The 51266-nt window shown below is 42.1% G+C and overlaps 1 protein-coding gene and 2 long non-coding RNA genes across 5 annotated transcripts; 2 read left to right on the top strand and 1 right to left on the bottom strand.

The window, feature by feature from the left end:
- The first annotated feature begins 432 nt into the window (after positions 1 to 432).
- HSPH1 (heat shock protein family H (Hsp110) member 1) lies at positions 433 to 23869 on the top strand. Of its 2 annotated transcripts, XM_064409086.1 has the most exons (18): positions 433 to 683; positions 1615 to 1672; positions 7393 to 7533; positions 9258 to 9380; positions 10615 to 10714; positions 11462 to 11595; positions 12073 to 12317; positions 13191 to 13419; positions 14315 to 14421; positions 15657 to 15790; positions 17805 to 18010; positions 18806 to 18937; positions 19694 to 19831; positions 20250 to 20375; positions 20871 to 20978; positions 21086 to 21205; positions 22350 to 22511; positions 23003 to 23869. In XM_064409086.1, the coding sequence occupies exons 1-18, from the start codon at positions 577 to 579 to the stop codon at positions 23201 to 23203; spliced, it is 2571 nt and encodes an 856-aa protein (XP_064265156.1). In that variant the 5' UTR covers positions 433 to 576; the 3' UTR covers positions 23204 to 23869. The 2 variants fall into 2 exon arrangements, with proteins under 2 accessions (XP_064265156.1, XP_064265155.1); XM_064409085.1 differs by lacking the exon at positions 18806 to 18937 and having other exon boundaries at positions 441 to 683.
- A 6806-nt stretch (positions 23870 to 30675) lies between these two features.
- Positions 30676 to 48223, bottom strand: LOC135295499 (uncharacterized). 2 transcript variants are annotated; one of them, XR_010357622.1, is made up of 4 exons: positions 48093 to 48223; positions 33644 to 33684; positions 31522 to 32315; positions 30676 to 31122 (listed from the first exon to the last, which is right to left on the bottom strand). It is a non-coding gene; the product is annotated as an uncharacterized LOC135295499 (long non-coding RNA). The 2 variants fall into 2 exon arrangements; XR_010357621.1 differs by lacking the exon at positions 48093 to 48223 and having other exon boundaries at positions 33644 to 33959.
- Positions 35241 to 38285, top strand: LOC135295498 (uncharacterized). The gene is made up of 3 exons (XR_010357620.1): positions 35241 to 35725; positions 35887 to 36001; positions 37289 to 38285. It is a non-coding gene; the product is annotated as an uncharacterized LOC135295498 (long non-coding RNA).
- Positions 48224 to 51266: the final 3043 nt, after the last annotated feature.

Here is a 51266-nt window from a genome sequence, read left to right on the forward strand (position 1 = left end):
AAAGCTAGAGTTACACTGCTAGGAAGCAATAGGACATTTATGTTAGAGCGGATTGTGGCACACCGAGACAAAAGCCCTCAGCACAGAGCCAGCGACGCGTACAATTAGCACATTTCGCCGGCCAGCGCAGGAGGGAGACACCTACAACCAAGAGCTCTTGAGAGGCTCCCAGTGCATTAAGTGGGGGCACAGACACGGGAAGGGGCTCCTCTCCCCCATCCCGCACATTCCGGGCGGATCCCCGCCTTTCCCGGCCCCCGCCCCGCCCCGCCCCGCGCGGGGCCGGCGGCGTCCGCGGTCGCCATGGCAGCGGCGCGCGTCACCGCGGCCGGCGCCGCCGATTGGCGGGAATTGTTCGAGAAGGCGGCGGAGGGCGGAAGCGGAAGCCGCACGTGGAGCCGGTGAGTGGCTGCCGCAGTTTCTGGAAACTTCGCCTCATTGTCATATTTAAAGCGGCGGCGGCGCCGCTGCGTCCCCTCCCCGTCCGCCCGCCCGCGCACGCCACGGGGACCGGCGGCCGCAGCAGCAGCGGGAGCGAGCCGGGCAGAGCGGGGGCCTCCCTCTGGCGCCGGGGCCATGGCCGTGGTGGGCTTTGATTTGGGCTTCCAGAGCTGCTACATCGCCGTGGCGCGGGCCGGCGGCATCGAGACCGTCGCCAACGAGTTCAGCGACCGGTGCACGCCGTGAGTGGTGGCGGGGGGGCGGGCGGGGGCCGGTCCGTGCCCGGCGGAGCGCCCGGCGCGGAGAAGGTGCTGGAAGTTTCGCGGTGGGGCGCGGGGGGCTCCCGCTGTGCGGGGCCGGCGCCTTCCCCGGCACTCGCCGCCTCCGGGGGCTGCCGGGGTAGGTACGGGGTGTGGGGCCGGGCGGCAGCCCGCTGTGTGCCCCCCGTGCTCCCCTTGCCGCCCCAGCCCGCGCTGTGCCCCGATCCCCGCAGCCGCTGTGTCCCGCTGTGCCCCAGACCCTGACCCGCGCTGTGCCCCCGCTTTGTTCCCCTGTGTCCCCCCGCCTGCTCCCCGCTCCCGACCCCCTCTGTTCCCCGTGTCCCGGTCCCGACCCCCTCTGTTCCCCGTGTCCCGGTCCCGACTCTCTCTGTTCCCCCGTGTCCCCGGAGCAGCCCGGGATGCGGCGGGGCTGTGCGGAGCCGCCCGGGTGCGGTGCGGCGGGCCGGGAGAATGCCCGTGCGGGCAGCCCGGGTTAAGGGGACGCGGGAGAACGCGCTCCCACTCGGGCTGCGTAGGATGGGCTCTGCCAGCTGCTCCCGGGCAGCTCTCCTTTAGTCAGAGGTTAGATATAGAAAGCGTCTGGCTGAAAGCAGGAGTTAGTTGACAAGTTGGAAGCGGCCATGCACAGCCGGGCAGGGTGTAGTCCGGCTGTGAGCTCTGAATTGCCATCATCCTGTTGTACCGTTTGGATAAGCCATTGTGAAAAGTCCTGGATTCGGGCCAAAGCTTTAAGACGGATAAAAGTCTTCTTGTAGCTTTTTAATGCAAACTCAAACCCTTTGACGGAAAGACTTAAGTGTTTTATATCTGCAGTAGTAGAAAATGAATCCGTGACAGTTCTTGGTGGTGTTTGTAGTCAGGACTGAGTTAATTAGCCTGTTGTTCTTTCCAGGTCGGTGGTTTCGTTTGGATCCAAAAACAGAGCTATTGGTGTTGCGGCTAAAAACCAGGTAGGTCATTTCCTGCTGCAAACTGTTGAAGTACCAGCGGGTGTAAAGAGAGTTGGCTGTGTGTGTTTGAAGCCAAACAGCCTCGTTTCTTGTTGAGCCTTTTATTTTAGAAATGCTGCACTATGCTGCCATGCTTTCTTTGGGGAAATGTAGGATGTTTTTGCTGGAATGCTTCTGCTCTCTCTTTCATTAGTGTAATACTTTCCAGTTGAATATGTTTATCTTCTGACAATTTAAGGTCACTGGGTTTCTTTTTCTAATGATTGTATACAGGATTTTCCTTGTACTTGAAGGAAAACATTTTAAATGCTGTATATAGTTTCTTAAAATCAGATGTAAGGGGAGAAGTTTGGCTCAGATTCTTAAAGCTATTTAGGGTACCTTGCTACCTTTGGATTTGCTGTAAATTAAATGCCTCTGGTTTTGAAGATGCAAGTCCTTATTTTGGGTTGTTTTTTTTTTTTTTTAATTGAAGTGCTCTGAAAGATTGAATGTTTTCTTTGTTAAAGTACTATTTTCAGTTTAGAAAGAGAACTTGATTCCAGCAAGTCTCAGAATAACAAACTGTAATGATTAAATAAATCCTTAGGTATTGTATGTTGTTACATAACTGCTGCTGGGAGATCAAGCATGCAGCCTCCGCTGGCCTGTGCATCTCTCTCATGTAGCAAAAGGACTGCAGTGGGTTTCCATGGAGAGAGCACTAAAGGAGACTTTATTCCACTGTAATAGCACTCCTCTTAATTTTGAATAGCCGAGGCAATACAAATACTTTGCATGTTAACAAGCACACTCACATTCAGTTACAGGTTAGCATTTGGAGTAATGAAGTAAATACATGTGTTTGTGGTTTTTTTCTTAAATTTCATTTCAGCATTGCTGAGTTGACTGCTGACATTGTTGCAAGTCAGAAAGTAGAATGATTCATTAGTGTGCAAAAATGAATTGTTACTCAAAATGGGAAATGATCTGAACCCGATGTACTCTCAAGCATGTTTCAATATTAGATTGTTCCAGTAGGTGCTGTGGAAAACTTGGAGTAAGCTGCAAGTGAGGCTGATTCTCTCTTAGATTGCATTTACAAGTGTTTGTTTGTAGTGATGAGCACCTGTGGCTTTAGTTACCTTCAGACTAACCTGTATGATGTTACTGATTGACTGTTTCATGCTTGGCTCTCTGAGAAGTTGAAGCTAAATATTTTTGCCAGGAAATAAGAATGTGATACTTTAAATGATAAAAGATGACAGATCATTTATTTCTGTAGTTGTAAGTGGCCCAGTTTGGCTGATGACCTGAGATGTGAATTGTGTTTCTTTTGTAAATGTGCAAGTTTCCTGACATGGACTACTGAGAGTTACATTTTTTGTGTCTTAGGGTCTAGTAGCTACTTAAATCAAGGAGTACAATAATTCTTTTCATTTGGGGAAAAAAAAGGCAAAGAAACAAAAAAATCCCACAAAATAAAAAAAAAGAGGTTTTGATTGGTGACTCCTACAGTGTGATTTTGTGAGAGAGCTCAAAATACTCAAAGATGCTCTCTTTAATAGTTGAGAAATTGCTGCTGGAGCAAATTTTCAGAGAATTTCTGTAACCTTTAGGTAAGTGTGATAGCACTGGAGATGAGAACAGTACTTTAGTTAGCAGACCATAATTCTCAGCTTTCTTAATTGTGACTAAGCAGGAAGATATTAAAACATGCTACAGACCTAATGGCATACAATTACTCTAAAAATATCTTAAGATTGTTCTCTTAGAAAAGGCTTTGAGGTTAATTCTAAATTAGGCTATAAAAGCTGCCAGAGTGTTTGCACTTCTCTACCCACTACATGGTAATAATTCCTGCTGCTACGTTCTTCAGTCATACAGCTGTGAAATATGTAGCATTCAAGCACTCTGAAGTTGTGGCTATACAAATAAATAAAACCATGCTGGGCAACAATCTTCAACACAGGAACCTAACTACTCGATCACATTGAAGTACTGGAATAGTTCCTGGCATGATTTTTGGCCTGTGTTAACTTGGGCTTGTACTATTAATTGCTGAGCACTGTTTGGTGATTAGAATAAACCAAGGATGATTCTCAGCAGGCAGTCCAAGTGTGACATCTTTCCACAGGCACAGCTGTCTGAAAGTTACTGTTTGTTAGTGGGAGTATGGCCTCCTTTTTTTGTCAGGGAGCTTTTATGTAGGAGAAGTGTCCTAGTTGGGTGGTTTTCTAATACAAGATGTAGCTCAAATGCTTCTGTTTTGTGGTGGAAAAATTTTTATGCAACCAGGAATCGATGCTTTTCTTTGAGGGTAGTGAATGCTAGGAATATTCCTTGTATGCTCAGCATTTGAGTTGCTATCATGCAGTCTGTTGGTGCCTGCCTAAGTCTATCCTGTAGATAATAACACATTTCTATAATTTCTCTCTGATAAAATAGAATTAAGTCTACTCTGAGATACTTGCATTATCCCTTAGGCTGCTCTAGTTGTCTGGTTTCTGTTGTAGTTTGCATTTCTGATAACGAATGCTTCTTCATGCCACTTGCTCTGAGGAGCTTGCATTGTAGTTTAGCAGATAGTTCAGGCTGATGTTAGCAAAAAAAGTTCCAAGTTGTCTATGCACTGTATTCTTCTTTGGTCTAGTGCAGGAGTTGCTGCTAGGTGAGTGTGAACAAGGAAATGATGTGATTTCAAAGTAGCTCAGAGAGGAAAAAGTAAGTGTTGAAGTGTATGGGGACGCTTAAGCTTGACACTTAGTAACTAGGAAAGCCCTTGCTTGTGCTTAATGTAATAATGTTTAAAGTGGAGGTGGTGTGGCTTGGGCTGGAGGGCCAGTTTACAGACAGAGAAACCAGCTTCGCATGTAGTTGCAATCTTTAAACATTTGAATTTGGTCTGAGTTCTGTCACCCAAGGTGACAGAAGTGAGGTTCAAGGTGAGTGGCTCTGGTTGCCAGCACAGTGAGCAGCAGTGCTCCAGTGCAGTGCACAGGGGGGTTTCCTGAGCTGGGGAAATGTCACAGGGAGACAGGAGCTGCCAGAAGCCTACAGCTTAGGTGGCAGTGGCTGATGGGACCTAGGTGGGGCCAGGAGCAGCAACAGCAGTTTCCCCCAAATGTAAAATGAGCCCTTGGGGAGCACTGGTAGCAGGGTGTGGCACAGCAGTGTGCAGGAAGGCTGCTGGGGCAGTGCCAGCCCAGCCAGGGAGCAGTGCCATCCACCTGGCAGAAAGCCACAGCCTCATCAGCTCCACAGCTGGCACAGCTGCCCAGATAGGAACATGCAGCTCTGGCAGGAACATGCTGCCAGTACTGGGTGGCACCTGTGAGCACAGCTCTGGGAGGGTGCCCAGGTACTCTTCCACTTAGTGACAGAACTCTGGCGGGAGGTGAGTAGGTTGAGGACTATCAGGGAGTGTGTGAGAGAGAGATTGTATAGTGGAATTGCACCCTGCATTCCCTGGAGCAGGCCTGGGAGGCAGACAGGACACTCAGAGGATTCCTTTCTCTCTCCCCCACCTGCTGGAAAACAATTACTTGAAGGGATAGGGAGCAATCTGTCACCAAGGTTATGCTGGCCTGTGTCAAAATTGCTTCCCTGAAGAAAAAGAGACAGGACATTGCCATAGGAGACTCCCTTTAGAAGGGAGCAGAAGGCCCAATATGCTGGCAGGAATCACTTCTTGGGAAAGTCTGCTGCCTCTCTGGGGTCCAAGTTCCTACCTGGGTATGGCTGTCAGATAATTATCCATTATTGGTTTCTCATGTTGACAGTGATGAGACAGCACTAGGAAGTCCAAGGGCAATCAGGAGAGATTTCAGGGCCTTGGAATGACTGCTTAAGGGATCAGGAGCACAAATAGTGCTATCATGTGTTCTTTATCCTTCCAGTTGCAGGAAATGACGGAGGAAACAGGAAGAGCCAGCAGACCAATATATGAGCCTAGTGCCACTGGCAGAATTTGGGGGTTTTGATCATGGGTCAGTTAACATAACAGCAGGACTGCTAGCAATGGGCAGGGTACACCTGTGGCAGAGGGGGAAAAGGATCTTTGCACAGGAGCTAGCAGGGATCACTGAGAGCTTTAAACCAGATTTGGAGTGGGGAAACTCATGCAGTCAAGTTTGCAAGAGATAAGCCTGGGGAGTTCCACAGCAGTGTTTGAGATAGAGTGCTCTGGTGAGGTCCTTCCCTCTGCTGCCTTGGTGGAGATGGGATGGAGATCCATGCAGCAACAGTGACACAAGGGTTATTATTGATATGTTTTAAAACTGTGGAAGCTCCTGAGAATGGTCACATAGGAGCTGGGGCTTGTCCTCTGCAAAAAAGTGGCAGGATCAATAGCCCAGCTGAAGTGCATGCAAGCAGGCATCAATGCCTGCAACAGAGGCAGTAAAGAGGAGGAGCTGGACACCACTGTGCAACAGTAAAACTGACACAGTTGCCTTTATAGCAACATGAGGGTATGACTGGCATGACTGGGGTGTTGCTCCTAACTGGTTAAAAACTGGCTGGATAGCCAGGCCCAGAGTGTTACGGTGAATGGAGTTAAATCTAGCTGGCAGCATATCACCCATGGTGTTCCCCAAGGCTCAGTGCTGGGGGCCAGCTCTGTCTGATATTGTAATCCGTGATCCGGAAAAGGGGTTTGAGTGCACCTTCAGTCAGTTTGGAGATGAGGCTGAATTGGACTGGAGTGTTGATCTGCTGGAGGGCAGGATGGCTTTACAAAAGGACAGGCTGGACTGAAGGGTTGAGGGCCACTGTATGAAGTTCAACAAGTGCAGTGTCTTGCACTTGAGTCACAACAACCTCAGGTAACACTACAGGGTGGGCGCAGAGTGGCTGGGAAGCTGCCTGGTAGAAAAAGACCTGGGAGTGCTGTTTGACAGCTGAACATGAGCCAGTGTGTGTGCCCAGGTGACCAAGAAGGCCAATGGTGTCTTTGCCTGTATCAGCAGTAGTGTGGCCAGCAGGAGCAGGGCAGTGACTGTCTGCCTGTACTTGGCACTGGTGAGGCCACACCTCAGATCCTGTGTTCAGTTCTGAGCCCCTCACTGCAAGAAGGATGCTGAGGTGCTGGAGTGAATCCAGAAAAGGACAGTGGAGCTGGGGAAGGGTCTGGAGTGCAAGTCTGATGAGGGAGCTGGAGGTGTTTAGCCTGGAGAAGAGGAAGCTCAGGTATGCCCTTATCACTATCTAGAATAACCTAAAAGGAGCACAAAGTCACACCAGGGGAAGTTTAGATTGGCTGTTAGGAAAAGATGGTTTGAAAACATTTGAACAGGCTACCCAGGGAAGCGGTGGAGTCACTGTCCTGGGAGGTATCTAAGAGGTGTGTGGATGTGGCTTTTGGGGACATTGGTGGACTTGGCTGGGTTAGGTAAATAGCTGGACTTGATCTGAAAGGCCTTTTCCAACTTAAACAGTTCTATGATTCTAAATTAGTTGACTAAAGTAGTAGGCTCTGTTGATCGTGTCATTGTTGTCTCAAAGCTTCAGACATAGTTTTATAATCCTTAATAAGTAATGGTCTGGAAGTCTGTGTCCAACTTATTAATGAGCTGATAAAAAGTACCAGACAGTAATTACCAATGTTAAATAAAACAGCTGTGACAAGGGAGTGAGCAGTTGTCTGAAAACTTGACCTGTGCTTGGGGTCATACAGAACAGCACTGAACATTGCAGGCTGGTTAAGAGTAGATTTCTAACTATCCTCTATTTCTTTACAGCAAATTACTCATGCCCACAACACTGTATCTAACTTCAAGAGATTCCATGGCCGTGCATTTAATGATCCTTTTGTTCAGAAGGAAAAAGAAAAGTTGAGCTATGACTTGGTTCCTATGAAGAATGGTGGTGTTGGAGTGAAGGTAAATCTGCAGTGTATCTTTCTGGATTGTATAGCTAAATCTGAAATCTTAATTTCAGCACCTAGTCATGAAAATATAGGTTTCTTTTAATTACCTTAAAGGTAGGTTGTTTTAATCTTTCTGTTAAAGAAGAGCTCTTCTACGAATAGACAGCTTTATCTTTAAATAGTGGATGTTAACCTTCAAATTAAGGTTCATTTACAAATAATTGCTGAAATGCAAGTTTCCCTGTTGGCAAATTGCACATTAGCTCAAACACACTGGCAGAAAAACTGCTAAGATAATTACAAGGTCGTATAGTTTTGCTTCAAAGTATGACTTTCTGCCACTTGTGTGAAATGCATTGCAGCAGACTTAGTAGGTGTTGTACAAACACTTTAGAAAACAGTTGGAACTCTTCTTTAGAATGATTGCCATAAATGAGTAGCAAGTGTGCCTTTAGTGGACTACCTGGAGTCAGTTACTTGCAAAAAGGTGTTCAAAACCAGCTGCTACCACATTGCAGGTTTGGCTCTTGCTTACATTTCAAGGACTTCACTGATACAGTGTCAGCTTTTCATAGAATAGGTACTGTTAATAACATTGTGTTCATTTACAGAAATATGTACAATTACTGATAACAAAGCTTTGCTGGCAAAGCAATCAGTGTTGCTTCACTGTTGAAGACTTTAGCTTGAGCTGGTCCCTCATAACTTAAGTATAAATCAGTCCTAAGTAGTGAATAGATCACAGAATTGTATATGTTAGAAAGAAGCCTGACTAGAAAAGTAGCCAAGCTTTTCAAAAGAGAAGGTGCTTTTTCTTTTGGTGTTTGTGATTTATGAGGTTAACAGATAAATTCAGACAGAAATTATTGGTTTCCTTTAATCAGTGTGTAGGAGTTGTGTCCTCCCAACACTAGACTCTCATATAGTACAAGACTACTTGGTATTTTGTCCTTTTTTTCTTAGGCTGCTTGGAGAACAAATTAGTATTTATTTCTATTTAACTGTGGTTAAAAAGTTTTAATAATTGATTCAGTAAAATTCAATAAGACTGGGAGGTTCAGAGAACAATTTTTCTATTAAAACCAAAACGCCTAATTTTTCCCCAAATCATACTGAGTGAATAGAAGTGAAGTGTTACTTTCAAGCATCAGCTGTAATGTGTTACTTCACTTCGTCATTGTCATGCATTCTATTGCATGATAAAAATGGTGCTTCAAGAATGATTTTTGCTAAGAGAGCAATAAATGAACTTTTTGCAAAGCTTTATCTTAAGCTTTTAGTTGTTTCATGTGCATAGGTGAACTGTTGTTGCACAGTTCTTCCTTTCAGAGTCGCCTCACGTATTTGAGCAGAAGGGTAAAAATGCTGGGGAAAAATACACAGCAAGTACTTCTGTACATTTTTTTTGCTTTTGGCATCAGTTTGAAAAATGATGGCTATTTTTACTTAATGATGTGCCACATTTTAAACTTGTGTCGCTTTTGGCCATTTCCTTAATCTATAGAGTTGATACAGTTCTTGATGTCTTAAGACAGAATGGAATTACTGCATCTATAAACACTCAGCTGGGAAATTAAATTGTAAACTGAAGTTCTATAATGAAATAATGAAGCATGTTGTGATTTGTAGGGTACTAGCCAGCAGTGTATCAAAGAACATTAAATATATGTAATTTTCCTTGTTTTGAATGGAACTAATTAGTTGAACTAATGGAATTATTTTACCTATTCTATCCAGGTCATGTACATGGATGAGGAGCACATCTTCAGTGTGGAACAGATTTCAGCTATGCTATTGACTAAATTGAAGGAGACTGCAGAGAGTAACCTGAAAAAGCCAGTAACGGACTGTGTTATTTCTGTAAGTAATTGTAGCACACAGGAACATTGTCTTTTAACTTCAGCTATCGAGGGCATTTTGTTTCTATTCATGCAGAGTAAAAAAGAACTCTGCTAAGCACTTAGAAAGGGATTAATCCTAACCAGATTTAGTGCTTTTGACTTAAAGAAATCCCACGGCTGTTGCCGTATTCCAGACCCTAACTTAATGAACTTGTTCTCTTGGAAATGTCTGGACCTTCGGACCCAAAATGTTTCTGGATCCAGCTATATACCCTTCTGGAACAACTTGTTTTCATGACTGAGCATACTAATTACTCATTAAAGTAAATACGTACATTTGTGTTCTTTCTTGAATTTAAAACAATTTGATAACATCTTTGAGAAATTTCCATTGTTGATGAAGTTTTGCCTTCTGTCAGCTGAAAATTTTAGTTTCTGTCCTGTTTATCTCCATCCTTTCAGCAAATTTAGTTTTGTTTCTTTTTCACTGTTATGACTGCACAGAAAATGACCTCATGTCAAGATCAGTCATTCCATTGCAAAGCCCTGAGTATAAAATAACACCTGCCTCTCTGTTGTCAATGACTCTGAACAAGTCTGTCTCATGTTGCATCTAGGAATATTTAGCTCTGTTATTATTAGAAATGTTTCTCCAGTTGAACCTGGAAAGCTAGTTTTTCATGTCTCCCTGGAGGGGGGTACATCAGAAGGCACTGTCCAATGCCAGTGCTAGAGATCTGTAGAAAGTTTTCAGCAGCATATTCCTTCAGCATTTATTAGCATTTCTTGCCCAAAGAAATTTCTGCCAAAATAGATTCTCTTCATTTGTTATCACTTATTGCTTTGCATCTCTCACATCTGTAGTATTGCTGTATGCTTTTAGTTCCCTCTTTCCTTGTTTGGGCAGGAGTCTATTGCTAGTTCTGATTAAGGTATTCCATGTAACTCTCTTCATAATATCCAGTTTCACATTTTGAGCCAGCACTTAATGTTACTATCATTTGTATGCAAATAACTCATTTGTTTCTTGTTAGTGTGTGCACATGTAAACTAGCTGATGCTGGTTTAATTCCATCTCTGAATATAATGTTTGAAGTGTCAATTCTGTATGGTAGTTGCATTTTGGAGGCTTGAAGTAAGTATCTTCCTCAAAGAGGAGGAATGGATACAATTTTTAAATTAATACTTTCAAATAAGTGGTGTAATGTCTCATTTTCTGGAAATAACTTTGTATTCTCACCTCCTTTCTTCAGGTTCCATCATTTTTCACAGATGCTGAAAGGAGATCTCTTCTGGATGCAGCTCAGATTGTTGGTCTAAATTGTCTTAGATTAATGAATGACATGACAGCAGGTAGGTAGGATAAAATAGCAGTTTCTGCAATTGACAGGTGGGATAGAGGGTGAATTTAATTACTTTAAGAAAAAGGACTGACTTGAAAAGGCAAATATAAGACATAAATATTAGAAAAACTTGCTGGTCTTTTCTTGGTTTAATGTCTTCTGTGTGAAGGGGTAGATGAGATCAAGCTCCATTAATAATTATCTCCCTGAGCACTTATTTAGGAGTCATTACATGTGCCTGGATTACTTGTTCATTTAGTGTGCTGTTGAGATGCACAGTTGTAGGAGTTAGACACTCCTAAAGGAAGTTCCTTGATTAAACATCGACACCTCATAACTTCCAAGGCTTTTTTCAGTATAGTTGGGGTTTTAAACAGACACATGGCTCTGTTGACCATTTATACAACTCTCAGACAAAACTTCCCAGCTTGGAAGATACTCACTGTAAATACAAAACTGGGTTTGGGTTTTGCTTTTAAGATGTTCTATGTTTTTTATTACTTTGCAAGGCAAAAATAAATAAACCCAAACAAATGATTAGGGAGCATATACATGACTAAGGGAGCATGTTCTGCTTTTCAGGTTCTGCTTTAGATGAATGGAACAAAGCTTACATGAAAATAGTATATCTTGCACAGGTGTAGGTCTGGATTTGTCTTCATGCTTTTGATCTTATAGCTTAATGTTCACAGGGATATTGTGATATGCCACTGGAAACTAGAGATTGTGTGGATAATATCTGGCACTTCTTTTGCAGTGGCTCTGAATTATGGAATTTATAAACAAGACCTTCCAGCTCCTGAAGAGAAGCCACGGATAGTTGTATTTGTTGATATGGGACATTCTGCATTTCAAGTATCAGCCTGTGCATTCAACAAGAGTAAACTGAAGGTAGTAAGATTAAATGGAAATAAAAATGTTTACCAGCAGTTAGAATAAAATAGCCAGCCAATCTGCCTTTTTTTTTAAATTCTGAAATAATTTAATTCATGGAAAGTAGCAACGAGTCAAAAGGCAAAGATTTTTACCAGTATCCTTCACTTCATTAGAATTGTTTCAAACAGGCTGTAAATTTCTCGCAATACACAAATGTAAGGTGTATAATACAAGTACTATGATTTATTTTGCTTTATCTAAATGAGTGTGTATGTGGATGAAAATTTTGCATACTTAGGATTGTCACTTAGCTATTTAGTCTTATTTCCTCTGTAAAAGTGAAGATCAATTTTTAGCTGATGTGGTTGTGCATTGGAAGGTAGGCTGATCTGTCTCCAGTATTATTTTGAAGCAAGGACTTGCTGATATTGGAAGACTGCTATTCCCTTTGATTTTATTAATGTTAGACTAAATGGTGTTCTTTCAAACCAGGTACTTGGCACAGCATTTGACCCTTTCCTCGGTGGGAGAAACTTCGATGGAAAGCTGGTAGATTACTTTTGTGCAGAAATAAAATCAAAGTACAAACTAGATCCAAAAACCAAAGTTCGGGCTCTTCTTCGTCTGTATCAGGAATGTGAGAAACTGAAGAAACTAATGAGTTCAAATAGCACAGACATTCCTCTAAATATTGAGTGTTTTATGAATGATACTGATGTGTCTGGAAAAATGAACAGGTGAGTTCTGTACAAGACAGCCATTTGCTTTAGTGACCATTTTTTTAAACAAGTGTTTCTTTCTGTGTTTGGAAGAAACTATGTGCTAAAATTAAGCGTGAGTGCTAAATAGCTGTGGCATTTTGTAATGCTAGAATAGCTAAGGCTGGGAAATGTGATGTTCAGCTACTTGAGTAATGTTTCAGTGCAATAAAGCATGCATAAGTTGTTTAGATTCTTTTTGTAAAATATGTTCTTAAAACTGTGTATTGATGCATGCAGACCTCAGAGGGTTGTATATTTTGACCTTCTGCATATTTTAGGTAACCTAAATTCCATGCTATCTTAAGATAGCAACAATTTAAGCTTTCTTTTTTTCTGTTCTTAGTGTACTAAGATATTGGATACTGGTAGAGAAATGGAGGGCAGAAACAGTGCTTATGGGTGATGACTTGATTATGGTGCAAGTGTAAATGAAGTCTCTCTGTCTCTTGCACATGTTCACAGGCATGGCTTCATTTGTTAGTTCTGTAGCTACTGGTAAGAGTGATGGGTTCTTTTTCTTCCAGTGTTTGGGCAAGTTTTTCATAATAAAGGAAGTGTCAGTGTTTTCGGATTGCTTATCTCTAACCTCTGTTCTGAGGCAAATACATAGCAGCTGCCCAAACAAAACCTATATCTTTAACTGCATTGATAGTGGCTTAGGAAAAATTGAAAGCAGATGCTTGTGTGATACCTTGTCTATGGTTGCCACTTTGGCCTACTCACAGGAGTTTACCTTTAGGTCTCTGCAGTGTAGTTAACCAACCTAGTCAGCATCAGTTTGGAAACAAATACCAGGCAAGCTTCTTGTGGGACAGGCATTCTTTAGTTAATTCCATTCTTTTTTCTTAGGTCACAATTTGAAGAATTGTGTGCTGACCTGCTGCAAAGGATAGAGATGCCTCTGCTTTCATTAATGGAACAAACACAGCTGAAAGTGGAAGATGTAAATGCTGTAGAGATTGTGGGAGGAGCAACCCGTATTCCTGCTGTCAAAGAGAGGATTGCTAAATTCTTTGGCAAGGATGTCAGTACAACACTGAACGCAGATGAAGCCATAGCTAGAGGCTGTGCTCTGCAGGTATAGTACTGGCAGCACTTGATGAAACTAAAAGATGTATTTCTTCCATGCAGAATTAGTCAAGCAGTTATGAAAAATTGTAGAAGTGGTCCATTTTCAAGTACTCAAGGGAACATACATGTTCAGTAGGTCTTTTTATGGGATTATACTGTTTAAAAGCCCAGAGTACTCCTCCCTGGTGCAGTACTCTGTTGCAGTATTTTATTGCAGAGTGTTTTCTGTAAGCAGCCCACTGCTCTTCAGAAGAACACAATCTAGGGATCTTTAATGCCAAAAATTTAAGTTGTTTTCAAGCTGAAAGGTACTTTTACTCAACAAGGTATTAGGAGTATCTGTGGAGAGCCCAAACTAACTACAAGTTTGACTTTCCTGGTATCCAGCTTGCCATCTATGAGAAACAGGTTTTATTCTGTCTCACTCCCATTTTTACTGTTTCCAGCTATATTTTACAAGCAAACCACTCATTCTGTGTTCTTCCTTTTCTCCTTTAACTTCTTGTCTTATTTCACCCTCTTCTCTTTGACTTGTTTCTTTACTCCATCTCACTGACAGCTTCCCATTGCCAGCAATCAGTTGTGTTCAGGGAAAGAAGCAGGACCCTTTAGATGAACACTTTTTAGGACTAAGCACTGCAGCATTGCTCTTTTTTATAGTCCTGCTATTTCCTTAGTGTTGCCTTTACTCACAAGCTGCAGAAGGCCTGCTAACACAGCACATGAACACTTGCATGTGAGATTTGTCTTCTCATACTGCATTAAAATTGAGTATTGAAATAGTTCTGCCTAATAAAATCAATACAGTTCTCACTTGTTTGAAAAGTTTTTGCTGTCTTGGCTGGTGGAGTAGAAGAGTTAACCAGCTTTAATGCAAGCTTTTTTTTTTTTTCTTTTTTCAGTGTGCCATTCTTTCTCCAGCTTTTAAAGTAAGAGAATTTTCTGTGACAGATGCTACACCTTTTCCAATATCTCTGCTGTGGAACACAGAAGCAGAGGACACGGAAGGGTAGGTAGCTCAGACTTCCATTCCATGTAGCTTTTGACCTTCATAATTCAGGAGTCATGTTCTTGCTTGCATTTAAACTAGGATTTTGGCATTCTCGTGTGGAAAACCCGTAGGCCATGTACCAGAGATGGTCGACAGGAAAGACTGTAGAGACATAGGTTGAAATTTGAACTGTAATTCATCATTTTTAAAAATATAAAGATTTTTTTAAAAGTGAGGGGAAGATCTACCAACTAGTATCTTGTCTTGCCTTTATCTAGTTTTCAGGATTAGGAATATAAAATTTGATCAGTGTTTGGGTCCTGATTCCACTTTGCCTTCTGGCTTTTCAGTTTTTACTCAAGGTGTTCTCAACACCTAAGATTCTTGATTTATTAGTAATGTTAGGTACTCTGGAAATTTTGGGAACTTATATGGATGCTATTTATCTGACTGAAGGAGGAACTTAACACCTAGCAAAAATTTAACATTTGTAAGAGTAATTTCTTGCTGCAGTCTCTTACGACTGACATCTGTTACTAATTCTGTGCCATGCCTGTGGGAAATGCTATTGCTTTCTAGGATGTAAAGAGCTCCAAGTTCAACCTGTGGAAGAATCATAGTTCTAGAGGGATCTGTTCATACCTTTTTCATGTTCTTTGTAGTTCAGCCTTTTTTTCTTCCTGTCTGTTTTCTGTGGAGGTGCAGGGCCTAATTGTTCTGTCACTTACGAGAGCAGCCTTGTTGGGCTCATGTTCTAGGTAAACCTCTCATTTTCTCACATCTAGGTTATTAGATGAGATCTTCCACAGTTAGGAGACAAAACTTAGTTGGAAATTAGGATCAGGCTGACATAAAAGCGGACAATGCCGTAGAACATGAAGTAAAGCTGGTTGTTTTTCTGTCATGTTGAGGAATGAATAATAATCTGGTGTCAGGGTTCTCAACTGAGCCATGGAAAGTAAATGAGCAAGGAATTAACAGGGCTATAATTATCCCTTTGAGACTAAGGAAGGGTGCAAATTATGATTCAAACTACACTATTCCAAGCTCAAATAGTGGAATAGGACAAGTTCTCATACAGTAGAGAACAGTAAATCCTTCTCCCTTGCAGTACAGTAGTGAAGTATCTTTATTGGAATTGTTCAAAAGGGTAAATGTTTCAAAACATGATGTTCCTCTAAAGAGTTCTGACCCTATATCAAGACCTTCCAGCTCAAATACTGCTAAAAGTGATACTTTTCCCTTAATTGCAGAGTTCATGAGGTCTTCAGCAGAAATCATGCAGCACCCTTTTCTAAGGTACTTACATTCTATAGGAAAGGTCCATTTGAGCTAGAAGCTTTTTATTCTGATCCTAATGGAGTCCCATATCCTGAGTCAAAAATTGGTAAGTAATTGTCCTGGAAATAGTGTTGTCTCCAATAGAACAATTTGAAATCAAAGAGTAACTGTTGTTGTGCAGTATGGTTATGATGTATGTATTCAGGTTTTTGTCTCTGAAGGACTCAGACTTTTCCCATTCCTGACACAACTGAATTGGTATTTTTTATTTTTCTTGCTTATAATGTTGCTTTGGCTAAAGGAAGAAATGAGGGGAAACAAATCAATGCCTACAATTAAAATGTAGTTATCACTACAAAAGATAGCTTTTTAAAATCTTCTTTTCTGCTTATCACTGAAGCAAGCTAGGAATAATTGAGTAATATCTCCTGTATATAAAAAAAGCATGTCTTGAATAACTAGTTGTTGTTTTTACTATACCTTCTGGAATTGGCATAATGCTGAGTAACTTTTAATCAAAGCAGTCTGAAATAGTGGCTGCTACAAGACTACACTATTGATTTGTCTACGTAACATTTCTAAGCAGTTCTTTCATACTTTTTGACAAATTGCAGTACTTGACAGTGTTGATAATTACAAAGAGCTTACAATATGGTTAGTTAGAAAAAGACTGATGGTAAAGACAGGCAAATTAAATAATTGTTCTTTAGTTCTAAACATTCAATTAAATGTTGTTGTTTGCATGCCATGTATTTTGGAAAACCAGCACAATGAAGAGGGACTAACTACAAGCACAAGTAGTGACAGTACAAGGGGGAATAGCTTTAAAAACTGCAAGGGAGCTGGTTTAGATTAGATATTGGGAGCAAATTCTTTGCTGTGAGCGTGGTGAGGCACTGGAATAGGTTTCCCAGAGAAGTTGTGGATGCCCCATGGATGGGGCATCCTTGGAGATATTCAAGACCAGGTTGGATGAGGTCCTGAGCAACTTGGTCTAATGAAAACGGGGGGTTTGGAATGCAGTCTTTAAGGTTGCTTCCAACTCAGGCCATTCTATGATTCTCTGACTGTATTCTGTAGTTACAGAAACATCAGACTTCCTTTTGTGGTTAACTCTTACCATAAAGACCAATGGTGGGGTTTGTCAGTGTTCAATTTATTTGGCTTTGACAAATGAAAAACTGTTTATCTGCTGTTCTGAAAACTGGTAAGAACAGAACTGAAGATCAGATTTGTTTCAACTCAGTTGCCAGTTAATTCTTTGCTCAGAGCAGAATTATTGGTATGACTAATGGGTGAAGAGTAGTTCTAGTGAGGGTGGCAAAAGAGAGAACAGGTCACACAACTCCAGTATTATTGGATTTACAAGACAGAGGATTACATTCCATAGCCTGTGAGACAGGCAGGAAAAAGCTTGTGCGTTTATGATCTAGATCTGTTGCTGAAGGAATGGTGTGTACAAATGTGTATATTTGGCCTGTGCAACCGTACTTGCAGCTAAGTGGGCATTCTGGTCTCCAGGTCACTCTTTTGGTAATCCATGCATAAGGAAAAATGTCTGCAGTTAATGTCAAGGACATCTGATTCTTCATTTACTGTTGAACTAATTGTCTGTCTATTAGTTTCACAATGCTTGTTTCAAGTATTACAGTACTTACAGAACAATTAGGTTCTTCCCTAGAATAAAAGGTAATGGCAGACTTGCATGGATGTTAGAAGCTGTAACGAAAGCCTCTACAAATACTGTTTCTATGTTGAGCAGTAACTTGTATTAGAAAGGCACCACTTAATATTGGCATTAGACTAAGCCCTTCAGTAGTTTTATTTCAGCCCACTAGTAACACAGAGAGCACCAGTTTTGTATTTATGAGTGGTGTCAGGAGCACCTACTCTTTAATTTATAAGATGAAGTTGGCTGAAAAGCAGTGTACTTGGTTTTATTGTTTTTTTGTTTTTTCTTCTGGTAGTACTGATTTAATTTATGGGACCATGAGATTAGCATGGAGGCTTCATCAAATATTTAGAAAACAGTTTGCCTATGAAAAAGGGAGATGTTTTCCTGGTTCTGTAATATTACCTGCTTCATTCCACTGTGTGAGTTTTGATTCTTTTGGTTTTAGGTAGGTATGTTATCCAGAATGTGGCAGCCCAGAAAGATGGAGAGAAGTCTAAAGTCAAAGTGAAAGTCCGTGTCAATACTCATGGCATTTTCAGTGTGTCCACTGCATCTATGGTAGAACCAGTTAAAAGTGAAGAGTGTGAAGATGTCAGTGTTGAGACTGAAGTGGAAGCTCAGGACCAGAGGCATATTGAAAACTTCAGTGATGTAAGTTGACCTTTCTTGTGTGTGAATGTCCTTACTGATTGATGAAAGTGTGTTTTGCTGTTACATACTCTGGAAGAAAAATACCTTCCTCTAGGGAAGCAAAAGGAGATTAATTTTAAGATGTGTGTAGCTGTCAGGAAATGTCTTTACAAGAACAGGAGACAATTTGTGCTATCTTGGAAGTGTGTGGATTTCAAAATCAGTTTTTCTGTGAAGTGCCAAATAGCAGCAGGTTGGTTGTTTGAGGGTGGGGTTGCTTACAGCTGCCATAGTTATCCAACTGTTCCAAACAGGAAAACTAGATTTGGATTGTTAATCATCCATGTACTTTGTGTTGAAAGGATTTGTATGTAATCCTTTGTATCAGTAAAGTTTTTTGAAACTTTTTTGTGAAAGGGAAAACTGAATTTTTTTCTACAGCATTGAAGGAGAGGGTAGCACTGGGGAATAATGCACATTGTTACAGTCTACTTGATCTTTTAATAATTTTGAGGGGGAAAAAGTAAACATTGACTCAATAAATTAAAAGCCCCTTTTTGTAAGAGAAAGTGGTAGCATGTGCACACACGCACACAAGTATTGTGCAGCCAGCCTGGCACTGGTAACATTTTCATGAACTCCTCCTGAACTTGCACCTAGTCTGTATCTCCATAGTGAAGCGTGTGTGTTTCTGCGTGTGCACAGAATGCTTTTTAGGGCACTTTGTACCGTATGTGCGTCAGAAGTGAAGTGCCCTATACTTAAATGCAAGTGCACATGCCTTCTACATCCTTTGTGCCTGGGCTTTCATTTCAGAAAAATATCCAGCAAGAGAACAGTGAGGCTGGAACACAGTCCCAGGTACAAACTGATGGTCAGCAAACGTCACAGTCTCCCCCTTCATCAGAACCTCCCTCTGAAGAAAACAAAATCCCAGATGTCAAGAAAGTGAGTGACCCTTTAACTCTGTTGAAAATGTTATCCTATATAATGGCTTTTGAAATGGTAACATATTTCAGGAAAAGTAAGGAACTTGGTGTTGGAACCTTTTTCATTTTCACATCTTTACCATAGTGAAAAATAATGTCTGTATCTTGTGATGATTTTTGTACAGAGTTTGCAAAAGAATTTCTGCAAGAAGCCTTTCTCTACCACTTCCATATCTTCTTGCAGTGTTGTACAACTCATTTATTTGGGTTGCAGACATTTCAATCTAAACAGCAGTTAGAGGCCAAGCTTATTATTATTATTAGGCCAGCTGAGGGAAGCTGGGATCATAAAATTCATAAACCGAAAAGGAAAAAATCAATATGAAACACATGTCTGCATGTTATTGCTAGTGATTTCGTTTTTTCATCGGTATGAGATGAGAAATGCTTTGGGTTAAAATCTTAAGCCCTGTCAGCATCATTAGTGAACTGCTACGTTACAGATGGACACTTCTGGAAAAACTGCAAACACAGCATATATCTGAGGAATGTCCTTGCTGCAGCTCAGTGCTTAGTGTCTGGAAATAGACTGTAAGGAGACTAGGATAGGAGGTGGAATCCCCAAAAGGAAAGTGCCTCGTGAGCATATTTTGAAGATTTTAAAAGAACGTGGAAAAACATTTGTCTTCTTCCTCCGAATGTGTCTTTCATCATAGTAGTACTTCATCAGAAAGAAGTCAGGAAAATTATCTTATTTTTCTTCTTTCTAACTCAGACAAATGAGAAGAAAGGTGATCAGCCCCCAGAAGCTAAAAAACCCAAGATAAAAGTGAAGAATGTGGAACTACCCATTGAAGCTAACTTGGTTTGGCAGTTAGGAAAAGATCTCCTCAATATGTATATTGAAACAGAGGTGAGTTAGTGTGGTATAGACTGCTTTCCTGTGTGCAGTTATTAACCATTCACCTGCTTCTCAAGGCAACCTCTGTTCTTGCACTGTCACCCCAGAGTGCGGGCTCAATTAACAATGAGCTAGCATACTGTCTGCCTTCTAACTCATAACTGACAAATGTTTATCAGAAGGATTGAAGTGTCCTTTATAGCAATTAGTGTCAGGGCACTGATCTCTGGAATAACATCACAGATCCATTTAAACTGTTGTAATCTAGAGAAGTGCAACCCATTTCTTCAGATGAGTCTACTGCATAATAATGAGAATTTCAACAGTTAGGTGAACCATGGCCTCGGGGAGATCTTACAGGAGGTGTGCTTCACAGAATGCTGTTTGAACATTGTTATTTTTTAATTAAAATATTTTCTGTGGTATACAGGGAAAGATGATTATGCAAGATAAACTGGAGAAAGAAAGAAATGATGCAAAGAATGCAGTGGAGGAATATGTATATGAGTTCAGGGACAAGTTGTCTGGACCATACGAAAAGTTTGTGTGTGAAAAGGTAGGTTATGGTTTCAGGAACTTCTCTGAAAATACTGATGCCAAGAATCTGTTTTGTATACCTCGGTTAAACTTTCTCAAAGCCAGAACTTCATTTGAATGATGGCAGTGACTAACCCAGAATTAGGCTTAGGTGTAACAAATACATATCCCTAAAAAAAGGTTTTGTTTCCAGTTGGAGCTGGTGACTGGAAGGGGAAGCTGTGTTGCTTTATGTGTAACTAAAACCATGAATTAAAGTTACACCCTAAGCATTGGCCTAATCAAGGACAAAGGTCTATAAATGTTACCTTTGTTGTAGACGTGTGTTTCTCAGTCCAGAAGCTGGCATGGTTTAAGTAACTATATCAGGCAAAGGCTGCAGTAGAAATTAAATTTTTTTACAGGAGGCTAAGGATTCATGTGTATATTTACCTGTGTTGTGTTACTTCAAGACAAACATGGTTGATTGGTGTGTATTTTGATGTTTGATGTATTGAATTATATTGACACACAGGATCTGCAGGGATTCTCTGCCCTCCTAGCAGAGACAGAAGGCTGGCTGTATGAAGAGGGTGAGGATGAAGCAAAGCAGGTGTATGTAGAAAAATTAGAGAATCTAAAGGTAGGCCTATTAATATGCCCAAAAAGCAAAATTTCCAAAAGGCTGTGCTAAACAACATTAATGAATGTTAAGGAATCACATAAACATGTAGAAATTGCTTTTTCCAGAAATTAGGTACTCCAATTGAAATGCGCTATCAAGAAGCAGAGGAGCGACCAAGGCTATTACAGGAATTGGGACACAGGCTCCAGTACTATGCTACAATAGCTGGGGAATTCAGGAATAAAGTAAGTGGCCTTTTTTTAACCACAGTGCTTCGGTGAGGCTCACTGGCTGGAGGGCTTCAAATGCACTTTCAGATGAGCTGTGAACTACTGCTATATAGGTCACAAATTTAACACCACTAATGTTTCCCAGCACTCAAAAAATCTCATGCAGTGTGTCATATCTTCAGCTGCTTGATATTTCTGGATGTTTTCAGGCTGAAGAGAGTGTTCTTATAAAGAGTTTAGACTTGTGGTCTGATTCTTGACCTTTAAAAAACTGATCTGTTTTTTAGAAATGTGCTCCTCTTCCAGTTCTTTCAGGGACGAGAATTATTGTATGGTGAGAATTATTGTATGTATTAGTGTAAAACCTAGTTGCAGATAAAGTAAAAAACATGATTTTCTTATATGTGGGTGTTTGGGGCTTGGTTTTTTTAAATTGGTATTTGTAGATTATGTTCTCAATAAGCTTTCCAGTCTGAAAATTTGCTCCTTGAATTTCAGCTTAAAGAATTTTAATAGGATGGCTCACAACACTCAGACTAATTTAATCTGAGACTTAACATCAGAAGCAATTATGTCTTCACAGCTATAAATTACAAAATTAAATCATTAGTAGTGTTATATGTGAAATAACTAGTATCATTGTAAATAATATATTTTAAAACTTGGTTTTATTTCAGAATTCTAAATATGGATTCATTGGTTGTGTTGCTGGGCAGGTCCTTCTCCGGATAGTAGTTAATTGTGTGACTGTGGCATTGTAGGGAATGCTAAAGTTGAAAACTCTGATCTTTCCCTGTACATCAGAATATCAATGTGTAAACTACCTTGGGTGCAGGTAGCTCCTCTAGAACGGGAGGGAATATTTTCTTTTATCAGCTTTAAGAATGTTATATTTTATTGCATGACCTTTTTATGAAGCCTCCATGTCCTCTGAACCAGATTTTTTGTTCACTTGAGTAAAGGAAGCTTTATATTGACACCTGTATTTCCTGTTGTCTCTTGCTGTAATGGATCTCCCTTGTGGCTAATTTCTGTTTGTTTTGACCACTGGAAGAGATTTGCAAGTTACAAATAATTGAGATAGACTTGTTGGCATAACTTGATTACATTATTAACACTTGACTTTATTAACTAATACAAAATGTTTGTGTTTGGACAGGATGAGAAATACATCCATATCGATGAGATGGAAATGATGAAAGTAGAGAAGTGTGTTAGTGAAGTGGTAGAGTGGATGAATAATGCTGTGAGTGCACAGGCTAAGAAGAGCTTAGATCAGGACCCAGCTGTGCATTCAAGTGAAATTAAGGCAAAGCTACAGGTAAGTGCCATAAGAAACTATCTCTGGAGGTTGGTGCTAAAAGTAGACTGGTATCTGTGCCTTTTGTCTTCCCCAGTTTCATCTTGCTGCTCTAGTGTTCTTGAAAGGTAGAAAGTATGGAAAGGAGGAGATCCAGCAGAAGGCAGAGGAGCTCTCGTGTACTGTATACAATTCTGTGGGGCTCATAGATATTTTGTTTTTCAGTCACCTTAAAAACTCAGGTTGTTTTTCAGTGTTTTACTGAGAGACAAAATAGTATTGAAAAAACCAATGTGAAATCCAAAATACTTAGTTGAACTTTGCCCACAGAACATCATAAAGTATACCAATTAATTTATTTCAGAGTAAAATAAGTATTTGTCATTTTGGACACAGGGGAACAAATGCAGGAGCCAATTTCAAGCAGTCTTTTGGACACAGGACTTTTTGCACTAGTGAAGCTGGTGGCTCCTTAATACACATTCTGCCCACATCTTTTCCATCTTTTTTAGGAGTTAAATAATGTCTGTGAGCCTGTTGTGACACAACCAAAACCAAAGGTTGACTCTCCTAAGGAGGAAAATCCATTAAGTGAGCAGAGTGATTATAAAACTGAAGACATGGGAGAAGATGACAAAAATTCTGAAATGCCTCAGCAAAATGGTGAATGTCATCCAAGTGATCAAAACACCATTAACATGGACCTGGACTAAGCCACTGCACTTGCAGCAAATTATTTCATCCCATGACAGAAGATGTTTTGGCTGTCATATGTGATGGGGGTGGGAATGCATTGTTTTGGAAACTATTTATATTTTTTTTTTCTTAAGACTTGTCTGGGAATATGTTATGTTGTGGGAGGAAGAATAGTAAAAGTGTTGGTCATGACTATCCTAAAAGGAAAATTGCCTTGGTAACTTTCAGATTCCTGTGGAATTGTAAGTTCATACTAAGCTTCTGTGCAGTATTTAACCATTTGCATCACTAAAGATGAAAAGAAGCCCTTGCTTTGAAATGTACTGCTCCTTTAAAAGGTTGTAATCGAAAAACACACGTAGGCATTTGTAGATGCCAAGGTAGTTTTCTTTTGTCTGGACATCTAATTGGGTATGTCAGAAAAAGCCAGTGTCTGTCCCTTTCATAAGGACTTTGCAGAAGAAATCCTTCTGTCTGAGGTTTTTGGTTGTTGCAGTCCAAAGTACTTATCAGGTAATGAGATGGTGAAATGTGTTAGTAGCATGCAGAAACGCTTACGTTTCATCTCTTGCTAAACAATACATTTTTCATGTGGGGTACATAAAATGAAGGAAATGCTAATTCTGTTAGTGTTATTGTGAAGCTTTTTAAAGAGCTTTGAAATAAAGTTCATTTTACTGGTATCTCCTGACCTCTTGTCTTTAACTGTTTGCAGAACTTTTGCTTTGTGTTTCTGTGCAGGAGAGTCACAAACACTTAAAACTCTCATACTTTGCACAGAACCAGTTGTGCAGTGAGACAAATGTAATTCAGGCCCTTAATGAGTTATGCCTCTCCCTTTTCTTTGGCCCAACACCTGAAAGAAGCTGGAAACTTCACAGATGTTAGAGTATAGGAAACTCACCAGGTGGACAGCTTTAGAGACAGATAAGTATACTACTAATAAGAAATTGGCAAATGTAAAGGCAATTAGCCACAAACCAAAGAATTTAGGCTGGTTAAGACCAGACAGACCAAGGAACACTGTAACTGCACATGCTCTGAAGATGAGGTTGAAAAGTTCAGATGTGAAGAAGACCTTGGAAGCCTTCAGCAAAGACCCCTGATGACCCCCAAAATGGGGAGGCACAGATGCAGTGCAAAAGAACTATCTAATAATCATGAGATTGTGTGATGATGTTGTAGTGATGAGGAGTACTTACTGTATAAATACACCAGAGCACTTGACAAAAGTGGGTGAGTTATGTGAAGAAATCCCCCTCATCACTGGTGCTGCAAGAAGCAAATACCTGCTCTGTAGACATTGGTCTGTGGGGATTTATTTCCAGTCTAATGGAACCCTGTAACTTAGAAATTGTAATCCACAGTTCAGAGTAAGATGTTAAACCCTGGTTGAATACTTAGGCCAGGCTCTGCTCTTGGTTATAGACTAAGCTGAAATGATATTTTCATCCCATTCAAGCTGCTCAGGTTAGACCTTGGTAAAGGTTTTAAAAACTAAGAATTCCTCTCAAGTAAATCTATGTAGTCTCTCGGAGAAGATTTTTTTGCATACTTGGTGCAGGGGAGGATGCTCTGTGTTAAACATCAAATTACACTAGGGAATATTAGGCACCTGAAATGCTGTGGGAAGAACTTTTCTTGGAAGCATATTCTGAAGGGTGTTAACTCTGCTGATGCATGGAAGCACAGATCCCATACGTAAGCATATGGCGCCAGATGCTTAAAGATCACTGTCACTAAATGCAATAGTGCTTTGGTTTGGTTTGTTTGGTTTTTTTTTTTTTTTAATAAGGGTTTATTGTGGCTACAGCAGTACTTCATCTGGAAAAACAAAACCCAGTGGAGAAAAGATAAATTGGTGCCACTGGAGCTACTAAAGAGGGAGTATAGATGAGAAGACTGGTGCTTTCAAGGGCCAGCTAATCCTGTCCAAGGCAAGTCTTTTTCTTCTAGTTGGTGTTTTTAGAATCAGCCTTTCATGAGTCTTCTCACAGCCAAGGGGAGGAGTTCTAATGCAGTGTGTGCAGTTTCCAGCTGTAGTGTCCTGTTTTCTGCATTGACTATATTGACTACACATAACCTGTTTGATAACTGGGTTATCAAAATGCAGATCACTTGTTACAGGCTGCTTTGAGCTGCCTGTTCTTCACTTCTGCTGATCCATTAGACAATGGTGTACAGTTAGCAACAATAGGAATATTTTGATTTTTCCTTTTCCTAGTGCTAAGGGATAGGAAGTCAGACCAAACTTCAAAATCATGTCTGAGGTAGGGAGAAATATTTCTGTGTTGGTACCAGTAGAGTGGTCTCATCATGGGTTAACTTTTACTAACAGACTACTGCTTGCTTACATTATTGCTGAAATGGAAATGGACTTATATTGTAAAATCAGTAAGATGCCTTAGGAGAAAGCTTAGCTTAATCAGTGGAAAATTTTGTAGAGGCATTTGAAGTAGAATTCTGTCAGAAGAACTAGTCCTGAATCTATAAAAAGCAGCTTTTCTGGTCCTGATGGATTGCCATGTATTGAGTTACCTCTATAGAAGGTACTGAATTTTCCCTCTAATTTTCCTCTAATGAACCTTCATGAACAGTCTGCACTGGGAACAGATGAATCTGGGCTGGATTTTTTTTTTCCAGATTTCTGCAATGTTAACTATTTCATACCAGCTAATGGTATGGCAAGTGATGAATCCCTTATGATTAAGTGTCTTATTTAAATCTTTACAGTGCTTGTGCTTTACCCTGAGAGGGAGAAGAAGGAAAACAAGAATATATCAGTGATACAACTTTACCTTCCCTCCCTTTGCCCCAGTTTAATGACTTTGCTTTCTAATTTAACTTTTACCAGACACACGTGGAAATCCTCTGTGCCAGTTTCACTTTAATCTCAGTATCAATGACAGGGAGGTGAGGAGGTTCAGGATGGCAGTTCCCTTCGTGCTGCAACATAGCACAAAAACAGCACCACAAAACACAGATTACTGGCCAGTTGCATCTCACTGGTACAAGGGTGTAATGGCCTTAAAATTCTACTGACTGAATACTGCACAAAAGTTTGACACTCCTTTTGGAAGGAGAGAGAAAGATAACTTGATTCCTCTAAAGCAAGCTTTTGCAATTCTTTTCAAAAGGATTTTTGGTGCTGTGTATTGTTGCATTCACATCCCAATTTTACCCAAGTCTTTACAGCTGTTTTGCTGTGGTGACATTATTAATAGGGGAGAATTTACATCAATATTCAGTGAAGTTTTATTTTTGAGGCACGGCCTTTCTCAAGGTGTGTTCTGAAATCTTGAGAGTCCTTTGACATATCATAGGAAAGTGTCTTACAAATACAAACGTTTATTTATTATTTAGAAAATGTGTGCTGTATACAAAAAACTCAAATGCCCCACTAAAAATGTTTAAGGTCATATTAGGGGAAAACACTCAAAATGGACCTAATTAGATTGCCTTTTTGGATCATTGTTAACCTTAATTACATATATAAGTATTCCTTAACCACCTTTATCTTCCCAACATAACAGACCTGTGAGTTAACTTGGTCTTTAGAGTAGAGTTTATAAACTTGCAATACACATCAGATTGCCTAAAATTCACTCTTTGTCCAATTTGGAGTCTTAGATGACTAAAATTTATGTAAAATACACGGGACTTGTCATAACTGTTTTATTTTCCTTTGCTATTTATTTTTCCTGAAAGCTTTAGTGGAATGAAGAATTGTGAAATTATGCACAGTCAGAGCAACTATATTTTTACATGAAATTTTAAAGTATTTTAAGCCAAGAAAAGCTTAGAACCACAAAAAAAGATATGGACAAAATAAGTAATAAAAAAGGGTAAAGTCCTAAAATTTCTGTATTGTATAACCTATTTCACACAAATTTGGTGTAGGATGTTTTGGCAGACTACCACTACATAGACTGGCTACCACTGAAGTCTAAATGATACATTTTAATTCTTGCAGGTACCTTGCCCCTCAGTGGAATATCATTTTATTATTTACTGCTCCCATTTGGTAATAAGTTTGACTTTCCTGAGGGTGTGTGGGTTGCAAATGATGGAGCCCAAATGAGATAATTTCTCTGGAATACCAAATATATCATTTATAATAAGTTCTCATTTATCAGGTTGGCTCTTTATTCATGTAAATTAGGAGTACTGGTAAATTCTGCAGGTGAAGTCACTGAACTGGCAGGTGAGTTGGTAAATTTGAGTGGAGTTTTTAACTTTTGTTGTTACAGCTGAGCATCTGATTGTCAGGGTGTCCACTGCTCTGGTACAGATAATGTCTGTGTTCCATGCATATATTTGTGGTTTGTGCCTCCCTGTGATTAAACCACAGCACAGCTCCTTGAAAAATATTCCAAAAAGAGAGATGTGTTTGTTCATTCCATGGACCTTGATCAATCCCCCCAAACTGGTATTGATTTCAATGAATTTTAATTCAGAGATTGCCGCTGACTTTCAAAAGTGGTGAAGGAGGCAAAACTGAATAGAACAAACCAGAAATTTTGTATAAAATTTCCATGTTTTGTTATTTTAAAAAGGCACAGGAGGCATAATAAAACCTCTTAACATTTTAGATTTTTGGTTGTCTTACAAACTGGGCTATAGTTAGCCTGGCTCAAGGAAGTAAAAATTTTTGACCATGTATTTCAGAATGAAAGTTGCATAGAAAAAATAGAGAAGGCCCAAAGGCACCCCCTGGGGAATGAAGAAACCTCATCCTGCCACCTGCAGGCCCTAGTGATTTAAAATACAGATGGAGACTGAAGCAGAAGAGACATGAGAAGAGTACAGGTCTGAACACCAAGTGCAGCCCATGAATCTGAGCCGTAGGGGCTCACCCACCCCAGGCTCCAGCAGGAGGGTGATAGGGAAGGCACGCTGCCTTCCTGCAGGATTTCCTGCCTGTACACCTGCTCTGTGCTACTTGCTCAGCCCTTAGCATGCTTACTACCCCTGTGTCCTCCAGGCAGACTCCAGAGCTGAGCTGTGCCACCCAAAGGCAGGGACAGCAGGACTCTGTCTTTGCACAGCAACTCTGATCTATCAAAGCAGAGGCAGAGCAGCACTGAGGTCCACAGGTGCCTGCCAGGAGCCCTGTGACAGCATCATTGCCTTGTGCTGCCTGCTCTTAGGTCAGAGCTGAAGTTCCCATGCTGCCAGGGGGATGGTAGTAAAGTAACTTAATCACCTTGCCATTGGAAAGCAACTGGCTACAGACCTGTGTGCTTTTGGATATTTCCAGCCCAAACTGAACTATGGAAGGCCATACCTACAATTAATAACTGTTCATGTGTGTTTGCCTGTGATTCCTATCTACAGCAAATCAGGGAATGAATGTGTAACATCCCATGCAATTCCCAGTCATACAGAAATAGAGGTCAGTAGAGAAGAATGTGTTGGTGAATGGCATCTCAAAGAGGCCATGCTTTGTGCAGGGCCAAGCACAAAGCCCGACAAGTGAAAACTGAGTGAGGGCCTCAGTAATGCTGTTTCAATGCAACAAAATGTTAAAACAGTTTTCATGCAGAGCATGAAACAGCCCCATGTGGGTAAATAGCTCCCACTAAACTGCAAGGATGTGAGTGTCACGGGATGCTGTGCCAAAATCCTTGCTGAGCTTATGCTCAGTCCTTACCTCCCACTGCATTCAAAGTAGGTTAGTCAGCGTTTAGCCAATGGGCCATTAAATTGCTTTACTTGAAATGCTACACAGGGGCAAACTTTGCTATGCTGTAAACAAGCCACTGCAATACCAAGGACAGATTTGTGAGAATGAACAAGAGGAGAAAAGAGATTAATGTGTGGGGAGAAGAAGGGATTTTGATTTGTTTGGTTTATTGTTATACAGGGCAGGACATTGCTCATTTAAATCCTTATTTTCTCTTATCGTGTTTGCTCAAATGTGCACTCATACATGCAAACCCTCAAACAGTTTATCTAGGTCAGAGCAAGTTGCATCACATTCATTGTGGTGGCTCCTGCTCTGAATTCCCAAGGATGTGACACTTGGTGCTGTCAGCATGCACACTTCCATTGCCATCGGTCACATGGAGAAGCTGAGCTCGGACTGAGATGGACATCCAGGCTGGCTGTGTGATTAATCAGCAATTTACAGTCTGATAGCACAGCACAGGCTGTTTAATGGACATACACTGCATCATGTGGAAGGCTGTATCAAAACCCAGAACCGCTGCATGCACGTCAGCAGCAATTTTTCAGAGAGAAAATGCTTTTCTTCCCTTTTACGTGTGGTTTGTCTGGAGTTGCATGCATGGTGCCAAGCTTGGCTCTACGTGGTGTACACACACTGAGAGGTGTGAAGCCAAGCAGGCTCCAGGAACAGAAGAAACCTGCAGGAAAACAAATGGTGATGGCAAAACCATTTCTCAGTAATGGCAGAACATGAGTCTGTTGGAAGGGGAACACACAGGGGCTGAAATTAGAGGCAGTGATCCCAAACCATCCTCGACTGACCATCTTGCTTACAAGGTGTTTATTTACTAGAGCTCCCTAGCACTCTGCCTTTTCCAGTCTTACCATCCACCTCAAGTATTCTCTGGGTGTCTTATAGGAAATTATTTTTTTCATTCAAAACTTTAAAAAATAAAAGAAAAAGCAAAAATTGAAAAATATCTATATTTAATGAAAAACCCTCAACCTAAAAATACCTAAAAAATGTTAGAGCAAATCCTGTTATCAGGGAAAAATCAGAGCTCTCTTGGATTACTGTGTCATGGCAGGGCCAGAGGTCCTGCAGCTTCTGTCCCACAGGAGAGGTGTGTTGCACTGTCATGAAATGAAAAGATTTGTTTTAAGATGCTGCAAAATCAATAATCTGCATCTACATGTTCATGAATTAAAAGCAGAGGGACAGGGAAGAATAGTTATCACTGCAAACTGTGAAACAATTAGCAGTCTTCAATAAACTCATAAGCATAGTCTTCTTTTTAAAAAAGCACCACATACAGCACACAGCTGTAACATGGGCAACATTTGAGTGTTAACTCCTGCCTTGAGGCCCACTGGAAATGAAATTCACTGCTCCAGACCCCGACCCAGCCATGGAAGCCTATAGAAATATTGCTTGGGTACCACTTGTGACTGCAGCTTGGGAAGCAATAGGAAGAAAAAACTTGTATGTCCACTGCAAGCCTGCTTAAGTGTGAAAAGACATAATGATTACTCAACTTGCAGCATTCAGAATTACTTTTCTTTAACAAATGGTGTTAAATGAGTAAAACACATCATGTTGACACAGCAAGATGTCCCCATTACTATGTTGAAGGTAAAGTAATAAATCTTTTTCTGAAGCAAGTGGTAATGCATTGATAAGCACTTCTTAGAGCTCCCTTCACAGCCTCACAAGGCCACTGCTGGCATCAGATATCATCACTGACAGCTTTCAATACGGCTGGTCCAAGAAATCTGGAAAGATTTTACACCAGAAAACCTGACTCAAATGCAAAATAGTCTTCTGAATGATGCATTTTACTAAGATTTCACTTCAGGCCAAAACCTTTGTAGAGTCCAGCAAGCCTCTAAGAGAGGTTGTTTAAGCATTTTCAGAACAAAGCCAGCCGTTTTGTTTTCCTTTAGAAATACACCTCAGATTAGTTTTGTAAGATACATATGTGGCAGAAGCAAACATACAAATCAAACCCAATCATTTCAGTCTGTCTTAAATACTTTTCTCAATGTTTGTTTTCCATTTTGGGAAACTGGGTGATATTTATTGTTTTCCCAAGAAACACTTGCCTTTTCCACCAGCACAGTCAGTGGGAAGAAAAGTGTGAATTCCATGGCAGTTGCAGCAGGAAGTCAAGATCCAAACCACGGCATCATCTCTGTAACAAAGTGAAGCAAGGACAGGGAGTGGACAGTGGCTATCACACAGGAAATCTCTTTTGTAGCTGTGGGGCTGGATAGAGGCAGAGAATAAACACAGAAGAAATGTTTGTCCTTGTGCTTCATTCTTTGGCAGGTTCTTCAGCTTGCTCAGACCATACACATAAACCTGCCCCTGCCCCAAGCTTGGTGGTGTCTGATTTCCCCCTCCCATCTCAGCTCACAACCGTGCAGTTTTAACAGCCTGGCCCTTCCCAAGTTTTTATTATTTCTGTCTCTGACTTTTCATCCTAGACCCTATGAAAGGCAGTGACTGAGGATCATGTAGTGCTATGATTAAGTTAACATCTTAATACAAAAATCTCATTTGCCTGAATTAAATCAAACCCAAGTATTTATCTGTTGTGCCATGCTGCCTTCCCCTATGCAATACCTTACTTCTCTAATTAAATAATACACTTGAAATACTGACCCAAGGAGGATCTTTTACTGTGCTGTTCTGCCAAAGGGCTGACATTCCTGAGCGTGAATGGATCTCATCTGCCAAATCCTAATCCACAATTCTGCATTCAGAGGACAATGAAACCTCATGGTGTTTCTGCAAAAATGTACAGACACACCCAGCTCTCTGGGCTGATTAGTCAAGCTGACCTCAATAAAATTGCTTCCATGTTCCAAAGTCAGCCCACAGCCAAACAAATGGGTGGCTTCTCAGTGGGGCAGAGAGGGCAGATGGACAGTTTAATACCACCTACCCTGGGGAAAGTTCCCTGAGGCTTTTGTGTATCTTGGGCACAGTTTTATTTTCCAGCCCAAAAAGCCAGTTCTACTGGTGGTAGTGATTTTTGGTCTATTTTATTTTTTACCAAGTTCTGAACACCAAGTTTGGGTTTTCATTTAAAACAATTTCACCTTATTTTATGCTAATAGATAATATCTTTCTTTCTACTTAGAAAGCACACATTTATTCCCACCCAACAGCCACAGTACACCCAGAAAAACATTCAGGACACAGCTCTGGATGTCTTTGATTTACCAACATACTTTTCCGAAAATAGAAAGAGATGTGGTACTTACACATTGTTAATTCAAGTACTCAAACATGAGAAAATTTACCCACTGGTCTCTAAAGGGATAGAATAGTTATAATTTTCCATTCTGGAAGTAGTGCTCCTCTTGGAAGCTGCAAAATCTTTTATTGATGCTCTTGGTCCTCTGCTTAGCCCAATTGGGCTATGCAAGACTAAATAGCACCAGTTCAGCTGTCTTTAAAGGCAAACACAAAAAAGAAACAGAGAAAGTTTGGGTTTTGGAAAGTAGCACAAACTTTCCACTTAAAAGTATAGAATCATAGAAAGGTTAAGGTTGGAAGAGACCTCTAAGGCCCTTGAGTCCAGCTGCCCAGCAGCACTGTGCTTACTGCTAAACCATGTTCCCAAATGCCACATCTACCCGTTTTTTTAATTCTCCAGGGATGGTGGTTCCACCACTTTGCTGGGCAGCCTGTTCCAATGCCTGACCATGCTTTCAGTGAAGAAATTTTTCCTGATATCCAGTCTGAAACTTCCCATGTGCAATTTGAGACCGTTTCCTCTTGTCCTGTCACTTGTTACCTGGGAGAAGAGAGTGACCCCCACATGGCTACATCCTCATTTCAAACAACTGTAGAGAGTGACAAGGTCTTCCCTGAGCCTCCTTTTCTCCCCCAAGCTTCCTCAGCAGGTCTCCATAAGCCTTGTGCTCCAGACCCTTCCTCAGCTCTGTTGCCTTTCTTTGGACACGCTCCAGCCCCTTAATGTCCTCCTTGTAGCGAGGGGCCCAGAATTGAGCACAGGAATTGAGGTGTGGACCCACTGTGCCAAGTCTAGGGGAACCACCACTGCCCTGATCCTGCTGGCCACTATTGCTGCTCCAGGCCAGGATGCCACTGGCCTTCTTGGGCCACCTGGGCACATTCTGGCTCATGTCCAGCTGCTGTCACCAGCACCCTCAGGTCCTTTTCCACCTGGCAGATTCCCAGCCACTCTGCCCCCAGCCTGTAGCACTGCCTGGGGTTGTTGTGATCCAAGTGCAGGACCAAGATCCTGGTCTCTCTGAATCCCACACTGTTGGCCTCAGGCCTTTGATCCAGCCTGTCCAGATCCTTCCTGCTCTCCAGCTGATTAACACTCCCGCCCAGCTTGTTGCTGTCTGCAAACTTACTTCCCACCCTCATCCCCATCTGCAAGCCCCAGTTTTGTTTTCTGTTGAACAGCACAGACAATTCATTTTTTTTAGAGCTGTGTCTGACTTGCACACGCTCTGTGGGTGGGCAGGGCCAGCCATGGGCAGCCTCAGCCTGCTCGGCCAGGCTGGGCAGCTCCCTCTGCTTGCACCACAGCTCTGCTTGGGTAGATTTCTGTTCTTTTCTTTCCAGAAGCCATAGTACACATTTCTTTCTGAGGCATACAAATCTGACTAATCCCTCAGGAATGTATCAGGGGAGGAACCTCCCACAGAAAGGCACAGTTACTTGCAGTATAAACTCCCACCAGATGCATCTGACCCTGGGACAAGACTTAGACAGTGTCAGGGAAAACTTTACTTCTGCTCACCTCTTCATAGGTGCAGTCACAGATCTCACCACACTTTCCTTCTGCAAGAAAAAGAAAAGCCCAATCCACTCTATGTCCTTTAAATGATTTTGAGTTTTCCAGAAAATTTCTAACTGCTTGCTCCTCTTCAGAGCAGTCAGACACCACCTGATGTTGTAACCCCTTCTCTTCAGGCCTCCATCTCTGCCTCCTGCAGCAGGATTCAAACACAGCCTTCTCTGCTGCACGTACCAGTGCCTACAGAGGTGTAACCAATGTAAAAGAAAATGCAGCTTCACCCACTGCTATCAAGTCAAACAGGTGATTCCTGCCTCTCTGTGAGCATCAGGAGGCTCAAAAAAGTGCTTTCTTATTTCAAAATCCCACTCTTCAGATGTCTTTAAATAAAATTTAAAATAAAATTAAAGAAAGTTTGGACTTAGAAAGGTATTTCAAAGGTTCTGCTGAAATTCTCACTCCTTGTCCCCATTTTCATGTTGTGGCTTTCTTTTCTGTTGAACGTCATGGAAAAGGAGTGTCCTTATGTCACCTTTGCTCAGATCTCTGGTCCCTGAGCAGTACTACAGTGCTGGCCAGAGGGTGAACAGGAACTTGGATCTGTTTGTCCAGAGGCTACATGTCAGCAGGCACTGCTGGGGGACAGCTGCCCAGACCCAGGCTGTGTCTCCCTGGACACGGGTGGGTATCACAGGAGAGGACAACCATCACATAATTTGCAAGATCTGCTCTGTGACTGTGCTCAGAGCACATCCAACCCTCTTCCACTGAGGGATGGAGACAGTGGTGTTGCTAGCTAGTTTTAAATCTGAGTCCAGTGATTTTCCACAGTCCCTCCTACAGAAACTGCTCCTATTTTTGTGGGGGCTGCTCAGATGCTTCAGAGGAAGGCTGGAAGTCAAGTCATCTCAAGGCAAGGAACTGAGGCCACCTTGCAGGGATGTGAGATCCCAGTGAGCAGCATGCCCGACCCTCTATCCTACTGGCAGTCCTCCAGGGTTAATCTAGTGGAAACTGCTGTGGCATTCTCCAGCACAGCTGCTGGCTCTCATTGCCACTTGAGTCATTCACCCAAGGGAAAACCCACAGCAGGCTCTGGACCCACACAGCGCGCTGGGAGTGGGAGCAGCATAAATAACAAAGTCGTGTTCCTGGGGGCAGCTGCTGAGAAGATGCCTGGGATGTGCAGCTAGAGAGTGGGGTGTTAAATAAGCACAGCCTGTGCCCCCACGCTCCTGAGAGAGGGGGGGAGAGAAGCAGAGAGGGAGGGAGGGACTGCGGGCCATGCTGTACATGCCCCAAGGAAGACAAGAGCACGTGTAGCTGCTCAGCAGCAATTTCCCAATACATTAAGCAAACAGGAGAAAGAAAGACACAGGGCTTCAGTGGCTCTGAAGCTGAGATAAGGGCAATGAGGCTTTCAGTCCTTGCAAGCAATGTGGTTCTTATCTGCCCCTGATATGGCACTCCTGCTGTCATTTTCGAGTTGTGCTCTCACAGGCTTTGCACACACCCAACCACAGGCTTCAGGGGAAAACCACAATGCAAAAACACCCTCTCTCGCCCCTTCTCCCCAGCTGCCCCTTTTCCTCGCTTTTAGGAAGTGAAAAGCAAATGTATCCACAGTAACACAAAGGGGTGCATGTCAGGTGCATAAAAGCAAGAACAGAGCTCGTCCCTGCTTGTCCTTGTGCAGGCTGAAAGCCAGCAGCTCTGGAAGTCCACAGAGAAAAGAGAAGGAAGAAAAGCTCATCCTGCCTGGGGAGGGAGGTGGGAAGTGGAGCAAGAAACACTCTGTTCTCTGGAGCATTTACAAGATAAGACCGCAATGATAACTTCAGCATCTCCCTGTTCTTAAGTATTTGACTTCAGCTCTGTAAATGCTCATCTGCTGTCAGCAATGGGCATGTGCTCATTTTTTACAGATTATATATGAGTTACACATTGAGGTATTAGACAATTTAGGAATCTGCATAGAAAGAAACAGATTGTTCTAGCTTTTACAGATGTCAACAGGGGATATATACAGTATTTCATATAATTATTCTATGACTACTTGATTTGAGTATCTTCAGACACGTAAAGGTAAAAGATGGGTGCTGTATGGCTTCTGAATATGCCTGCACATTGGCTGAAGTTTAGATAAGAACAGTTTCTTGTTACACAGTTCTTATATAAACCTGTGAGTTTCTTACCATGCCAAGTCAAATGTAATGGTCCCAAGTCTCTCAACACTTGTGTTTTAGAGAGTGAAGTTGTGACGCTTTCCTCAGGAAGGTTTAGCCAGCAGAAGCAACCCTCCACTGAAGGAAGGCAGAGGAACTGCAAGTGTCTGCCTGAAAGAAGCAGCTTTTCCTTCTGGTGAGTAGTGTTCTGTGCCTTCCTTGTGCCCCATCCCTGCCTGCAGCCATCTCCCCTGCAAACCCAAAGTCACCCGGGCTCCTGGCATCCCCACTTTGATTGGGACGCAGCAGATTTGTAACCAGGTTTGCAAGTGCCTTGGTGGCATGCAGCAGTGCTGCAGGACCCTGCACAGAGCTGAAAGCCCTGTCCACTATGGGGGCACCTGTGTGGAAAAAAATGTTGTGGGATTGAAAGTTTAGGGATGAAGAAGAACTCCAGACAAGCTCCCACTGAAAAAAAACCAAATTGTGTTTCTGCAAAACATTTATTTACAGGAGTGACTTTACTCTGGGGTTTGTATGAGTGGAGGAATTGCTGCACGGAGGGCAAAGAGCTCTGGGGTGTCTGGCCATGTCTGAAGCAGTGCAACAGAGCCATGGTCCTGAGCCACAGTCAGACAGACACCAGTGACTCCTCCCTGCCCTGGCAGCCTGGCCACCACAGCTCTGCCCCAGCTCAGTGCTGGCACACCACAGCCCCTGGCCCAGCAAGCCAGGCACTGCCCAGTGCCCCCCCTCCTGTCACAAGCAGGCCATAATCCTTACTGAGCACAAATGCTTTTAGTTCCCTGGGTGTTCTAAATACAGTCTGGTCTCCTACAGCTCTCCTTGGAGGAGCTCTCACAGCCAGCCCCAAGGCATCCCATTTCCCCTTCCTCTCCTTCATCTGCAGCTCAGGATCAGGACCACCAATGGTACTCCCTGGAAAAGCCTGGAAACCTCCCTGAGCACAGCCAGGTAGCTGCAGGGGCCCAAGCCCTGCAGTACCAACCACCTTTTGTGAATTCAGCAGTGTGATCCTGAGTCACTACACATTCCTCCTTTTAATTTTAGAAGTAGTTAACTCCTCTCCTTTTTATTATCTCGATGTATTCCTCCTCTCATACCCATAGGATTTCAGTTACTGAATTTCAGCTGGCACAAAAATCTTTTGTCCTTCCCTAATATGTGACCACAGCCTCAGCTTCCTGGCTCTTTTTTCACCTTTCTTTGAACTTCTTCCATTTCGATGGTGAGTGTTTTCCTAAGAAGCAAGGTGGACTGACTGCTGCTTTGTTGGTGTCTCTGCACATGCAGAACAGGCACCAACTTGCCTTCTGCCAGCAGCCCAGCAGCTCTGGGCAAGGGGGAGCAGATGGAGACACTGTAGGGACCAAACCTTTCTAAAGAGAAAAGTTAGAACTTAAGAGAAAAACAAACAAGTCTCTCATCTTGTTCCAAAACAAAAATAATTTTCCTTCTACAGAGAAGGAGGAGAAAGAAAAGTCCAGGACAGCTAGAAAGCAGCACCACAGATGGAGCTGAGACCCTCTCTTGTCCTGTAACCTGGAAGTTGCACAGAAGCAGATATGGTATGTCTGCAACTTGCTGCTACCAACAGGATTCCAGAAAACACTGCCACAGAGCAGAATAATTATCTATTTATAACCTCGAATGAGGCACATTTTAACCTTGAACTCTTGTGGGTGGTGAGAAAGTGCATTGTACATCACTTGTTTTGTATATTATATTAATTACTATTATTTCTAATACAATTACTGTTACTACTATCACTTCCTTTTCTGTTCTATTAAACTGTCTTTATCTCAACCCACAAATTTTACTTTTTTTTCTCACCTCTATCCTGCTGGAGGGCAGTGGGGAGAATGTGAGAGTGGCCGTATGGCATTTAGCTTCCTGCAAAGTTAAACCATGGCATCAGGAAGGTGAACTTTGAGACTGAAAGCAATGGGTGTTCACAGCCAGATCATGAAGTAAAAGTGTAGTTGTGACTACACTTGAAAACTTCATGTGAACCTGCTGCCTGGTGAAAGGAAACCATAGGCAATGTGGTATCAGCCTTGTCTCCAGTTACCACAATTAGGTTGAAAAAAACCCCATCAACTTCTTGACATTTATTGGTTTTGGAGTGCAAGTGGACCATTAACCTTGTGAACGTTGTGCTGCACCAACAGTAATATTTAAGTAATGTCACCGTCATATTTTCTGGAAAAATCTCTTTGCCCAGGATTCTTCTCCTGGGAAGCTGAGAAGCCTCAGAGAAAAATGAAAACAATAATTATTTGAATTGCTTCTCCTTTGTTTTGCTGCTTTGGAATGTGGTTTGGACTTTGTTTACCAACAGGTGCATGTTTGATTGGTTTCGTGTGAATTGTTTTGACTAAATCACCAAACACTGTCCAGCTGTGTCTGGACTCTGGTGAGAGTCAGGAGTTTTTCATTAGTATCTTTCTACCTTTCTGTCTGTATCCTTTCTGTATTCTTCAATATATTATAATATAATATAATATAATATAATATAATATAATATAATATAATATAATATAATATAATATAATAATAAATTAGCCTTCTAAGAACATGGAGTCAGATTTCCTCATTTCCTCCCTTCGACAAGGGACCCTGAAAATACCACAAAGTAATTTACAGGGTTGCTGTTAAGTAACAACTGTAGTTTGCTTTGAGTTTACTGAAGGCAAGGTGCTAATGTTGCATATTATTACAAAAAGAGATTTGGGGTATCAAAACAACACTTTTTTTTTTTTTTTTTTTTTTTTTTTTTTTTTTTTTTTTTTTTTGTGCTGGGAGCATGGGGATGGAATGAATCAGGAAGGGAAAGACTGAACTCCAGAGGTTTTGGGGTTACCATGCTCCTCATGAAACCCGTGGTTTTTAAGAGGCATTGCTCATATGGTTAGTCAAGCAAAGAGGGTCTCTGAGTAACTGAAACATAAGGACAGCAGCCTCATCATAATTGTTGTTCTGGATGACAGTAAAGGATAGCTTAAGGGAAAAAATATAAGAAATATTGCACTAGCAGTTAATTTGCACAATTTCCAACAATTCAGCTAAGCCTGGAGAAAATAAATATATGGGTTTAAAGATGGTTGCTATAGAAACCAGAGGAGATTTTATAGTTGCTTATGAGAGTAAAGAAGGTTCTGATTGATAAGACAATCACATTCAAATAGTCACTATGGAAACCCAAGGTGACCTGGAGGAAATGTGATTCCTCTCATTTTGTTCCTGTGGGCAGATGAAGACAGCCTGGATGGGGGAAGGTCTGGGCTGAGTGATAAAGAGCACCACAACAAGGCAGCACTGACCTCACCGTGGTGCTAGAGGTGCTCAGTGCCTCATACTGCAAAGCTCTGTGAGCACTGCCCTCTATATCTGTGGGTTTTTTTCTCATTGAAATCAGTAAGAACTCTGCAATTGATTTCTTTGGGGGCAAAGCAGATTTGAGAGACCTTTCTATGTCTCCAGTGCATCAAAGCAAAGAAGGTAATTTTCACATCTCCTGTGGAGCTTGGTGCTCAGGAGCTGCCTGTGCCTTGCTGAAGCAGGGCCACAGAGTTGCTGAGCCTTTTTTGCCTTTACTAACAACACCTCCCAGAAGTAGGACAGAAAAAAACCTGATTATACAAGCCTTTTTCTTGTAGATAGGTTATTTAAGGACCAAGGTAGGTCAGCCTGCACATGACATAAACCAAAAATTGAGTAGTAGCTTTATAATACCTGAGTAACCACTTGTCATTTGCTCCCAATAATCATTTTTTCAGACAGTGATAGAATGTTAGTATGAAGGGCAGGTGCTCAACACTCCTGGACACACATGAAAACTAAAGACATCCCAAGAAGGTTGTTTTTTGTTTGTTGGGTTTTTTTTGTTGTTGTTTTTTGTTTGTTTTTTTTTTTTTTTTTTTGTTAAAGCCATGGATATCAGTTCCAGATATTTGAAAAACACCAATTCCTCAGTAAGGATTCACTAGGGGCCAGACCCTGCCTGGTTCCTCTGCCCAAGCCTAGCCACACTCTTCTCCTGTATTATTTAGAAAATCCTTGATTCACACTACCCATATTTGATCAAATCATAAAGATGTTAATCATCAGAGATCTTTATCTTTTATCTTAATTATTGTTAGTGAGGTAAAAAGAACTAGTTGTCAGCCTCAGGAAAGCACCAATATTTCTGTAATTTCATCAAATTTCCAGTGTAAACATGCAGACAGAGAGGAAAAAAGTCTTTTGGAGAAAATCTGAGAACTGAAACAGTAGAACACTGAGCAGCACAGCTTCCCTGAAGCTCTCACTCTGCAGGGTTAGCTGCCAAATCTGGTAAAAGTGGTCAGAAAATTCATCCAGCCCAGCTGTCAGATTGCTGACTTTTCTAATAAGCTTTGCTGGGTTTAGAAATTGCCCTCTCATGCAGAAAACCTACCTCTGTTTGTACATCAGGTAATCCATAATGAAAAAGAAAATAAAAAAGAGAATACTTCTTCAGCTTGCATCATCAAATGAAAACTTTAAAGCTGAGGCTGCTCCTAGAAATGCAGATGGCACTGACAGACACTGTGTTGGGGCTGGAGCAGGGAGGAATTGGACACACATTATCTTGAAAGAAATTCTTACTGGTTTTAAGCATAAGGAAATTTGTCACCTATTACTAAAGCTGTTGACTTGTAGCTGGAAATAGAAATGATTGCTTTAATGTAGACATAATGATTCAGCTACAAGGAAGAGAATTATATTGAATAAAAAATGCTCACAGAAAGATGCAGTCTGCCAGGTAAGTTCCTGTTTTGATTTGTGTCCATAGAAAGGACATGAAATGAAATGCATAGGTGAAATACATAGGTAAATAAAATATATAATTTAAGCTCTTTACACAGAAGAAATGAATGTAAATGTGTAACTGAGCCTTTTATCCTCAGCACTGCTGCTCACACTCTCCATCACCACATGAGAGAGCACCTCTGCTTATGAGGTTTTTCTAAACCATGTAACTCAATCTGTCTGCACCTTTCAGCAGCTTTAAGTCACACTGGGAGAGAGAACAGCTATAGCTGTTCTGGGAAAACATTCAGGGTGTAAAAGTCTCCCAAAGCAACGTGGGAACACGATGACTTCTACAGTCATTGGTGAGGATAGATAGCACTTCTTTACCAGTGCTGGGAATGGGTCTGGAGGATGCTTTTCTGAGAGCTTATTACCCTTTTTCTCTGGGCTGAAGGGGTCCCAGAACACCCCTCCTGGAAGCTCATGCTGCTCAGTATTCCCTGCAAATCCTCCCAACTTGAAGTGGCTCCCCTGGGCCTCAGCTACCCCATACCAGAGGCATAACCTGTCCCTCAGAGCCTTCTTCTGTAAGCTCCACTTTAAAACCCATCCAAGGAGATGCTATGACTTGCTCTCTTCCTCACTGTTTCCAATTTTAAGGAGAGAAAACTCCCAACAACAACACAAACTGCACCAATTATTGTGATAGCAGCAAAGCATCGTTTTGAGAAAACAGTTTGTGAAAACATCCAAAATCATAGGGAGTTGAAATTCTAAAGCTCTCAACATTGTGGGATGTGTCTTGCTTTTGGAACCCAATTCTTCATCTCTCTGAAAAGTGACAAGTAGCTGTGAGCCTTATTGCTATTCCCTGGTAAATACCATAAATGAACTGAGAGATAATGTAGGGCTTCTCCAAGAAATGTGCAAAGACAGTAAGCACCATCTGCTGGCTTCAGCATGAAAGAAAAAAACATGAGTTTTTCATCCAGTTTCATGTCTCTTCAGCTCTTCTGCCTCCAGTTTTAGGGCAAATTCAAAGAAACTGATGCCACAACACCAAAAAACCCAACCAGGATGGGTATCCCTAAGCAGAGAAAGACTGTGCAGGGAACATCAGTAATCCTGCAGACAGATCAAGGTAAGATAGAACAAAGATAAGAAAGTTACATGAAGCCAAAATTCACAATAATTTTGTCAGCATTCAAACTGAGTCTTAGCTTTTTACCTGGCTTTGCATTGTGTTTGAAACACAAGAGCTTACCCGTGCAGAGAACGTGAGCCAAATATTGACACAGCCTTAAAAAAAAGAAATAGCCAGGAAATGTTTTGCAAGAAAATCATGTATGTAGACTTGTTTTGCCCCCTCAGTCCCTGATCTCAAATAAGGATGTGGGGACTTGGCAGAAATGGAGTGGGGCAGCATTTGCAGATGGTTAATTCGCATTATAGATGTTTGTTACCAAAGGACCAATTAAGCCAGTGAGAGCTGAAGTTTTGCCACTGGTTTGGCAAAACTTCTCAGCAATTTGCAAAAATTGAACCCAGAGCACTAATAAAAGTAAAAATATATGAGGACTGCCAGTTTCCAAATAACCAACAGAGCCTGCCTGAGCTTTTACATTCAGAGCAAGGCAGAGGATACCACATTTCTGGTTATTCACAGGATGGCCCTGCAGGACAGGGGCCCAAGACCATGGCACATGCCTGGCAGTGAGCATGCAGAGTCCCTGCCTGTCCCTTGGCTTGACATGAGTGGCAGTGGTGCCCCTCTGGGGTGAGGTGCCTTGTCCCCTTGCCATGGGGGTTGCACATGCCAGCCAGGCAAGCAGGCAGCAGCCCTGGAGAGATGAGGGGTATCTGTGTGTATCAGAGGGGTATTCCCCACTCCATCCCTCCCCAGGGAGTGCTGGGGTGTGTGCTGGGAAGCACTGATGGAGGAAGACTCACTCGGGTGCCCCAGACCAGGCTTTCTCCCTCCTTGCTCAGCCTGAGCGCTGCACACCCACCTTGTTCTGCCAGGCAGGGGTAACAGGAGCAAGACACCTGTTTTGCTGGCTCTAATCAAGGGATAATTCTTTCTCAGAAGATGCTTCAATTAGCATTTGGAGCTGTGACCTCAGACCATATCTGCCATTTGAAAATGTTGAGTTTTAGTTGTTTTAACCTACTCTAGCTTTTGACTACAAGATGCAGCACGGTGAGTAATCCCATCCTGACTAGGTTTGTGCTGACAGACAGCCATGGAAAAGGGTGGCAGTGGCTGTCCCATGCTTGTACAGCAGGAAAATTTAGGAGATGACTTAGCTCTCTGCATTGCTGTGGTCAAGACAGTGATTTCTGCAACATCACTGCTCTCTGATTTGATTAAAATGAATCTCTCAGAGTTCCTTATGTCTACAACCTCTGACTTGTTGAGGACAGTATGAATGACAGGTGTTTGAGGTTTCTCTTCAGCACAACACCCTCAAGCCTACTTTAGTCTTTAATCAGCAAATTAGAGAATTTAATGGTGAATGTTGTATCTGTTCATGTGACCAAAGTCCACTGAGAACGCCTTACTGAGATCATGAGCCATTATTTCAGTGCTAATCCCAGCACTCAGGACATCTAAGGCATCATTAAATACAGCTTAACCATACCAGTATCTTTAAGCACCATTTGTCAGCAAAACCCAGCTTCATAAAGTCTCTGCTAAAGCCTCCTCATTACTCCCTGACTGTAGCTCCACCACAATGTGTTCACGCACTGCGAGGTTCGTTGCTTTATCATCCCACTAACCCAATCTTTTGTTTGGCAAAGGTCCTACCCTTACACTTGTTTACAAACAAATAACACTAAGCTTCCCAGGAGCTTAATTGTTTCTCTTTGCAATACTACCTCTTAATATGGGCGGTTATTTGTAGGTACTTATTATGTCTCCTTGTAGTACCTGGTAATAAACCGTGAAACACCATGTGCACAATCAGCTGGATGATGGCTTGTTAATTACAAAAGGTGTCATAAAGTACATGTTTCATTTAACAAAATGATTAGTTATAAATATTTTATTGCAACAGCAGGCTGTTTGGTATACCACACGGTAGTTAATAGGGACATTTTCTTGTATTGGGTCCAGCCCTGCTTTTTGTCATTTGAAAGAAAACCCACTTACCCGCTGCTCTCCTCAGGCAAATGGCCTCCAATTCTCACAGCAGAAGGCAAAATGCCTTTCTTTGGGAGAGGTAAAACATTTTCCTCCATCCCCAGTGTAAAGCAGGGAATGGCTAGGCAAGAGGAAACTGGTATTTTCAATCAGTGTCACCTCCCATTTGTACTGAACCTGCCTTAGTGCCAAATATTTTGGAGGCAGGCCCTCAGATGGCATTAGCTGCATTCCACGCTCACTCACATCGAGGGCAGGATGCAGCCATAGCCATCATTTATGTCTGACTTCAAGGGCAATAAACACCCAAGCACATAATGTGAGTAGAGTGATAAAATTAAGACTATAATGAAGAGAGACAAAGTGACCTATTTAACACTACAGCTTTGTACATCCAACAGCACACTGTGGAGGAACATCACATAAGACTTGAGTTGATATCAGTGCCAGGGGACCCAATAGTGCAAGCACAAACCATTTGTTCTCTCCCCAGAAGGAGTTTGCTGTGCTGTGAAACAGTGAGAGTCAACACCCACTTTGGCTTCTCCTTGACAGCCTCCTAAAAAAGCACATGAGGAATTGCCACCCCCACGCTCCATGAGCAGAGAAGGTGCTGCTGCCACCTCAGGTCTCGGTGTGTGGCTGTCCTCTCACGCAGCCGAGGGGACACCCCAGGCACCTTGCAGAGAGGGGAGGCAAACAGAACGTGACCCTCACCAGGCCCAGTGCAGCACAGCATCTTCCTAATAAAGACAATGGAGAAAGAAGAGACACCAAATCCACCTGGGATCAGCATCCTGCTCATCACTTATGGCACAGACAAATAGGTTATTTCACAGCACCTTTTTCTGGCAGTGGGGCTGAAAGGTCTTCACAACATATGGCTGCATTTGGGAGAGTCATGGAAAGGCTCCCGTGGTTTCTAGAAGAGTGCCCAGCAAGTGATTATTGCTGCACAGGGAAAGAAGCAGGGACAGTGATGTGGATCCTGCCTTTGGGCCAGTTTGAGCAGGATCGGGAAATCAGGATAATTTTCCAAATATATTGCTCAGTTTGTACAAAACCCAAGTAATATCTTGTCTAGAATAGAATGAAAAATTTCATATTACAGGAGAATTTCAATGTGAAATTTACATCTCATGTAATACTTCCTCTCTTTAATTTATTGCAAACCTTTACTAAAATCCTATTTATGAGCTTCTGAGGCTGCAGCTCTTATTCCTATTTTTGCTTGAAAAACTTGTCATCCAAGTGAGAAAAAACAAATTATAAGACCTGAAAGCTGTCCCAGATGCACATACACATACACACACTGAATTCTTCCTGTTGCAATGCAGACTTTTCCATGAAAGGTTTTTCATCTTGCCTATGACTTTGAAAAGTGTGTCTGATACAACTTTGACACAGACATTATGTGAAGAGTAATTGAATTAGAATGCTTTATTTTCACAGCAGATTTTTACTCAGCTGGAAATAGTATAGTTTCACAGTCTTTGTCTTCATGTTGATTTCTGGACAAGAATCAGAATTTCAGGAATTAATTTTTTCCCCAAATATACATTAAATTAGGGTTAATTTTTACATTAAAATGTCATCTCTGTCATGACAAAGTAAATATGAATGTAGCCCAAATTTGTGTAATACTGTTTGTAGAGTTATCCTATAGTTTTTACTTAAGCCAAACACCTCACACTTGCACATTCCTTAACCATAAACACATAACCACTCTGGACATGGAGAGAAAATGTATGTTAAAAATATAGCTTTTCCATATTTTTTAATTTTTTAATTTCATATTTTTAAATAATCTGGGTTTCAGAGTATTCTGCGCAATTCAGTGTCTCCAACATTATACTGCTGCTGAAGGTTCTGTCCTCAGGATTTGGTCCACAGAACAGAGCTACATTATAGCAAAAAACAGTCCTGCTTTTTAGGCTTTTAAAATTTGTAGTTCATAGACAGTGCTATGTGGACTCATGCACTTCTTTATTACCCACTTGAACTTCTCCACAGGCACTGACCTATAGCCTTTTTTTTCCCAGCTCCTGGGAGTGGAAGGCACATTTCTGAGAAAAGTTATTTTGGGTTAAGGATAATTCATAAATGAGTGTGTTAATGTGAGCTTGCACTTCTGAACAATTCTCTCTAGAAATACAATAATTTTATTAAATCCATAATGAGTTCATTATTCCAGTAGTTGATAGATTCCAGCTTTCTATTATCTTAGGATCTTGGGAAGGATTCTCTCACCTGACTTCAGCAGATCATGGCAACTGGGCTTAATTCCCTTCTTCTTTTAACCTGGCTATATTATTAAGTAAAATTAAAACATTTTGGCTACTTTTTAGACATCTGGATATAGTGGTATAATTATTGTTTAATAATGAAGGAAAACAAAAGCCAGGAAAGAAGCCCAGGGCTTTTTCTGCAGTGCAAAACAAATTATGGTCATTTCAGGCTCCTTAGAAATACATTGTTGAGAAAAGCATAGTTTGCACCTTGTGAAAAGTCTATGTCAGTATGGTAAAGTGCTTTAAAGGTGTCATGGATCAGGTTAAGTTACGGATCTTGTGTACACAAGAGTGGGACAATGTTTTCTGGATACCCAGAAAGCCCCACCTGGGACTTGAGAGCAGCTGTTGAGCAGTGGTTGGCAGGTGGGACATGTCCCCAAGCACTTGGAAATGCACAGCAGTGCTCCCACTGCAGCCCCACACTCCCTTGAAATGTGCAAATGCCCTTGTCAAGATACTCTAACCTGAAAGTGGCCGACTTGTTCACACCTTTCCATTCTTCTGGCACCTCTGAAGCTGGCTTTCTAATTTGGGCTGATTTTCTTCCTTCTTGCATATCTTGTCTGGCTTCTGACTTTTCCTTCTTCCTGGCTCCTTGCACTTGCTCCTTTCTCTCATCTCTCTGCTCCACTTTCACCCCATTCAGGTCCTCATTCCCACTCATTTCCCCTTCCTGAGGCTCAGCCTGTTGCAGAGTCCAGTTCCCAGAGCAATTTCCACGGGAAAAACTGTGTGAGCACTGCATCCTCTTCCCCCAGTCCTGCCCTCTGCCCAGGCTGTGTCACCTCCTCAGGCAGCCCTTGTCTCCTCCTGTCTTTGCTGTCCCTCAGGGCAGACTGAGCCACGACTCCCCGTGCCAGTTCTGAGAGATGTGATCATGTCGGGTCACCCAGAAACCAGGGCCATGTATTTATTATTCAAAGGGTCACAGCACTGTCCCCAAGACTCCACAGCAAGCAATTTGCCAAACTAAAACCTTGTTCTTTTCATTTTTGCCAAAACTCCCATGCTGGATCAGCATCCTGAGCTGGGACATAGCTTGGGAGCACAGGCAGAAGTTTTGATCACCCCTGCTCCCCAAAAACCCACAGCCATGTGGGAATCTCCCAGCACAGCTCCAGCTTTTCATCTTGTGAACACTAGCAGGAAAAGGGATGCATTTAGCTACCTAATTACAGTTTGGAGGGGGAGCAAGGAATGGCACTGCCTCTTTGGCACTATTGCAGCCTGCTTTGTGTAGGCTGCCCAACTTACTCCTGCCTTTCTAGGCAAGTGCCAGGCTTCCTGCTCCAATAGAACAGAACTTTCCCTTTTGACAGCTGTTTTCTCCTTCCCTCCTTGGCCCACTCTGGGCATTTGTTCTCATGTTGTAATAGAGATAGTAATTTTGCTGGCAGACCCATACCTGAAATACAGAATTCAGCCTTTGAAATACTTCAAGAGTAATTTTTTTCCAAAGTTGCAAAGTAACTGAAGAAAACAAGTGTTAAAGGCAAAAGTCACCCATGGTACTGTCAGTCACACTCACAGTGGTGCTGTGCAGTAGATTGCCCCAGCACCTGGAGTTTGTGCCTCTAGAAGGGGCAGCTCTGGATTAATCAGCAGACAATTATTTTCCTCTCAGATTATTTTCTTAAATAAATTTACTATATTTATGCAAGCAAGATCCCATTTATACATACACCCAAAATAAGACAATGAGGATACAACACTTTGAAGGAAGCATCCTATATTTAATCCACTGCTGTCTGCTCATTTCAAGCTGAGTGTCTCCTGATAGCTGCTGGGAGCTCACTACACTCACAGAAACACAGAACGGGTCAGGCTGGAAGGGACCACAGTGGGGCATCTGGTCCAGCCTCCCTGCTAAAACAGGACCATCCTGGAGCACATGGCACAGGATTGCATTAGATGGTTCTTGAATATCTCCAGTGAGAGAGAATCTACAACCCCTCTGGGCAATCTGTTCCAGAGCTCAGTTACTCTTTAATATGAACATAGCTCCTAGGAAAATCAAATATGATCACAGAGAAGCAAAATATTTTCTTTACCTTTGCAGTCACCCAAGGAAAGTGCTTTTGTCTATTTTCCCCTGCCTTTCTTCACATCAGGGAGATGTGGTGTTTGCTGCAAGTGTTCAAGCACTGTTATTCATTCAGGAGAACGACACACAAGAATTTCAAATTTTCACAGAGCTGCTTTCATCAATAATTTACTGCACAAATAAGCTCCTTGAGCAGTAGTAATTAACAAGATCCTGAGATGGTAAGTGGTGGGGCAGAGCAGCATTTTGCTTCATTATCAGTACACACACTGCAGATGGCATCAGCAGAGATGGATCCAGAACCACGCTGTCACATTAGGAGGTTGTACAAACAGCCCAGAGCCAGCATCCTGCTGCTGAAGCAGGAACTGGGTAGATCCTGCAGGACAGGCAGCAGGATGAAAGCAGCAAAAGGGCTGGCCACAGCAGACATTTTTGTATTCTGCACAGGAAACCTTTGGGAAGGGATTTGAGGGGAGCAGGAAGTAAGAGGGGCAATACTCAAAGTGATGGAAATTTGCTCAGCTCTCTTAGCCTTCCAAAGGCAGTCCCAGCAGGATTGTACAGGCATCCCCAAGTGACTGCAAAGCCCAGCCCTGACAGTTCCAGCTGCTGCTCCTGTTAATGTTATCTCTATCTCCCTCACAGCAGAAGGTCCCAGCCAGACTTGACTTTAACTTTCTTTGAAACCCAGCTTATATCCATCCCAGCCTTAGCTCCTTCTTTTGCTGATGCCCTGAGGAAGAGCTGCTGCCTGGCCCCTTTACTTCTCTTTCTTGCACACCTGACTGCATCAAAGCCAGTTGTTGACAAGGCAGGGCCCCACACCAGCAGCAGCAATGCCTATTCATGCAGCCATCATAATAGGAGCATGCAATACTTAACATTTATATTAAGAGTTTTGCCTCATGAGTAAAAGACAGATTAAAATTCTACCCTGGAATACCAATGTCTGCTAGTATTCTTTCTCTCTCTCACCCCATCCTGCTTTCTTGAAAATGAATAAATAATTGGCTGAAGAAATAGATGTCATTTCTTTATTCAGAGAGATTTGACTTGTGGAAATCTGTTATTCATGTCATGCATGCTCAGGTCCTGCACACAGCCTCAGCATTGTCATTCCCCAAGAAGCAGCTCATGACACTGTGTCCTCTCAGAAACACAGCCTGACTCAGAAGACAAAGCAGCCAACATTCATGGGCAGGAATCTCCTCCAGTTAGTAGTTTCTCCTATGCCTGTCTAGCTGCACTTGCTGCCAGAGGATTCACAGCCTCAGTAGCTTTTGTTTTCTTCAAACAATCCTGTAGGCTCCAGCATCCCAGCTTCTCTTCCTCAGTGTTACCTCCTGCCCATCCACACATTCTTTCATTTCTCCTACAACACTTGGAGGCTGAGCTCAGTCAGGAAAAACAGAGCTCACCTCAGCTCCACACTTGGTGGGTTCTCTCTTGGCTTGTGGCCTGACTGACACAGGCAAGTGTCTGGGAATGGCTTGCCTGAGCAGCAACCCCCCTTTTGGGAAGCTCATACTATGAAAATGAGAGGTTTGATTCCTCTGTCACATCAGAACTGCTCATTGCAGAGCCAATATCTAGGACTATATGGAGGTAGAGTTACAGAACCATTTGGATGTTTTTGGCTTATACTCCATCTTCCATCTGAACAGCCAGCCACATAGTTCAGCATGCCAAACCCATGGTTTTTTCACACATTACTGGCAATTAGGTTCTCCCAAACTGCCTATGACAGCTCTGTGTCTGGCTGTCTGGCTCCTCTTTGCCAAGTCCTATTCACAGAAGAGACACTTAGGGGTTGAGGGATGCACAGTGCAGCATTCATCACACATTTCCTTTCCAGAAGCTCTTTGCAGGCTCGAAGTGAGGCTGAGCACTTGCAGTCTCTGATGCATTTACCATGAGAGACAAGTCACAGGAGCATGTAGTGACAAGACAAGGGAGAGTGGTTTCAAACTGAAAGAGAGCAGGTTCAGACTAGATATTAGGAAGAAATTATTTACTGTGAGGGTAGTGAGGCACCAGAGCAGGTTTCCCAGAGAAACTGTAGATGCCCCATCCCTGGAAGTGTTTAAGGCCAGGGTGGATGGAGCTCTGAGCAACCTGGTCTAGTATAAAGTATTCCTGCCCTCGGGGGAGGTTGGAACTAGATGATTTTTAAGGCCCCTCCCCAACCAAGCCATCCTATGTTCACTAAGCTTGTTTTATTTGTATCCCCTCCTTTACCATATTACATAGATTTTCTTGTACTCATGTGTTTGATGTGTACCTATTGCATACACTTCTGGTGTAAACTCCCATGGTGTAGCTCATCCTTTCATGGGTTTATGGAGTCACCAGCTCAGTGGGAACCTGCTACAGATTCAGGGCTCCCACCTGTCACTACAGCTACTATCAACAGGAGCATGCTACTAGTGAAAACAAAAGAATGATGCCTTGCTTGGTGTTTTTCCAGCACATACTCTATCTGCATCTATGAAAAACACAGGTGGAAACTAAATTAGGGGAAGAAGAGAACTGTGATATAAACCACAATCCTGAAAAATTCATTTTCAAGTGGCAACAATGCTCATGCTGTGAGACTGCAGAAAAGAATCGGTTTTGCCAGAAGAAGAGTCGCTGATTTCTAAAATGTTAGCAATCTAACACGCTGTGTAACTGAGAACAATATGCATGTAGCTCCAATCCCTATAATCAAAAACCAGCTTGTCTCATCCAGGCTCCAGCAGGCAGAAAAAGAAAACCCAAACACACTTGAGCAGAGATTACAACTACCAGCACACTTACAATCCCTGCCTCCTGTAAATCATGCCCGTGAGCATCCTTACAAAATTGTTTGATGGAGCTGTGGCCCATATTCCAGGTCATTTGTGAGGCCATCCTGGAGCACAATGTCACAGCTGAGCTTGAATTGGTGAGGGGTGCCTGGTTCATGCATTACAGGGATTTTTTGTTATCTTTTGTTATCTAGCAGCCACAGAGTGAGAATTATTTCTCCTAACACTCCAGCAGTGGGGGAGGAGGCAGAGGAAGGCTGAACGTGACTGCCACACTGAGTTGTTAGCATGAAATTCATGCATAAGACTATAAGCAGGCCAAAAATCCTTGAGTCCTAGGCTGTTGTCATATAGGCTGGAATTTGTATCGTGTCCACACAGAAGCCAGG

This window comes from Passer domesticus, chromosome 2 (genome assembly GCF_036417665.1).
Source record: "Passer domesticus isolate bPasDom1 chromosome 2, bPasDom1.hap1, whole genome shotgun sequence".
NCBI classification, from domain to species: domain Eukaryota; kingdom Metazoa; phylum Chordata; class Aves; order Passeriformes; family Passeridae; genus Passer; species Passer domesticus.

Coding starts and splice junctions, on each gene's coding strand:
- HSPH1 (XM_064409086.1), top strand. CDS start 577: ATGGCCGTGGTGGGCTTTGATTTGGGCTTCCAGAGCTGCTACATCGCC. Junction 1,673..7,392: donor GTGTTGCGGCTAAAAACCAG/GTAGGTCATTTC, acceptor ATTTCTTTACAG/CAAATTACTCATGCCCACAA. Junction 13,420..14,314: donor CTAGAGGCTGTGCTCTGCAG/GTATAGTACTGG, acceptor TTCTTTTTTCAG/TGTGCCATTCTTTCTCCAGC.